Genomic DNA, 72,089 nt, shown 5'->3' on the forward strand with positions numbered 1-72,089 from the left:
GGGAGGAACAAACATTCAGTCCTGACACCAGCTGCTGTGTGACCTTGATGGAATCACTCACCCTCAGCAACTTCATCTGAAAGTCAGGGTGTGGGGTGCGGGGAGTAGGCTGCACTTGTTAAAGACCTCAGGGTGGCTCAGTGTTCAATCTCTTTGGGCATCAAACTTCTTCCCATTCCCAATGACCTTGTATGGACTGACAGCATACTTTATACATAAGAAAACGTAGGCTTAGAAAAATAAAACAATTTGTCTAAGATCTTAGAAGTAGAAGCAAAATTTAAATTCAACACTGTTTGAGTCCAGAGCTGAAATGCTTAAGACAAAATAGAAAAATATTATAGTCAAGGCTGAGGTCATGATGGCAGGAAAATACTACAGTGATGGAAACATTTTAGAAAGCCTGGCAAAAAGCAGTGTGAGCCGTGGAATCTTCCCTCAATACCAATTCAAAGACAGCTTTAAAATACCTGCAAATGAATAGCCCCCTGGGGGGGGGGGGCTGGAGGACTGGAGGGGGGGGAGGTGTTAGTGGTAATACATGCGCATGTGCACCTATGTACCTTTGCAGACATTGTGCGGGAACTGTCATGTGCAATAAAAATGTAACACAGAACAAAGCCCTGCACAAGGCCTGTCATTCACACAGCGTCCCTTCACAATTGATGCCTGCTGCCATTTCCCCCTGCATGAGAAATGTGAGTTCTATATGTCAGGCGACAGTTTTTAAAAGGCCTCCAATGATTCATATTTCAATGTGCATTTAATCCACACCGGAAAACAGCCCATGTGGGGCCTCTCTGACTCTTTCTTCCTAGCAACCAAGGCCTTTTGTCATTGTAGTATCAAATGGGCCAGTGGTAGCTTTGTGTGTGGGACTCAGGTTCCTGACACCAAAGCTGCCTCTCCTCTTGGCTCAATGCATTGAAGGAAAGATGAATCATCATGGCCTCTATTTTGGGAATGAGTTCAGTGTCAAAGGACCATGTCCATCTTGTTGATGCCAGCTCCCCAGCACTACCCAATGTGTCATGTTTCCCAGGAATAAGGACCTTGGGAGACATTCGCCGGTGTTGGGACTGCGCTCAGATGATGCTTTTCATCTCCTCTAAGGCTGGGTCCCTCAATCAGCCTTTGCACCACACTCCAAATGGTCACCCACTAGCTCTACAAAGGATAGGAGGGGAGGGGAGGGGGGAAGAGGGGAGGGGAGGAGGGAGGAGGAAAGGAGAGGGGGGAGGAGGGGAGGGGAGGGGGGAGGAGAGGAGAGGAGAGGAGAGGATGGGAGTGGGAATTTGCATTTCCAGAACTTCACCTGATTCTGCAAATAGAATTTTCTCTTTACAGATCACACCTGCTCCAGGCTTACAGCAGCATTTCTATGCCAGTACCCCCAAGTTTAATCTCTAGCCTGAATACACCACTAATCTGGATACCAACATCCAATATCTAAATGCCACCTCCAGCTGCACACATATAGACATCTCAATCTCAGCCTGTTCATCTCTTTCATCTCTCACATGTATGGACACATGCTCTCATCTCAGGCTCCTATCTTTCCAGGAAGTCATTCTTGCTTCCTGTCTCTACCCTGATCACCAGCAGACCTGCCAGCCTCTACTTCCCAATTATTCCTCAAATCTACCCTCTTGCCTCCATCCCAAGAGCCTATCTAAAAGACCATTGAGTCTTTAATACATCTCCCTACAACTACTACTCTTGCCCTTCTTTAAAAGTAGACATCTCATAATATCTGAATTGACCATTCTTAACTGGGCTGAGTAGCCTAGGTATAATCCCAGCACTTGGAAAGTAGAGGCAGGAAGATTACAAGTTCAAGGATAGCAGGAAGCTGGTCCATGTAGGGATGGAGCATCAAGAAGGAGCTAGACAAATAAAGAAAGGAAGGGTAGGTAAATGAAGTCATAATATTCAATGCACATATATAAAAATGTATCTATGTAAATTGAGGGATGAGTGGAGAGGGAGAGATTGGGAACAATGGTTTTTAAAAAGATGACATTGATCAAGATGTACTATACTCACAAAGTGACATGGCGAATTGGAACTCCTTTGTACAACTACTTAAGGATAATAAAAATAAAAGTAGTAATTGTTAAAAGGCTATCCTGGTCCACTGTTCTAGAGACCAGTCTGAGCTACATAGTAAGACCTGATAGAAATAAATAAAAATATATACATATACACATATGTATATTTAGCATTATATATATATATGTATATAGCCAACTTCCTTTTTTTTTTCTATTTGCATTGTATTGGGGCTTAAACTCAGGGTCCTGAGTTCTCACTTGGTTTTTTCATTCAAGATTGGTACTCTACCTTGAGCCACACCACCAGTTCCTATGGTAAACTGTCTAAAACAAAAGAATTCCATTATATCTCTGTTTTTAAATACTTGGAGGCCTTCCTTTTTCATATAGTATGGCCCTCAAGTCCTTTCCTCAGGCTGCTCTGGGAGCACCATTCATGCCTGCTCCCACTGAGGGTCCTGCCTTTCTTCCCTCTGCTAACTACGTCAGCTCTCTTTCCTCTATGACCTTTCCGTGTTTCTGGAAAACTGTCTCTTCTGCTTTTCCTGGGGTGATTTATTTACTCCCAGCTTCAGGAAACGTCACCTTGCTAGCCTAGCTCATGATTGTTCACTCCTCCTCCTACCCCTTCATATCTTCATATGACTCATCTCTAGAGCACTTACCACATTCATCTCCATCCTTGATTTCCCTGCTTTTTATTGTCTACCTCCTTTTCTAACTTGGGAGCTCCAGGTGGGCTTATTCTATGCTTGGATCAGAACCTGTGTTCAGTGACTCTTTAACCACTCACCATCTTGATGAATGAAAGAACTGTCAAGATCTCACAGGGGACACATGGCAAAACCAGGATTTAAACCCAGACCCATCCCTCTCTAAAGCCCACTTCCTCAAGAAAGAGTTGTGAGGTTTGCCTCTGGGCAGACCTTTGATCCTTGGCAAAGTCTCTCTCTGTCCCACAATGCTAGAGTACCCTGCTGCTATGTTGCCATTCCCACTAAAGGTTTCCATGGAAAAGCAATCCTCTTCTAGAAGAATCAGAGACAAAATCTGGGAATCCAACAGAAAGAGGTGTTGAGGGACTCTGAGTACTCTACAGCATAGCTCTCTATTTTGAATTGTTCCCATGTAGGACACATATGCTACCTTCACAGTCAATGTTACAAAGTCAACATTACATAGTCAGCATTACTACCACTGCTCTGTTGAAACCATTCTCATCATCTTTGTGTACCTAGAGTCTAAGTCCTGATGGATGAAACCATGAAGATTTTCAGACTTGCTGTGTCCCATGCCATTTGTGTAAGCCCAGATGATTTGCGTACATCTTTAGGGGCATCTTTGAGCACCAAATAGCACCCCATCTCATATGCTTCAGTGTCTTATCATTTTCTTCTGTCTTAGGATATTATCCCAAACCACTAAGGCTTCAATCGTTGGCAGATACAGCCCCAAAGAGCATCTTCCACCTCTGGATAAATGCGTTAGCACCTGCTCTGCAGAGGAAATGGTCTGCAGTATACTCTGCTTATTCCTTAAAGGAAACAGATGTCCGCCATAGGAACCCATGGTGACATATAGTCTCTAGCTGTTTCCTTCTTTCCCTCTTTCCACTTTCTCACTCTGCTTGTTTGGATTATGAACAGTTAAACTCTTTACATCCAACTGTGACCCTTGGACTCTTCTTTCAGGGGAAGTTAAATTTTAAAAGACTTAACCTCCCTCGCCTTGCCAATAATCACCACCCAAGAAACCAAGGTTTGCTAGGAACTCAAGCTGGGAAAAAAGAAGGAAGGAGGGAGGGAAAGAGGGAGGGAGGGAGGGAAAAAGGAAGGAAAAGAAAGTGTTACCTTTGAGAAGAACCTCAAAATGGAAAAGCAGAAAGCAAAATCACTGCCATGGGAAGAAATCTTACCCCGCTGAATCGGTTCTTAACCTTTGAACCATTAATCACCCTGAATTTTGAAGTCATAATGTTCTGCTCTAAAACCCCTTATATTCATATAGTCTGCCACTTCCACATTGACAAGTTGGCTTCAACTTACCTCTGTATCTGTGCTGGCTCCCAGTGGACATTCCAAAGTGCCCATTGGGCAAGGAACCCCTGCACTTCTTCCCCTCAGAGCCTGGGCTTCGAATGTCTCCACCCTTCTTGTTCAGGAGGCTGGGGTACATAGTCTGTTTCCTAGCTATGTGACCTACGCAGCCCCATCAAACTCACACTCAGAAGGGCTCTGTGCTCAGGGTTCTGCTCTTGCATTCACTTGTTTTATTGACAGGGACACTGCATTTCATTTCGCACTGGGGCCTGAAGATGGGTTGCTGGCCCTATTTTCAGATGAGATTTGGCTTTCAAATAATAACTCACTATATAGGATTGTCAAAGAATTTTCATCCCCACATCAGGGTGAATCTCACTTTTTCATTTCTTGTCTCTCACATTATAACATTTTTTAAGTCACACTTGGATTGGATTATTGGAAAGAGAGATTTGTTTCAAGGCTGCCTCTCTGCCTGTTTCCTTAGGAAAATTGGCAGCAAGGGCAGAGTTCATCCCTAGGAATGCCTTATATTCTCAGATACCCAGTAAATATTGACTAAATTGGAGATTGGATCTGAGAATTACAAGGAGGGTAATTTTGAGAAAGCTTTTCCTTACTCCTTTGTTGAGTCTCAACATCTTATTTTAGTATTTTGCAGGTCTTTAAATACCCATGGTTTATTTATGAACTGAGGGTTATTAACTGTTTGAAACTTCATTAAGTTCTTCCCTGGGGATAGTCTCTGCCGAGGTCCTTTTAGACGATCCCTCCCCAAATATCTGTCTAATTTAGATTTAATAGAACAGTTTATTGTATGTTGATAAAATAATAATGAATTAATAAAGCCTTCACTGAGACTTAGGTAACAGATACATAATCTATCGTTGTTAAAGTGCCATGCAAATGTTTTTAATAATCAGCATTTAATATGCAGCAACCCAGACGTAAATCCAGGCCTAAACACACATTTGGAAACCCATTTTAAGCAGCTCATGAGTTTCTAGAAGATGGGAAAACCTCGAGAATAACTGTACAGCAGGCCATCTGGTGTCCTTGAGCTCTGCTAGGGATTCTGGGACCTTTCTGGCAGAGAATTCCACTGCTGGACAACGCCCCTGGTTTTCTCCCCCCGGGATTGGAGTCTGAACCTTGCTGTGTCTGCCATGTGTTTCAAAGTATCCAGTCATGAAGTGAATCAAGAATACTTCTAACCAGGTGTAAGTGAATTTGTAAGCTTGAAAGGACTGCAACTGAGGAGTTCAAGGTTGGTAAATGGGGTGCATTGAGGACTTTGTTTCTAAATGATAGCTAGGTCTTACCTGCTATTTGTTTTCTCCCTGTCTCAACTTGCCTTCTAGCTGAAGATCTCCTGCCAGGAGAGCAACTCCAAATATCACAGTAAAAGTTCTCTTTTATCTTCTTTCCCTGCATCTTACCCTTGAAAGTATGTTGCCACTTGGGGAGCTGACAATGTTGGTTATCTTGGATTGGTGCAAGAGGTCATATCTCTAGTTGCTGTTTTACAATCTTAGAAGAAGTGAAGGCAAGTTGTCATGTTGAACCATTGAGGAAGATTCCTGGTCCAACACTTGAAAGAAATTGTCTCTGCTCACAGATACAGATCTGAAGTATAAACAAACGGTCCCCACTATTGACCAGCCTTAATGCCCATGGCTCTCATCATTCTCATATTTCCTTATTTAACTATAAAATTCGTGTAGAAGATGTCACTCAGTGGCAGAGCATTTTCCCAACTTGTATAAAGCCTTGTGTTTGTTGCCTTAATCTACACAGAAAGAGAAATATTTACCTATAAAATCAGAAATAGGGGACTGGGAAGGTGGCTCAGTGGTAGAGCTCTTGCCTTGAATGCATGAGGCCCTGGGTTCAATTCCTCAGCACCACATAAGCAAAAAGAAAAAAGCCGGAAGTGGTGCTGTGGCTCAAGTGGTAGAGCACTAGCCTTGAGCTGAAGAGCTAAGGGACATCACCCATGCCCAGAGTTCAGGTCCCATGACTGTACCCCCCCAAAAAAATTAGAAATAGGTAAAGTAAGAGAAGTACCAAGTTCGAAACCACAGGCTTGAGTTCAAGACCAATATACCATCTTGGTTCTGTGTAACATGGGAAGTCCCTTCCCTTTTGTAAGTCAAGAGAGGAGGTTGGGTTTTCCAAACTTGAACCACACTTTTAGCTCCTGCATTTTGTCCCATGGATATAATTAATATTCAGTGCCATTAGTGTACATACTTATGATAGCACAGACTTATTTGCTCAATATGGAAAAACCAGAGAAGGTAGAAAGAAGATCCAGGAGACAGTGACCACAACCACAGACAGTTTTGAAGCTAAATCTATTGGAGGCTGAAGTGGTCTGAGAGGACAAGTTCTAACCCCAGCAGTGATCCAGCAGGAAGCTGTGGGTGTTAGATGGATATTATGGACACCTTCAGACAAAGAGAAGAATGAGAACACAGGTGAGAAGGGCAAAGCATTAACTTCCTAGTGCTGGCCTTTTGGCCAGGTATGACCTCTAGTCACTGGAAACAAGAGCTCTCTAGATTATGTGTTATATCTCAAAAGAACTTAGTGTTATGAGCACAGCATTGATGCCATTCTACCTGACAGCCAACTTTGGCAAGGTACTGAAATCCACTGTACTTTCACATTTCTGCCTGAAAACTGGGATTAATAATCCAGCAAGAGCTATGATGAGCACCAGATGAGCTTATATATGGAAAACTTAGCTTAATGAGGGTTAGACCTGAGAATCACTATGGTCCCCCTTTCCCCTCACATTCCTACTTTAGAGTTAGCGGGGAGAGGGAAGTGCAGGGAAAGACAGATCCAGAATTTCCCACATCTCCCTGCAGATCCTATTATCTTCCAGGCTGCCAGGCCAGAGCCTATGCCTGGAACAATGTCCTTGGGCAGCATAAACGGAATTTCCAGACCAGCTGCCCTCTCAGCCTTCTGTGTCTTATGAGAAAATTGTGTCCTTAGAGGTTCTGAAATTTCAAGGAAGAAACTGTAGCACCAACTTGTAGCCTTCAAAAAAAAAGCCTGACATCCCTTGACATTTCCAGATGTGCACACACACAGATGCATTTGCATACACAGGTATGTAAACACACAGATGCTCTTGCACCCACAGGTGTGTATACCTATATATTTACACATACAACATGCATACACAGAAGTAAGTACAGGCATAAATCTGGACAAAGAGACAAATGCACAAACATGAGCATGGTCATAGAGAACACAACATAAGACTAGTATACACATGCTCACAAAGAGAGACAAATAAGCCATATGTGTGTGCTCTAATAAAATTTCACATGGCACAGTTATACTGACAAGCTGTCTATCTGTGAATGACAGCAGATATTCAGTACCTTCAAGAAAAAGAGAACAAAGCCAGGAGTCAATGGCTCATATATGTAATTCCAAGTTAAGATCTGAGGATCTTGGTTCAAAGCCATCCTGGGCACTTATCTCCAATTAAGCAGCAAAAATCTCAGAAGTGCAAGTGTAGCTCAAGTAGTAGAACACCAGCCTTGAGTGAAATAGCAAGATTGTGAGGCCCTGAGTTCAAGCCCCAGTACTGTCAAAGGAAGGAAGGAAGGAAGGAAAGAAGGAAGGAAGAAGAAAGGAAAGAAGGAAGGAAGGAAGGAAGGAAGGAAGGAAGGAAGGAAGGAAGGAAGGAAGGAAGGAAGGAAGGAAGGAAGGAAGGAAGGAAGGAAGGAAAGAAAGAAGGAAGGAAGGAAAGAAGGAAGGAAGGAAGCGGGGAGGGACCATTTCCCTAGACTCAGTTCTAGTCCAATGTCAAACTCTATAGACCTAGGTACAGCTATGCTAATGGCAGGTGTGGCTGTGCTGATGGTAAGTGTGGCTGTGCCATTAGCACAGTGGAGGAAGGAGGCAGCCTGAGAAGCCATGCTGGGGAAGTCCACAAGTCAGTCTTGGAAGTCCTGGGAACCTCTGGAAGCAGCCTTTGGGAGCCAGGGGCTCTGATGTCTTCAGCATACTCTCCACTTCTTGGAGCACTTGTTCCCAAACCCAGCCATGGAAAAGATTTCAAGAAATACCTGGATTGTCAAGGGCAGAATCAGCAAACTTCATCCCAACTCAATATAACAGAAGAGGGAAGGAAGATGAACTCTAAACCAGAGCCCACTAGGACTGGGTTGGTGAAGCCCTGATGAGGAGCACTGTGACTCTGTGGATTGTCTAGCATGGCTCTACTTTCTCTGAAAGAAAACTCCAGCTGGAGAATTGCTACCATATTTCCTCCTAATGATTTGTTGGTTCTGAAGCATCCATGGCTCTGGTTCTCATCTCCTCCCTACTGTCCCTCATGTAAAGGATTACAGACCCAGGACCAGTATCCTTGCATAGTACCTGATGCCCATTGTGAGATGACAACTTCTGGTTGATCAGCGAAGGCCCCAGAACTACTGCAAAGAGTAAAGAAGGCTTCCAAGCAGTGGAGAAATGACCAGGATCATTGGTCTCATTGAAGCATCACCCTCAAGCAACTACATTGCTTATGTCAGGAGAGGAGGAAATCAAGCTAGTTCTGCAGTGGGACTCATGCCTACATCTGTTTTGTAGGGAGACACAGATAAAAATTCAAATCTCAGGAAGGAGCTGCTAACACAGGGGAAGATAAACTTTGATGGAGTGAAATCTAAGCTATTGGGTACTCCTCAGACGCTATGTGTGTTCTCCTCCTGTCCATTCCCAGATGGAGAGTCCTCAGACAGAAGCTGAACAACCCACCAGTAAAGAGGAGCTTGTGGCAGGATTTATGTGCCATGAAAAGCCAATGTGAGGGCCAGGACATCCTAACTAAGCCTGGATTTATGAATCTATGCCTTGATGGAAGAGGCACAGGACTTTGGAACAAGGAGTTGATATTTGAGATGCCAATCCTTGAGCCTAATCTGGAAATGCTACTTGTGTTTTGAAGAGGATTACACTAGTTGGTTGGCCCCTTCACGCCTTCCCATTTGCTAAGAGGACCTTCTTTCCTCCCGCTCCCATTCATATGTGCCCCATGCTCCAGTGTGAAGTGGGGATCTGAGAACTCTCTTGGTGCTCCCCTCTTCCATGGCTCTGCACCTGCTATTCCTTAAGCAGTCACTCTCATTATAACTCCCACATATCCTCAGGTTCCAGTTAAAAGAGTACCTCCCTGAGAAGCTAAGATTACAAGTGTGAGCTACTATCATTCCTAGACATTAAGTACTTTCTTCTTAATTCTCCACTAGACTTCATGAGTTCTCTGTGTGTGTGTGTGTGTGTGTGTGTGTGTGTGCTGGTGCCGGGACTTGAAGTCAGGGCCTGGTGTTATTCTTAAGCTTCTTTTGCTCAGGGACAGCTAGTGCTGTACCACTTGAGCCACATAATCACTTCTGTCTATTTTTGGAGGGTGGTTTATTAGAGATAAGAGCCTCACAGACTTTCCTGCCTGGGCTGTCTTTGAACTGCAATCCTCAGATTTCAGTCTCCTTAGTAACTAGGATTACAGGCATGAGCCACTGGCGCCTAGATCTCCGTGAGCTTTTTAAGAAGAGAGCAAAGCATCATACCTATAACCCAAGCTACTTGGGACCTGAGATTTGAGGATTACAGTTCAAAGCCATCCCAGACAGGAAAATCCATAAGATTCTTCTATCCAATTAATTACCAAAAAGCTGAAAATAGAGCTGTGGCTCAAGAGGTAGAGTTCTAGCCATGAGTGAAAAAGCTAAAGCCTTGAGTTCAAGTCCTAGTAACAGCATAAGAGAGAGACAGCAGACAGGAAAAGAGAGGCAGCAGAGACGGAGGGAGGGAGGGAGGGAGGGAGAGAAAGAAAGAAAGAGATTTATCATTCTTATCTTCCCATCTTTAGCAATAATCTGGGGCCTGATGTGATATATATAGTAGATGCTTAGTTATGATTAGCTTCATGAGTAGATGAGCTATGACTGAGAGGCAGCCAGTAGGAAAAGAGTGTGGGTTTCAGACCCAGACTACCTGGGGTGGGACTATCCTGATTCTACCACTCATTAGGAGTTGGACTTTGACAAACTCCCTGTTCTTTCTGTTCCTTAGCTTCCAGTAAAAGTGGAATAATAATAGGGCTGTGGTAAAAAGTAAGTGAGCTAATCGCTATAAAATGTCTAAATAGTGGCTAGTTTACAATAAGCATTCAATAGTGTTAACCATTACTTTTACAGCAAATGAGTCCAAATCCCTTCTTATCTGGACATTATCAGTGATTCTGAAGGCTTCTCTACTAAATCAATATCACCAGAGAAGAACAAGCACTTGTCCTTTGGGTCTTGTAACAATCCCTCCTCCAGGGGCCCAAACACCCCCTATTTAGGCTGAGTGGACTTTATTTACAAGGGCCTAGTTAATCAAGTCTATCTGTAATGTAAATGTGCTTCTCATTATGCTAATGCAAGCACTAGACATGCAAATCCATAAGCATTTGCATGCTTAATGCAATAGTTCGTGTCCATCCTGTTCTGTTGCTATTTACTATCTAGTTTTTATGACTTATGGATTTCCAACCCTTTAAATTTATATCAGCATCCTGACATATCTGCAAGCAGCGACAGTTTTATGAGCAGTAAAAAAAAGCTACAACACACCACCACTAAATACTAATGACATAAATGGTAGCTGTAATGGCCCCTATTTTTATTACAATACCAAACCTCAATATATTGCAATTACCTCTGCACTCAAACCACACCAAGCCAACTGTACAGGAGCCATCTCAGTGGGGAGGGCTAGGTGTGGGGGGGGAAACCAGGAAGGGTTTCCAGTGGGAGTCAGGCTGCAGTACTGAGGAGCTGAGCTCAGCAATTGCTGCGAGAGTTTCCTGGGAGTGTCCACTGAGCCTGCAAATCAGAGCACTCAGAGACACAAGTGTGTCCAAATGTTGAGGTATGTCTCATGACCCCAGGTCCTGCTTTGAATGGTCCTCAGGTTACAGCCATCACTCTGATATCCCCATGAAGGGGAAGATTGGGGTGGAGGAGAAAGCGCCAGGTCTATGCAGTCTTACTCCTACCTGAGCCCCTAATCTACTTCATAGCCCTGAGCAAACCCTGTCCTCTCTGGTCCTTTGCCTTTCCATCAGGAAGAATTAGAACATATAACTCTAAACGAGCTTCCAACATCACTGACATTCTAGGGCTGGCTCTATAGAAAATTCAGGCCCAACATGTAGCCATTAATTTTTCTCCAGAATGAAAATATATCTACCAGGACATTTTTATGCCTGATTTTATAAGTTCTGATTTTGTGCCTTAAAATAATAACACCTTGAATTTATTTTATGGCCTTTTCTATCTAAACCACTTTTCTGCCAGTTAATGGCCTTTATTCTCAATATCCCTGGAGGGCTATCTTTTCTATTGTGCAAATAAGGGAAACTGAGGCTGGATAGGAGAAGGAGGCTGCCCAGAGTTATGTAACACATCAGGGCCAATGTCAGCATTTATGCCCAGCTCTTTACTGGGAGCCTTCTATCAATCCATGCCCCATCTCTCTTGTGGCCACCCCTTCCAGGACCTATGAATAGGAAGGACATCTTTTGTCCTCTGAGAAAAACAGTGGGAAGGATCATTAAACCAGCACTGCCCCAGTGCCTCTGATTCCACCACCAGGATTCTGTTCATTTCACTTTTTACCATGTCCCTGGAAGAGGATCTTCCCTAAGGAGTTATCTGTCACTAGCATCTCAGGGGAGAAAAGGCTCACAGGTAGTGACAGGCAACTTTGGATGGGCAGGTGTAGGCTAAGTACACAGGGGTGTTTGCAGAGAACAAGCAGCTCGGATGGAGAAATTAGCTAGTTGGAGAACAATAGGAGCAGACCAGACTTGAGAGGGAAGAAGAGGGCCAGTGAAAAGCTCTTCTGGAATGGATGGGGTCCTACTGGATGAGTGCATGCGGGCACTGAGAAGGTGCTTAGCCCAGGTCCTGAGCAGCAGTGCAACATTAGAACTTCTGACTGTCACTCCACTTAACCAACTGAAATCTACCCAGAACTCAGAGGTATTGCTAAAACTGGCTGAAAAGTGGACTGAATTGTGTCTCTAGCCCTAATTCCAGTAGGACTGTATTAGAAAAGAAAGCCTTTTAAGGAGGTCACTGAGGTTAAATGGGGTCCAAAGGGTGGAATCCCAAGCCATTATGGCTGAAGTGCTTACAATAAGATGAGGCTCCAGGCATGTTGCATACAGAGGAAAGACTGTGTAAGGACAGTATGAAGATGGCCTCATACAACCTCCATCTTGACTTTCAGCATACAGAATGGTAAGAAATAACTTTCAGTAGAAAGTTTAAGTCACCCAGTCGGTGGGGCTTTGCAATGGTAGTCTAAGCAAGCACAGGCAGAGGGGAAAGGCTTGATGCCATGCTCTGCTGTGGGGTCTATGGATTTGTTGCATAGATCACAGCTAGGTAGGAATGGGAAGAATTGCCATGCAGCAAAAGCACTCCTGTGGGGTGGTAAGTGTTGAGGTTCCTTGTGAGAGACATTCAGATCCACCTATGAAGGAACCGCCCCCAGTATAATGAGATGATGGCTTGTTCTACATTTGTTCACAGCACAGAGAATATTAGCAAGTTAGTAAACCATTGCTCCTGGACTGAATTCCTAGTTCTCCCTGGTACTCAGTTGTGTACCTCAGGCTTGGCTCTTCATTGTGCCTCCTCTCTCATCTCTAAAACAAGTCATGTAGCTAAATCAGCATCCCAAAAGTCAATCACTAAGGGACTTAGAGAGAAATGTTGTTATATGCACATTCTGACAGGACTGTCTGAATTGTCTCTCAGCAATGCAGCAGCTAATCACCAACAACCAAGCAGCTTGCATTTCAAAAGTTTGTTCTTGATTGCAGAAGTCTGCAGTCATGGAAACAGCAGAGCCACATCCTCTGAAGGCTCAAGAGGAGAATTCTTCCTGGCTCCTGCACTATCTAGTGACTCTTGGTTCTCCTTGGCTTGTGGTGGCAGCATATCAACTTTTACCTCTGTCTTCACATGATATTCTCCCCTGTATTTCTTCTCTTCTTTCAAGGACAATAGTCCTATTGGATTAAGAGTCTGACCTACAGTATACCGCATGTACTGGATATAGTGTGCAGTATATAATTAACCATCATCATGTATTAAATTCCAATTTTCAGAGAACAGACTGCATTATGATAGTAACTAGTGTCACCCCTCCCCATTTCCTCCCTCCTCCTCCTCGCCTCTCTCTATAAGAACTCTGGGTAAAGCTGGGCACAGGTGGCTCATGCCTGTAATCTGAGCTACTCAGGAGGCTGAAACCTGAGGATCGAGGTTCAAAGCCAGCCCCGGCAGGAAAATCTTATCTCCAATAAACCACCAGAAAACCAGAAGTGGTGCTGCAGCTCAAGTGGTAAAGTGCTAGCCTTGAGCTGAAGAGCTGAGGGACAGCGCTCAGGCCCAGAGTTCAAGCCCCACAACCGACAAAAAAAAAAAAAAACGAACCCCGGGTAATGGATTTAGGGCTCACTCTAAATCTAGTCAGTTATCATGCCAAGACGCTAAACTTAATGTCAATGGCAAAAATCATCCGTTCATCATAACTACTGAGAGTTAGAACTTAGACATATCTTTTGGGGCGATGTTATTTAGCTTATTATACTTACTAAGTATTTTTATTAAATTGACCTTAAATCAGTTCACTATTTCCTTGCCCTGTAATAGCCATGAAGTTATGGATTTGATGTATTCATTCTATTTTACTTTAAACATTTAAAAATGTATTGCAAACATGGAAAAAGTGAGAATAACAAAAAGAACATGTGTATCTACCCTTGGATTCACAGCACTTTGCACTATTTTTAGATTCTTTTCCTTTCAAAACATAAAATATTACACAAATATATGTTGCATGCTTTTAGATCCTCGTTCTTACCCTGAGGCACTACTACTTAAAGCTACAGTGTATTATTTTATTTATGTGCTCACATTTTATGACTCTAATATGTCAGTAATATACATACCTGTCACCTGCAAGTTCTACATATTTCATTGTTACACAAATAGTCTTATTGTACTCTCTTTATTCTGAAATTGGATATGATCATTTGACCCTATTTTTCTTAATTACCCTTGTAGATATTTATATCTATGATTCATTTACTTAACCAAGTAAATGAATATAAAACCTAATAGTAAGTATTCTGGGCTCCATAGACCATATGATCTCTCTCAAAATCGTTAAGCTCTGCTGTGGTACAGTGGAAACAGTCACATAAAATATGTTCATTAACATACAACTGTGTTCCAATAAAACTTTACTATATACACTGACGTTTCATTTTCACACTTCTACCATTCTTTCAAACAATTAAAAAAGTGCATTGAATTTAGCCAATGGGTTAAATGATGTCCAGACTGCCAACTGAAATTCTGAAAGTTCTTATATTCTTACAAGATCCCACTGTCATTCTTTTCATGAATGAAGTAGAAGCATCCCCCTCCACTACTCAATTTCACCAGCTTTAGAGGCCCTAGTAGGCCTATGAGCATATTGTCTCTGATTGGCTCCCTCTGAGTAAAAGTGGCAGATAGGCATAATCGCACACTAATTGGAAGTCTATGTCTGAAGACACTGAGGTTATACAGGATTTATACAATTCCACAGAAATGCTAACTCGACTTCAAAAAGGTGTTTTAGCCTGGGCACCTGTGGCTCACACCTGTAATTCTAGTTACTCAAACCTGGAAGCTTGTGGTTTAAAACCTAGCACAAGCAGAAAAGTCTGTGGAACTCCATCTCCACTTATCTAACACAATGCTAGACTGAAGGCCTGGCTCAAGTGATAAAGCACCAACTGAGCAAGCAGGAGGCCTAGAGTTCAAACCTAAGTACCTGAAGAAAGAATGAACAAATGAGAGAGAAAGAGAGAGAGAGAGAGAGAGAGAAGGAAGGAAGGAAGGAAGGAAAAAATTTTACCAGAGTAGGACACAAACAACCTCCAACTTATGATATTTTTTTCACCTTTATGTTGCTGCCTTTCAAAGGGACAGACACTCAGTAAAAGCAATATTTCTTTCTCCTTTCCAGGTTCAGTGCTGTATTCTCTGGAGATCTGGGACAGACTAGTGTGTTCCTCAGGCCTGCAAGCCATGGAGTTGGAAGGAAATGGGCCACCTCCCCAGTATGCCGTGTTGCCAAGCAAGGCTGGTCAGTATGCTAGGTAAACTGAGTGCATATTCTACTTACAATAGTTTCCAAATTACTTACAGTTTACCAGGGCATATTCTGTCTTAAGCCAAGGAAATATACTGGTGAAATTTTTCAATATCTCTTGATAAGGAGCAGATAACAAGGGGTGAGAAAGCCTCAAAAAACAAGGACATATCCAGTGGTACGTGCTGGGGCACACACACCCAGGGTGTGGCACTTCTTTGTAAAGTGCGTATCTGTGGGGCTTAAAATTGTATCTCACGCTATGAGGTCTGAAATCCCTCCATTAAAGAGTTGTCTCAGCCCGGCGCCAGTGGCTCATGCCTGTAATCCTAGCTACTCAGGAGGCTGAGATCTGAGGATTACCATTCAAAGCCAGCCTGGGCAGGAAAGTCCTTGAAACTCTTATTTCCAATAAACCACCAGAAAACCGAAAGTGGTGCTGTAGCTCAAGTGGTAGAGCACTTGCTTGAGCTGAAGAGCTGAGGGACAGAGCTCAGGCCCAGAGTTCAAGGCCCACGACAGACAAAAAAAAAAGTCTCTTTAGTTAAGGCATTGTTTCATGGCACAAGAGTTCATTGACTACAGATTTCTGTCTCACTCAGGAGTTTCGTTGGTTGGCAAAAGTAAAAGTAAACGCAATATGGCTCAAGGAAACCAAAGGTATGCTGAAACCAAAGTCTAGAAGCTAAAAGTTCATAAGTAGGGATTAGAGGTGTGGCTCAGGTGGTAGAGCACCAGCCAATGAGCTGAGTTAGAGTTCAAGTCTTATACAAAAATTTAAAAGTTCACAAGTTAAAAGTATTTTCAGGCTTAAATAGTGTTTCTAAGAACATGTATCTGTATTGTTTAAATCAGTCTGTTGACAACAGTATGATTGTCATCAAGCTCCTTCTCAATTAACCACCAGAAAACTGAAAGTGGCACTGTGGCTCAAGTGATAGAGCACTTGCCTTGAGCTGAAGAGCTGAAGGACTGTGCCCAAGCCCAGAGTTTATGCCCTACAACCCACCAAAAAAGAAAAAGAAAAACAAATCTGCTTTATATATAAGGATATAAAAAAAGAATGTGCATAAGTAAAAAGTGAAATAATGTATTGCATAGTTCCAAATAGCTAAATGTTCTTACCAAAAAGAAATGATTAATATTTGAGGAGATAGAAATGCTAATTAAACTGATTAGATCATTCCACAAAGTACATGTGTATTGAAATACATTGTATTCTATAAATATGTACAATTATTATTGTCAAACAAAAATCAAACAATGTTTTCAACTCAAAGGAGGGGCCTTTTTGCTGTTGTTTTGTTTGGCAGTACTGAGATTTGAACTCAGAGCCTCATACTTGCTCCTTATTTGTTCACTCAGCCAGCATTAAGTTCCACAAGTATTACCAAATATATATATATATATATATATACATATATATATATACACATATATATACAACATATATATATATATATATATATATATATATATATATATATATATATATATATATATATATATATATATATGGTTGGGTCATTCTAGGGAAGAATGCAAGATATGAAACTAGCATCTTGAGTATAAGTGTCCTGCATGGAGAAGGACTTAGGGAGAAAAAGTGCGTACTTTGGAAATGTTGGAAATGAGTGGAGTCTATAATGTTAAAGGCAGGAGGAGCTTGATGTGAGCACTACAGCTGAAATTATTTTCTACATGGCTGTAGATGAACAGTTCAGACCACTATTTAGAGGTAATGATAATGGGTGTTGAAAAGGCCTCTTTCTAATGTAGGAATTCACAGATAAACAAGAGGTAAAGGCTAGAATGGCCCAATTGGTAGTGTTGAAATCATTGCTATGAACTCATCTGTAGCTTAGTACACTGATGGCTATGTATAGAATATATGTATATTCACAAGTTAGTATACACACATATATTTTCTATTTCTGTGAGCTTAAAGGGCCTGTAAACAATGAATCCACATAGCAATGACCACAGGGCTCAAGTCTTGATTTCTGGGTTACTTCACTTTATTGTTACCATCACAAAATGCCTGAGACAAGTTGCTTCATGAAGAGACTCATTTAGTTCTGTTTGGAGGTCATGAGCATGCTGCTCTCCTTGGCTCTGGCAAAGATCCTAAGTTGGTAGGTGTGGAGGGTAGGTGGCAAAAGCCGGATGAGTGAGGAAATATTGAGGCAACAATCATATCTCAATCATATCTCAATCTGGATTCCCATTATCCCTTTCAAGGCCACCCTCTCTCCCCCCCGCAATGACCTAAAGGCCTGCCTAGGCCCCAAGGTCTCACTTCCCAATCCACTACACTAGTGGTCAATGAACCCTTGGGATCCACACCTAAGCCACATCCGTTTCCAATACTATTCTTCAATAAAGAGAACCAGGACTCATTAGAAAAATGGCTGATTCCAAGACTGGAGCAGAAAATGTTCAAGATGAGCCTGGAACATCTTGATGTGACAAAAAGAAAGTAAGTTCCAAAAAAATGTTTAAAAATCCATTGAAGATGACATGTCAGGCGGACAGTGCTACCAACTGAAAGGCTCCCTGATGCCTAAAGCTAGAACAATTTTAAGCAAAAATGTTATAATCCAGAGTATAAAATACATACCTATGAGTCCATGCTGTTAGAAAAAAGTGACTGAATAAGTAAATGAGCAAGAAGAGACAAATCACCCTCGCAAAAGAATTATAAGTAATTTATGCACTCATCTCTCAAGGAGGAGAACTCTGCAGGCCTCAAACATAGCCTGTGCATAATGGCTTCCTGCCATGGAACACAGTACAGAAAGGTCAAGAGTGGACATCACCATGGTGAACCTGGCACACACTTCCTCGCTCAGGCGACAAAGATCGCTGTCAATAGTGACCTTTATTGTGTTTATGGGATGTATGTTTGACAAACTGGGATGAACAGATCCCTAGTGTCAATCTAATCATGAGAATAATACTACACAAATTCCCATAGGAGGACACCCTACAAACAACATTCAGGTCATCAAAAACAAGAGAAGTTCTGAGAAATGTCTCCATTAAGAGGAGCATAAAGAAACAAGATGTCTAAACACATGGTGGTATCATGGGAGGGATCCTGGGAAAGAAACAGATCTTAGGTAGACACCAAAGAAATCTGAATGGAACATGGACTTAAGTTAGTCATAGTTTATTAACATTGGCTCATAATTGTGAAAAACTGCATCACTTTAATGTGAGGTAACAGTGGATAAACCAAGTAGAGATCTCTATGCTGTTTTCTCAATTTTTCTCAAAATCTAGAACAGTTCTGAAAAATAAAGGCATTGAAAACAAACTCAACTCCCTGAAGCCCTCCACCTCCACCAAGATCTTCTGGGAATGTTAGTATCTCCTTGTGTCTCTACCGTGGCACTGAGCATATACATATACGCTTACATTATCCCAGAAGTCCCTAAAGCCTCCCGGAACACCTGCCCTACCATCATTGCATAAGAGGAGAATTGCAGTTTGGGGAGTTGTTTTAGAGATGACAGCAGCATTATGATCTGTTTCTGAAAGAGACTGTCCTACAGCTTTTTACCATCTCCTGGCTAACTGCTTTCTTCTTTAAGGGGCCCACCTGTCCCTTTGGACTGGGCTTCCACTCTTCAGAGCCCAGGGAGACCTTTGCACATTTGAAGACAAAGCCCAGGACTAGAGTCTAGTTCAGCCCCATCGCCTCCTGCCCAGATATTATCTATTTCCAGTCTCAGGCCCAGGGCCTCTCTCTCACTGGGGATCAGTTGCTTGTTTAGCATCAGGACCAGCTTTATTCTGGATTGTTGTCCCCACCTGAAGCAGTTAAGCCTTTCTATTTTTAAAGCCCTTGGCTTTTCTCAGTCTTGCTCAGGAGGTGGCTGGCGTTCCAGGACTCTGCTAGGATAAACACTCCATCTTTTGCTCTCCCCTCTCTCCTCAGCTTTTATGTCATTGCCAATATTGTCCTCCCCCTGGTGCTGTTGGGGAAACTGAGCTCATAATTCTTCCAGGGAAGGTGTTAGGAAGAAAGAAATTAAGTTCAATCAAAGTGTCAGGCTTGAATTGTTTGTGTGTTTGGATAGAGGTGTGAGGTGCTTAGTACAACGCCCTTCTGGGCCTCAGACTCGGCTCTCCCCCAGCCCCCACATTCACATAGCCCCTTTGGGATCCTTTCCTTTATTAGGTGACAAGAGGAGGTGATCAGATAAACAAGTCCCAGTAGGAGGGGAGGTTCAATCCAGAAGCCAATCATAGCAGCAGCCTGGAGGGTAGACTCAGCTAGCGTAATGTGTGTGTGTGCTCACACACACACAGACACACACACATGCACACACTGATACACATAGGCACATATAGAGCTATATACAGCATCCCATATAAATGCATGCACACACTCAAAAACACTGGCATGAAATACAGATACACATAGACACATAGGCACACTCTCTCCTTAGATGTGCATCTATCTGCTCACACACATATGCACATATAATCACTTTTATAACCATAGGGACATACTCCTCACATGCACGTGTGCACACATAGGAACACAGAGACACACAAGCATATGCAGACAGATACACATACATATGCACAGACACCCCTCCCACTTAATATACACTGGCACAAACACTATAAGCATGCACCTATAAAAACACATATATACATGGACTCCCTCCCACACACATATATATAGGAAATAATCATCTAAGTCTGCAGTGACAAGGAAGCTAAGAACTTCCTTGATGGATCCATGTTCCCCTCAGCCAGCTTATTTCTGCTCAGTGCTCCTTGACATACCTAACATGCAGAGGCCAAAGTTTCCTTCTCATTCTCCCCTTGGAGAGTGGCATTGCTGGCCATCTGTGGCATGGCCACAAATCATATGGAAATCAGAGCCCACCCCTGACACCACTCTCTCTAGTCTGCATACGATCACCCACACCCAGGCCTAGATCAGTTGCCAAGTCTATCTATCATTTCCCAATCTCTGTCATTATTCTGGTGTCACTGCCATTGTCTCTAAGCCTGATAGCTGCCACAGCTTTGTCCCCCTCTAAATATTTCCACTCCCTTCCTTCCTTCCTTTTCCAGCAGCCAGCCTGACATCCAGCAGAAGCCAGTTACTCTTAGAGGGAAGGAAGACCAAAATTTCCATCCTGCCTCCAGACCTGCACTTCCAGCCCCAAAACTCCCACAGCTGTTACCTGCCACCTGGAAACTCACACTTCCCTGCCTGGAGTGCTACCGCATGCATGTGTGTGCGCTTGCACACACACACACACACACACACACACACACACTTTATGTAATTCCTAACTACAAATCTCAGTTCAAAGTCAGCTTTCTAAACACTTAAGAGCTCCTGAGGTAGGCAGATTTCCACAGGATTTTTAACTTTTGATCATTCTGCAACTCTGTGATTACTGGGTTGAGATGGGCCTGTTAGCCTGCAGACAGGACTGTGTCTGTCATCTGAGCACCTAGACCACTGTCTGGCTGAGAACATGGGCTTCATCCCTGCTGTCACACATAAGAATGGATCCTCCTACTGGCCCAGGAAGTAGATTCTTATTATCCCATTTCCTATGCAGCTTGGAGGTCCTCCACTTATCCACATACCCGTTCATGGCACATGGAGACTTAAACAAGGTCTAGTTTCCACCAAAGCCCAGCTCTTGGTCAATACTTTGTCCCTCCTCCACCCCTTGCTTGGGGAACTTAAGCCAGGAAACACCTGAGGCTTTCTTCCATCTGACCAGATGGTACCCACCTTGGAAGAGAGGATGATAAACCACAGGGGGTGAGGGATACACAAAAACCCAAACAGAGTGCTTGCATTGGTGACAACCCCAATATTAGTAGGCATGCATGCAGACACACTCCTTTGTATCTTACTAACATGGATCACTTAATAAACTTCACTGCCATCCTAAGATGGAAGAATTATTATTATCCCCATTTTCTGATGAGAAAATTCAGGCCTGGACCACACTCATAAATTATTTGCTGAAAGCAGCCCAGCTGCTCAGAGCGGACCTAGGTTAGCACCTAGACAAGTGGCCCAAGAGTCCATTGTTCCCAAATCACCTCAAGCTGAGGAACAAGCATGTCCTGTTGATCTATAGCCTCTGCACAAAAAAACTGTCCAGAAGCCAGGTCCTCCCTTTCTGGAAGAGTAAGCTTGTGGATATTCCACCCCCACATCCCAGGGATGTGGACATTGAGCCTGTGATGTAAGAATGGAAAGTGAAGATGGGCTTAAGAGGGGACTGTCATCACTTCTTGTCCCTAGACTTCCTACCTCAGAGCTGGACTGCTCCCTGCCTCCTCATGAACTACTTCTTTGTCCTTTTCTTTGATTCTGTAAGCTTCCCACGGGCATTTGAAGAGATCCCTTTCCTGCTTAGAATAACTAGTTTCTCTTCCTTGCAACCACAGTGTCTGAACAGAACTCTGGATGATTAGGAACTAGGGCCTGGGATGGCTCCTGGCAGGTTTCATATAGTTGGAAATTAAGCTGACATCCTGACAAAAACATGGCAGCAGAGCCTGTCACAGTAACAGTCCAGGAGGTGGAGAGGTGGGGGCTTCTGGATCATGATAGGAATGAGGGCTCCACAGCCAGGGAGTGAGGGAAGGATAAGAAGGATCTGTGTGCTTGTACTCAAGCGGACAAGCAGGCCCAAGAATGGCAGAAAGCAGGAAGGGACAGCAGACAAGGTGGCTTTGGCAGTGTGAAGGACCAAATTAGAATGATAAGAGTCAGGTAGGCGGACTTTCCAGCTGGTACAGTTGGTACAAGGGCCCTTGTGAAGCTGACTTCATTATCTGTGCAGAAGCCAGACAGAAACACAATGTGCCATACTGGGCTGTCACCACCAAGGCAGAAAAGGAAGGATGTAGTCACCAAACAGTCTCCCAGGTATCCTGGTGAGTGGTGAAAAGAGGGGCCAACACAGGCAGCACGCCCCTCCCCCTGCAAAGGGAGCCACGGTTTCCATTTGTCAGATGATTATACTTGTCAGGTGATCTTGTCAGGATAATCAGACTTCATCATGGAAAGCAATAGAGTAATATCAGATTACCCACACCTCCACCCCTCTCTACCACCCCCTGAAAACTGTACAGAAACACCAGATTACTGACACAGTAAGGTTGACTTATAACCTCCACACCATAACCCTGGCCCAGGTATTCAGAACATTTGTTTGCAAAGTAAGCAGGACATCAAAATCACATGGACAATTTATGAAGATACAGGAGCTAGAGGACCCAGCCTTGAGGTTTAGAATCGGGGTCTTCAAGGAGGGAAGTAGCAAGTACACTTCACAAGGTCAATGAGGTTAGAGAACCAGAGGGTGACCCGGTCATGAAGGCCAAGATACAGAGCTGTGTCATATTCTAAGTGAGCTAGGTACCCAGCTGGCCATGATACTACTATGACTCACTTCTTTGTGGTTGCTGGAGGGCAAGCAAAAGGGTGAGCCAGCACAAGTGAGGTGATTGTTAGGGCCAAGGAAAAGGTGATGGCAGCCTGGAACAATTGACTGGTGGGTTTATTCTGAAGATGGAGTTCAAAGAACTGGGCTGATGGACTAAATGCTGATTATAAGAGAGGAGTCAAGGATGTCTCTAGTCAATGTGTCTGATTGGACTACTAAAATGAGGCTGCCACTAAGAGATGATGGAAAATACTGGTAGGGGTACATCTCAGGGAGAAAGACCAGCAATTCCTCTTTGAGCAGGAGCTGGCCAAGCAAGTAAACGTGTGGAGGGAAGAGTTGAGTATGAGTCCAGGGTTGGGATCAAGGCTGGGTGACCCTTTCTGTATTTTCTATTTGAGTTTGCAAATCTCCTGTGTACTCACACATGCACAGAGTTTTTCATGCTTAAACTAAACCTACTCCACTCTCTTTTTTCCTGAATAGTATAACTTAAGCCTGATCAACCAGACCCTGAATTACTCTCTGATAGAAATAGATGTAGACATGACTTTGGAGTCAATAAAATACCATGACAATTTTGCAAAGGTTTCTGGGATGGAGAATTAGAATCAGAGACATTGCAAGAGTTAGTGAGGAATGAAGGTGGCTGAATGTTCATATGCATAAAAACCAGAACCCAGTGCTAGTGGTCATTATGTTTTCTAATGATCTTTGTCTCACTCACTTTTCTGTTCTATGATCACCAGGTAAATTATCTTAAAAAAACAAAAAACAGTATGGACTGGTATTTGAGATACAATATACACACAGTCCTTTGCCGTCATTCCTCAGTATGGCCTGCAAACTCCAGTGGGGACAGAAAACTCAATCTTGCCCCTACACTTCAAGAATAAGAATTGGCATTTTATTTTTTGAATAGAGACCCGGAAACACAACAAATCAAAGAAAGGTTGGACAAATGGGATTGCATAAAGTTGCAGAGCTTCTGCAGGGCAAATGACATAGCTAGTAAGATCAATAGAAAGCCCACGGATTGGGAGAAGATCTTTACTAGCCATACAACGGACAAGGGTCTCATATCTAAAATATACTTGGAACTCAAAAAATTAACCCCCCCAACAACAAATCCTCAAAGAAACAACTGCCCAATAAATAAGTGGGTGAAAGACTTAAAGAGAAACTTCTCTGAAGAAGAAAGAAGGATGGCCAATAGACACATGAAGAAATGTTCAACATCCCTAGCCATAAAAGAAATGCAAATCAAAACAACATTGAGATATCACCTCGCCCCAGTTAGAACGGCAAAAATCAAGAACTCTAACAACAACAGATGCTGGAGGGGATGTGGACAGAAAGGAACCTTACTTCATTGTTGGTGGGAATGTAAACTTGTTCAACCACTTTGGAAAGCAGTATGGAGGTTCCTCAAAAGACTTCACATAGAACTCCCCTATGACCCAGCAATCCCACTTTTGGGCATTTACCCAAATGTTTACAAACAAGACCACACTAAAGCTACCAGCACAACAATGTTTATTGCAGCATTATTTACCATAGCTAAGATATGGAACCAACCCAGATGCCCCTCAGTAGATGAATGGATCAAGAAAATGTGGTATATATACACAATGGAATTCTATGCCTCCATCAGAAAGAATGACATTGCCCCATTTGTTAGGAAATGGGAAAACTTGGAAAAAATTATATTAAGTGAAGTAAGCCAGGCCCAAAGAAACATAGGTCCCATGGTTTCCCTTATTTGCAATATCTAGTATATGTGTGAGTCAAGCAGAAAAGGTCAGATAATGTGATGTCAGGAAAATGAACCCTTAGATATGTATTTTAATGTTTTTTTTCTTTCATGCATGTGTTTCTAACGCATTTATAAGATTATCTCTTTGTTGCTTTGTATGTCCCTCCCCCACAGTATAACCCCTGCTTTCACTATATTTGATGTCAGTATAACTTGTAGAGGAGATGGGGAAAAACCAGTTGTTTAAGGATACAGGTGGACCTGTTGCAACAATGAGAAGTACAAGTTGTAATGTCCAAAAGGAGCTTTACAACGTCGGTGGGGGGGGAAGGGGGGAACGGGGGGGGGGGGGAAGGGGGGGAAGGAGAAGGATTGGGATTGGGGGGGAGGGGGGAGGCTGGGAAGGGATGTGAAGGGTGAACCAAAGGAGGAGGCTGCAATGCTTGGTAAGAAATGTACGCATTATCCTGCCCATGTAATTGTAACCCCTCTGTACAGTATGTTCACAAATAAAATTAAATTAAATTAAAAAAAATAATAGCTACGGAATGACACAGAAGAAAAAAAAAAAAGAATTGGCATTTTAGGCCAGGCATTGGTGGCTCATACCTGTTAATCCTAGCTACTTAGGAGGCTGAGATCTGAGAATCACAATTCAAAGCCAGCCTGGTCACGAAGGTTCATGTTACTCTTATCTCTAATTTACTAGCAAAAAAACAGAAGTAGAAGTTTTGCTCAACTGGTATAGCAACAACCTTGAGATTTTACTAAAGCAAGAATACCCTGAGTTCAAGCCCTAGTACTAGCACAAAAATAATAAGAAAGAAAGAGGGAGAGAGGGGGGAGGGGAAGGGAGAGAGAGAGAAAGGGAGGGAGGGAGGGAGAGAGGGAGGAAGAAGGGAGAGAGGGAAATGGAGCTGTGGCTCAAAGTGGTAGAGTGCTAGCTTTAAGCAAAAAAGCTAAAGGACAGTACTCAAGCTGACTTTAAGCCCCACAACTGACAAAAGTAATAGTACAAGAAAGAAAGGGAAAGGAAGGAAGGGAGCGTGAAAGAAAGAAAGAAGGAAAGAAAGAGAGAGAGAAAGAGAAAGAAAGAAAGAAGGAGGGAGAGAGGAAAGAAGGGATGAAAAAACAGCTAGCATTTTAACAAGATCTCCAAATGACTATATTCACAAATATGTATTAGTAGGCCACAGGACCTTGTGCTTTCTGAGGGGGAGGGGGAAAACATTAGTGATATAATTACATAAGAATGCTGATTACATGGGTACTGATAACTTACCTTAGGAGTAACCATAATCATTACTATTTACTATATACTTACTATCTAAAGGAGTCTGCCCACCTTGCTATTAGCTGGCTCCACAGCAAGGCAAAGAAATACCACCTGACAAATGGACCAGCCATGCTGAACCTCACTGTGAGGGAAGAAGAGCCCCTGAGTCCTGACCCAGGAGGCATCTCACATGCTGACAGAGATTAAGCTGAGCTCTGCGTTCTTATAACGCTGGGATGTATATACTAGGAAAGCTCTACTACAGAGCCACACCCCCAGCAAGATAAAGTTTAAGTGATCTGTGACACTGTGATCTGTGAAGTACAAATCTTTGCTTTTGAGCTTCTGTAGAAATTCTAGTTCCCATTTTCGTGGATATTATCTCATTAATCCTATTAGAGTTAGATATTTTGCTCAACTCATTTTAGTAGACAAGGATAGTAAAGCTCAAAGTTGTTAAGCTCCTTGCCCAAACTCACCCAGCCAAAAAGTAGCTAAGTCACAAACAATACCATGGGTTGGGTAACAGATGCTCCCAGATAAGGCTACCTCCCGACTCCCTCCCCTACTCTCTCGAGCTGGCTGCATGCCTGCTCAAGTAGCTCTGGGTTCTATTTTTTGTTTTGGTTTGTTTTTCTTTTTCAGTGACTATAGAGATTTGTTGTGGAACACACATGACTTATGTCAGTTCCTTATCTACTGGCTGTGAAATTTTTGTTGGCCCTGTGGGGACAGGGGAAACAGTCTCTTCCTAATTGGGGGAAGCTAGCCAAGATGAATGTGTGACTGTTGTTGTTGAATTCAAAGTATAACCACTGAGGGTCTGGAAATAAATCTGGATATGGGAAGAAGCAGAGGCTATAACCTTTTTAAGCTCCTAGATCCAGCCATATCTGAATCCAAAACCCTTTGGGGCTGGATGCTGGTGGCTCATGTCTATAATCCTAGCTTCTCAGGAGGCTGAGATCTGAGAATTGCAGCTTGAAGCTGGCTGGGCAGGAAAAGTCCCTGAGAGACTCTTATCTCCAATTAACCACTCATGAAGTGGCAACGAGGCTCTCGTGGTAGAGCAGTAGCCTTGAGCAAAAAGAGGCTCAGGGACAATGACCAGGCCCTGAGTTCACACTCTACAACCAACCAAAAAAAAATCCTTTGGGGGGAAGTAATTCATTTGAGGAGGAGGGTTAATGTAAAGAACAGCTTGGATTAGGTCTCTGTCATCTGAAACCACAAGAAGCCAGATGAACCTAATGATAAAGCTTGCCTTATCCAACCCAGCTCTACTTCTGAGATGGTGTTCTCTTACTCAAGGTCTCTGATGATGGTTAGGAGACAAAAACCTTAGCCAAAAAGGGGGAGGAGGTCAGAGATTCAAATGTATTGAAAAGTGAGATGCATAATGGGAGGCTCATTATAGCACAGGAAGGAAGAAATAATGCTGGCAGAGAGCATGCCTGACTTTTGCCTTCCATGTAGTAGGTGCCCTTCCGCTGGACTGAGGGAAAGGCAGGCCCCGTGCTTGATTTCTATGGGACCAGTGGAATCATGGTAGCAGTGGTGGGGTGCTAATGTGGGATCCTTGGGGCCTTCAGTTTTCGGTCGGGGCTGGTGGGTAGGAGTTCACATCTGTTAGTCTCATCTTGCTGTTCTTCCAGGCTCACCACAACCATTGCCTTCTCTCTCGCATGTGATTCACCAGGCCTATTCCCCTCCTTGTCCTCACCCTCCGTCCACCACAGCTGAGCTACAGTGACGGGAATAACAACCTGGTTGCTGGCACCTCTGGCCCTGACCAAGGTCCCTTTGCTCCTTCCTGTTTTATTTCTGTTTCTCTGTTCTGGGGGAACTTCAGTAGGAGAAATGCAATCATTCACATCAAACTTCCATTTTTCCCAGCACAATGGTGTGGTTCAGCTGAATCAACCAATTGTCACAACAGCAACAGCAAGAAGCCCCATCTTTCAGAGTATGACTGAAAGACTAACTTCCCAGCCCACCCGTCTGTGACCTCATGCTCACAGCCTACTTCCCCTGGGAACCACTGAGGCTTCTGGTGGTAGTGGGCTCTTAGCCAGAGAGGAGACTGATCAAGGGACATGGCTAAGTGGCTGTGCCATCACTCAGTCTTCTATACATGAACCAAGCCCTCCTGTTCCATTCTTTCTTCCCAACTCAAAAGGAGACCCAAGATAAATCAAGGCTCTGTCCTTAGGGAAAGAGAAAGGGAGTGGGGGGAGAGGGAGAGAGAGAACAAGAAATAACAGATAAATTAGCATTTGCCAATGTCATAAAGAGAACAGACCTGGGCTAAGTAAAAGAGCTCTGCTGGTAATGGAGAAGCAACCCAATATTAGAGGGTAAAAAGGTAACTTGGCTCAGATTTCAAAGAAGGGAAGGAAATAGTCATCTAACAAGTAGAAGCTGGAAGACAATTGCTCCCAGAGGGTCAGCAGGTACAAAAGCTCTGCCAGTGACAGAGCTTGGCATTTTCTAGAACAAGGAAAAAGCTAGAATGCTTTCTAGAGGCCCACAGATAACAGATCCCAAAGGCCTGAATGCCACAGTCAGGAGTTCTAGCTCACAATGGATGATCTCAGGTAGAGGGCTTATGTGCTTTGCTTTCTGTTTTGAGATACACTGGCACTGGGGAAAAATTGATTCAGGAGACTTCAAAGTCTTGTCTTATGCCACAGCTCTACGAGCTTCATCTTTCTTCTTTCCTTCCTTTCCTTCTTTCTTTTTCTTCCCCTTTGGTAGTACTGGAATTTGAACTCAGGGCTTCACACTTGCTAATCAGATAAATGAGCCACCTTAACCCTCCTACCTGTGTCTTCTGTGTAGCTGGTCTTACAGGTGTAACCTATCATACCCAGCCTCAAATGCCTCACCCTTCCCGCCCCAGTGAAATGGGCCTACACAGCAGAATTCTCAGAGGTGAGAACCTAATGGCCACCAGGGAAAGTTGCATTTCACAGAATTCAGGTTGGCATGGGACCCTACAGGTTCTGTGATGCCACTCCTTATTTCTGACCCCAGCCTAGGTCCCTCTTTCTTATAACAGAGGCAGGGACACACTAAAGCAGTCAAGGAAAATGGCTGAAAGTGTGGGACCCTCAGTGATCCGCACATCACTCATTGGTGGCAGAGATGTTTTAGCACCATGTGCTGGCAAACTTGACAGCTAGGATCTCACTTGGGAGACATCAAAAGCTTAGAGGAGAAGAAAGACAACGTACCAGACTCTTGCCATGTGAGGATGAGCTGTGACCGGACTCTGCGCCCTTGGCTCAATTGGTGTTGCACATACAATAAGCAAACAAAGCCATTCACCTGAAATGAACTCTTTCAAGAGAGAGCTTTAACAACATTGCTGAGCCTGAAATTGACCAACTATGATCAAGATGAGTTAGAAAGAGAGCAGCTCCTTGTCAGCTGCATTTTGATACCATATAGGGAACCACTCCATCATTATAAAATCATCTGAACTTCGCGGCAAAGGATACACCTGGGAGTTTATTTTTGAGTCTCTCTGAATACAAAGGAGAGTCTTTCTAGCACCAGATCTAGGCAGAGCACACAGCTGTCTTTTAATTGGGGAGGAAGAGATGCCCAGTTGCCTCTCCTTTGTTAGTAATTCCCTCTTCCCTCTTTGAAAGTTTCCCTGAAAGTGTGCAGCAATTTCTGATGATGGAAGAAAGGGCTCTTAGTGCTTCACCTGAGTAAGCAGGTTGCTGCTAGCTAGCTAGCATCCCAGAGAACTCTTCGTTGGGCTGAACTCCCCGCTGGAGAAAGGTGAGGTGTGGAAAACCTTTGATTTTCTTCAGAGGAAACCAACTGAGCTTACTCTACCTCTATGCTCTACAGCAGTCATGAGGACGTTTCTTACTCTACCTCTATGCTCTACAGCAGTCATGAGGACGTTTCTTACTCTACCTCTATGCTCTACAGTAGTCATGAAGACGTTTCTTACTCTACCTCTATGCTCTAAAACAGTCGTGAAGAAATTTCAGAGTTCACTCTGCTTTCAACTAGAACAAAACCCAGAGGCTCTGTGGACTACTACGAGCAGGGAGCAACCCTCTCCCCCTCATGCCCAAGGCCTGTGTGGCTACCATTTACCACAAGCTAACTGGCATCATCAGACCTTTGTTACCTACTGATATCTCTAAGGGTTTTGGCACCTACCCATGGCTTGATCCTGGATTATTAAAGCCACCAATCAGCCTGCGCTGAGTCATAGTATTCGATGCAAGAGGAAAGGGGAGAGTGTTTCTGTCCTTTAAGAAAAATAAAATATGGTTCTTGCCCTCTAAGGTCCTCAAAGGATACTGGGCACAGGGTAGGGCAAGCAGCATGTAAAGATGACTTAAACAGTGAGTTAACTACAGACAACAGATTCAAGACTATTCCCTCCTAAAACAAGCATGGTTGTTAAACAGACAGAGAGGATCTCCATAGGAGCACAATGCTGAGCCCACACTCTACAATCTCACAATCTAGTAAGCTCCATGCCCAAAGTACCTGCAATAAAGTGTTCATTTGGGAAATGCTTTTCAGCCAAACATGGTGGTACACATCCATAATCTCAGCTTCTTAAGGTGCAGAAGTAGGAGGATTGCACTCCAACAATGGCCCAAGCATAAGACTGTTTGAAAATAAAAAAAGGAAAACTAATAGCTAAAGGATCAAGAGTGTGGCTCAAGTGGTAGAGCATTTGCCTAGCAAGCAGGAGACTTAGAGTGCCAACTCCATGATGGCCAAAGTAAAAAGATGAAAGAAAAGAAAGAAAGAAAGAAGGAAAGAGAGAAAGAAAGAAAGAAAGGAAATCTTTTTCATGCTGATTTCATTCCTGCCACTGTGCCAGGCACTTAGGTAGAGTTGTAAACAAGGGAGCTACAGAGTTCACCTTTGTGAACTTCCCAGTCTGGTGAATCAAGACAACCAATAATTCCTCCGTCCATCTGCCCATTTGTCTTCACTCATATGTTCAAAGAGCATCTAAGCAACAACTACCACCCTTGTCACTGTGCCAGGCACAAGGCATACACTGCACGGCACACACTCCAGGGACCAACCCTCCCAGAGCTAAGCCTCTAGTAGGGTTTCAGTCAAGGTGTGACCTGGATAGGAGAGTTCAGGTGGTCATTTGAGGGGATTCCCTAATGAGATGAGGTAAAATTCCAGCTGAGCTCTGAGGTCAGGTTGTTGGCTGCCCAGAACAGAGGGGAGTCTATCCCTGATTCTAACAAAGCACAGGCTGAGTCTCTGGGCTGGTCCACACAGCTTTATGGACAGCCTCATCAATGCAGAGCCCAGCATTTTCTCAGACAGAAAACCTCCCAACAAACAACACCTCTCCATATATCTAAGATTTGCCTTTTCTTACTGCTCCTGATTACTGGAGATGGGCTGGACTTGGAGTGAAATAAGAAGAGATGACAGTAAGGAGAGGTGCCCAGGAAGCCTCCCCTATCTGCCCAGATTCAGGAAGTTCTTCTCATCAGTGTGCTTGTCACCAGTGGGGGTAAAGGGAGTAGAGATCTTGGAAGTCCCTTGAAGGATGCTTTCATAGTTTGTGTCCATATCCTGCCAGGCATAATTTGGTTTTGCTCACGTGACTGTCACAGGACACTTGCTCTGCGCTGGACATCATGGAGGCATTGAGCCAAGTAAGCCGAGGACAAGGCTGCTTCCTTGAAGAGGATGGGTACCTGTAAAGGGACAGACATAGGAGCAAGGCTCAGTTTCTAATGAAAAGCATGTGATGGAGAACAGTGGTTCACACTGGTCAGTGCAAATAAGTAAGCAACAGGGACAGATATGGAAGGTATTTAGTGGGTTTAAGAGCTGGGAGCAGGGATGGAATAAGTATGCAGGTGAAAGAAGGGACCAGGATCCTTTTCCTATCACTACCATTCATGTACATATGTGTGTTGTGCCCCTTTCCCTCTGGCTGTGTTCCCCCTTTCAGTGTGGGGCTCTCCTGGGTCCTGTTTCTATGATGGTGAGATGGGCCAGGTGGTTATCCCTCTTTATTGATGCTTTTAGTCTACATCTATGCTGCATCTACCAGGGCTGAGCATTTTCTAATTTCAGCAACATTTTCACAACTACCTTATTGTAAAGAAATTATGGTCCCAGTTGGAAGAGGAGGAAACTGAAGCTCTGAGAGAGTGTATAATAGTGTGCATGTATCTTCAATAAGAACAAGAGACCTTTGTAACTGTCCCCTGGGAAGCTTTCCTTTCCACCCTGGAATTAGCTTCGGGGCAGTGTGCCTGAGCTTCTTGGAACTTGACCTTCAGCTCCTCTAGAATCAGTTAAGGGGTTTTGTTTAAATGGTAGTAGAGTGAGGCCTTCAAGAAGAGCCTGCTGAGAGAGGGGTAGCTGGGTTACTGGAGGAGAAGGCTTAAAGTCCAGGACATCTGGATCAGAAAAGCTATACCACCTGGAAAATAAGGTCAAATTGTGGGGAGAGGGTATCACAAGGTCACTTGTAAAACCAGAAGCTGCCAGCAGGTAGCATTGCTGAATCTGGAGTCTTTGGTTTTCACTGAGCCCCAGGCCTGAGACCCACCTAAGCTCCACCCATTCCTTCTACCTGTCCTGCCTCCCCCTCCCCCGACTCAGTAAGGCCACAATTAAGCATCAAGGTGAAGCCTCCTCTCCCTCTGGGTGACTGTGTTCTCTTTAGGAACAGATAAGCTAGACAGGGAGCCAAGCCATAGTATGCAGCTCAGCTTGCTCTGCATACCCTGTGTGTGCTCTCTGCTCTGCTAGTGGTGGTAGAGCAGCTGCCCAGTCCCAGAGCCCGGCCGCCAGCACAGGATCAGCACACACTGACACTGTTTTGCAGAAAGCCCTGGTCCACTCCGTCCTGCCCAGAATGCTTGGCTCAGCGTGAAGGGCCAACTCCTTGTATCTTAGAAACCTTCAGGCATTCCTCTCATCATGTCCTTAGGTCTAGCTGAGTGCTGATCACTGCAGTCTGCCTCCAAGAGGCAACAAAGGGGAGGGAGTGGGCTACACATCCAAGATGGAGGCTAAGGAAGGGAGCTCTGTCCATTTGTGTAAAGGTTTCCTGGAAATGGGAGAAGAGGAAGTTAACCAAGGGGGCCTGGGCTATGGGTGGGTCTTTCACACCCGGGTGAGGCTGAATTAGGGGGGTGGTCCTGGAATGGCTGGAGGCTGAGATCTAAAACATTTTGGTGCTATTTAGACAAAAGAAGAAGGCAGACCATAGATCTACAAGGCTTAGAGGCTTCAAAGCTTTAAAAGGAAACCAAGGGGAGAGGCAGGTTTTAGACTAGCCTCTCTACCTTCTTGCCTGCTCCCCCCACCCCATCCTGTGCTTGGGGCCAGGAGGAAGTCCCCACTAGCTTCAGGCACTTTCTTCTCGGTTCCCTTTCCCCACCCAGCTCCCTTCCAGGTTGCCAACCTCCCAGGTCATACTCTCTCCCTTGGAGTCTGAGGCTGACCCATCTGGAGTCCAATTTTGAGGCCAAGATAGACTCTCCTGCCTCTGACCTAAGTTCTCACTCTGCCTTCACTAAGAGGTGAGGGAAGCAGTCCAGTTATCACAGGCCAGGCCCATGGAGGTGTGGAGAAAGCTATCCATAGCCTCACTCAGGCTAAGGGAAGGTTTGGGCCTGGTGATACTTGGCTAGAGAACAGGATGAGGAAAGGCTGTGAATGGCTGTGAATGCTCCTTGGAGCAGCACCATAAGGGACAGGAGTGTGGCCTTTCACTGAATTTCATAGGTTCTCCATGGATAGGAGAAGCCTTTGAAAGGGAAAGGGAAAGTGCACTTTATCATCAAGGGCAGAACAGCAGGTTGGAAGTAGATACAGAAATGGCAAAGGAAAGGGCCAGTGAGGGAAGAAGAAGAGGAGGGAGCCAGATTAAGCAGGATCTCCAATGTCAAATATTTAGGGAAGCTGAGACATTCCTCCAAGAACCAGAGCATCATCACAGGGGAAGTTCACCTCTCCTCCTGAGGGCTCATGCTTGCAGGCAGGTCCCAAATCTGAGACTCAGGAGTGAGCCTCAGTTCCGGTCACATAGGACTACACCCAGCCTAATCACTGCATTCTCTGGGCAGAACTAATTAACTAAGGCAAAAGAACCAACTGACAAGGTTCAGGAACAGAGAATGCCTGGACCTACAGAGCAGGAGGGATTGGGGAAAATGTTTACATTCCTCCCTGGCTTTATAAAACCAGGCGCTTCCCCAGTATGCTGGCCAGGGGCATAAAAGTCTGGTTAGTTCTGACTCCAAGAAGAATGAGGACCACCCCATCAGCAGCCCCGTAGGGCTCTAAAGGTGATGGCTACCAACCTGCACATTTTGGAGTCTCTGCTACAGGATGCAGACCGGGTCTCCACATGTCCGAAGGACAGGCTCTGCACCCAAGAACTACTGATGGAAGTAGTTCTGCCCTCACGCTGCAGCTGCCCCTGACCCCCCCTTCCCAGCAGGAACACTGCAAACAAAGCTACCACTTTGGCTACTTTGTTTTGTCTATTTTTGTTTTAATTCTTGTGCGATCCTTTTGATCCTCCATATGGAACTGTTGGGCAGAAAGAGAAAAGCATCCAGGTCGCTCCTCACTCCCCAGATCCCCACCTGTGGCACTGCAGGCCCCCTGTCCCTGGGGCTGCAATTGGCTTCTGCTACAAGAGATAGACCACGACCAGCTAGACTGAGAGAGGAGTAATGGGATCCAGGATTCTACAGAGGACCCAAGCTTTTGTGAATCTCTAACTCAGGCAAGCCACAGGAGTAAATCGGAGAAATGCTTCCTGCTGTGCTGTTATTTAATCCCCCTTTCCCCAACCCTTTCTCCGTCCCACTCTCCCAGCCAATTAATTCAACCCTGAATCTTTGGCCGGGGGGGGGGGGGGGGGGGGGGGGACTCTAAAAGGGTCCAGAACCAGAGGACGTCCCAGGTGGTGGATCCCAGGCAGTTACCTTCCTCCACCCACGCGCTTCCCGGCTGTATGGTGCCGGGCTGCCAAAGCCATTGGGTCAGCCTTCCAGACTCAAAACAAACTCGTTTATTTCAATTTTGCTTTCACATTTTGTTCCGATACAATCAAAACTCCTGGACGAACCTCTTGAATAAAAAGTCTTGCGAATGAGCGCGGGGCTCCCGGTGATTCGGCGGCTGGACTCCGGGTTCGGTAGGCAGTGGTTTGGAACGCACACTGCTGCTTCGCGAATGGAGGATCCGAGGGAGGTGGGGGACATCCAGGAAAGCCGTTGCCCGGGCAGGCTGGTTCAGGTCCTCCCATTGGAACGATTCTGAATGCTTTTGGAATTAGAAAAACCAAACTTCGCTCCCAGCCCCGTGGTTACGTCGGGCCTAGCGGGACTGGGGGCAGATTTCTTAGGCTAGCGCGGAAGGAGAGGGCACAGACGAAGGCAGGCCCATTCTTAGACATAGTGCATAGGGCCAGCTTTGCCAGGAAACCTTTGCACCTGTCTCCTTTTCTGGTTGCGTGGTGTTTTGGTTTTTTTTTTTAATTTTTTTTTTCCTCTAAGTCGCCTGCCGCTTTTCTGAATCTCAGTCTCCAGTACCCCGGGCCCCCAACTCACAGGTGGGGGAAGATGCAGAGTATAGAAAGCTGTTTCAGAAAAATAAAATAAAAGTTCCACTTTGACTTTATTGGATTAAAGCAAAATTAAATTTTGGCTATTCACACGTATGTTACAGAGGAAGAGGAAGCGTCCGGAAGAACCTCCTTGCGGTTAGTGGAGCCACAGAACACGAGGGCACTGACAAGCATCAGAACATCAGGCAGCCTTGGGTGTCACGACCACTCCGAATAGGACATAGAAATACGAAATACAGCCAGTTTCCACTGGGAAGAGTTCTTCGTGTACAAATGATATATATATATTTATGTATATTTTGAACCAGTCACCACTAAGGTGAGTCCTTTCTTGTGTAACAAGCAGCCGAGGATACAAAGCATCTTCAGCTAATTAACTCTTGAGCGGGTGTGTGAAGAAGAGATATGCTTGTCATGTTAAAACCACCTTCCCCGTTCAAAATTTAAAAAAAAAAAACCACCTTACCCCCTGTACAAACTGAGAGAGAGAGAGAGAGAGAGAGAGAAACATCCGGTTTCACTAAGTGGGGTGAATGGGGGCATACGGAGAGAGATTTCACTTTATATAGTTAAATGCAGTTTCTTTTAAATAACTGATTGGGAACCTGAATATAGGAGTCGGAAACAATGACAAAGCAGTCGCGTTCTTGATTACTGCAACTGGAATGGGAGTGGTGAGTTTATTTTTGGAAATGGGAGTACGCATAGCTAAGCGGAATTTACTTCTCTTAGAAAGGAAACGGACCGAGTGGTCCGCCCGCCCGCCGTGCTCGCCTCGACTCCCCGCGCGGCTAGAGGGACGGGCAGGAGGGGTTCAAGCGGGGCCGCTTCCTTGCTTCCTCGCCCTCTTACTTTCATCCTCTTTTGTACTCCCTCTCCTGCCTCCATTCCGGCTGTGAGCCAGTCAGAGAGGAAACACGAGGAATCCGGAGAAGGTCGAGTACTTCCAGCCCCCCATCAAGTTCCCTCGCTCCAACTTGAGGTATGCCCGGTCGCCTTTTTCCATTTGGATCAGGACTCCGTTGCTGGCGGCCTCCCGGGTCACGTCCTGGTCACCAGCGAAGGCAGAAATCACCGGCCACCCGTTCAACATAAGGCTCACCTGAGAGAGAGAAAGGCCGGTTTAGAAAGGGGCGCAGGCCAGCCCGGCGGCACCCGAGGCTGCGGCGGAGATGTGAAGGTCCTCCGCGGGGCTGGCCGCCACGAAAGCCTGGAAGCCCCGGGGAGAGGGGAGCCAGGGGGAGACGGACTTGGCCGCTTCCTGCAGCCGCGGGCTCAGTGGAAACGAAAAGATCGCCTATCTGAGTGAGAGACAGAATCTGCTCCCAAAGCGAGAGTCACTCTCACTCATCCCAGTTTCTCAAACGATCGCGCCAAGCGAAGGCTGGCCGTGCAGTAAGTACCCCGTTTAATGAGCCCGCGGCTGGCTCGAGCGCCCCAGACTTTGACCTCTCCTGTTTCCTAGAGCCTGAAAGAGAAACTCGGGCTAACTCAGCTCCCGGCGTTCCGAAATAGCCAAGACAAACAAACCAACAAAGCCCTGGCCCCTCCCGATCCCAGTGACCCCGACACCGTGGGGACTGGAGGCGAGACTTCTGGCTGATTAGAAACCCTGCCAGCGGGACTGCACTCGGCGCTTCGTCCTCAAACCACGCGCTCAACTCCTCCGCTCCAGCCGTGCCCCGCCTCGGAGGGTGGCAACGCAGCCAAGGGCCCGGCACTCTGTTCCCAGCGGCGCTTTCCGCCTCTCCCAGCGATCTAGGGAAACCTGGACGTCTCCACGCCCCCTCCCTCCTCTCTCTCTCTACCCCACACACGCCAGGGATGGAGCTGTGAGTTCTGTGAACCAGAATCTCCCCTAAAGGGACGTCCTTCAGGGCGTCAGGTTAGGGGAACTGAGTCCTTTCTGCAGGCTGAAGGCCCGCGAGCCTCGGGGCGTGCTCCTGGGCTGGGAGTCGAAGGTATTGTCCATGGTGCTGAAAGCCGGAATCTGGGAAAGCTTAGAAAAGCGGGAGCTGTCTGGGGCGCTCACAAACATTTTAGAAAGTCCCCGGAGTCCTGTAGGAAAGTCCTGTAGCTCCGAGGGCTGAGACAGAAAACCATCTGTGGGGATACGGCCAGGAAAGCCAGCGACCGGGATAGCAAGGGACAGTCCACGCCGCAGAAGAGCGAGGCCCGGCTGTCTGCACCTCCAAGCAGCCCGCAGCACATGCAGCTGTATTTCTCCCTCCTCCTCCCCCTCCACAGAGCCCTTTCTTGACTCCCCTGGGGTTAGAGGTCCCCAAGGAGGACTGGGCCTGCCCCCCCCCCAGGCGGCAGCTGACCTGGATGGTCTGTCTGTTGTAGACTTTTACCACGTGGAAGTTAAAACTGTAGATCCCTTTTCGAGGGGCGATGAAAGTGCTGCGTTCTGAATCAAAGTTGTTCCCGATGTTCACTAGTACCTATAAAGAGACGGAAACCAAGGGGAGTAGACCGGGGTGCTTCCCGGGCTGTGGCCTCCGTGCCTCCCCAGGGCCCTTGGCGAGGACCAGACATCACATCTTCCTCCGCCGTCCCACACCCCCTCCGATCCAGCCCGCACGCCTCGGGAGGAAGGACACTCACCTGGTCGAAGTAGATGATCATGGTGCGGTTACTCATCTCGGACGGCTCATGGTTGGTGCTCCTGATGGCAGAGAAAGCCACCTTGGCGCTGCCGGAGCGCACAGAGATGCCCAGAGCTGTGCCCGTAGGGTCGGACGTGGGGTTCGAGTCGCACACCACCAGGCACTTGCCCTCCAGCACGATGGGCTCCGTCTCATTCTGCCCCCGGGCCGGGCCTGCCAGCCACGCAGCCCCCAGAAGCAGCAGCTCCACGATGCCCAGCATCGCGCCGCCGGCGCCCACCCCGCCCCCCACCCCGGGGGCTGCCAGCGCCAGCCGCCCCCCTCCCCAGCCCTGCTCCGAGGCCCCCTCCTCAGCTTTGTGCGCAGCGCAGCCGACGCCGCCCTGGACTCTACTGATCTTCCTCGCACTCTGGGACCAACGTCCTCCCGCCCGAAGCTCTGGGAGCCCCGCCCGGGCCTCAGGGGTGCAGCGGCTGCCCAGCCGCACTTGGATGCATAGCCGCTGCTGCTTAGTCCCCGCTGTTGCCGCCGCCTCCTGCCCGCACCCACCGCTGCCGCCGCCGCCGCCGCTCTGAATTATTGATGCAGCGGGCGCTGCAGCGGAGCGGGCGGAGAGCGCGCGCCAGGCACAAAGGCGCAGACCACAGCCTGTCCCCGCCCCCGCCCCCGCCCCGCCCTCGCCCGGCCCGCCTCTCTCTAAGCCCCGCCTCCGCCTGCGCCGAAACCCCGCCCTCCAACCAATCCTGACGCGCCGCGCTCCCCGCCGGGCCAATGGTTGCCCTGTCCGCGCGCGGCCACCTGACCCCGGACGCCGTTGTTATTAGGCGCGGCGAGGCGGGCGGCGCGCGGCAGCAGGGTTGGGCGCTCAGGCCGGGAGTCGACCGAGGGAGCGAGGGAGGGGAGTGCGCGCGCGCGCGCGCGCCCGCGCCCGGATTATCTACTGAGGCCGCTCGCCCTCTCGCCACTTGGCTCATGCCAGGACCCCGTTCAGTCCCTTCGGCCCTTCTCGCGCGCCTCCTTCGCCAGTCCTCAGGTAGGAGGAGGCGCGCGCCAGGGCCGCGACTTTGCCATCGCGGAGGACCAGGAGGCACCCGCCTGCGGGTGTGCGGGGTGGAAGGGGAGCGCCCCCCAGTGGGCGCAGGCGCACGGGGCAAACAGGGGCTTGGGGGGTCGTTCGGTGGCCCGGCTGCGTGCGGGCAGGGCGGGGCCTGCGTGAGGCCGGGCGGGGGGGGGGTGTGGAGGTGAGGGCCTCCCCACGTGGCGCGGCGCGCGGGGAGCGGGCTCTGCAGGCCCCGGAGGCTAGTGGCTCTGTATCAGCCCGGGCTCTGCTGGTGCCGGGGTCCCCACGGCCCCTTACCGGGTCGGCAACCAAAAAGATGGAGTCAGGCTCCTGCCCGCCTACGGAGGTGCCGGCCACGGGCCAGGGGTCAGTCGTGAATGCGTTCGTTCACCTGTTCGGGACAGAATGCCGAGCACTGTGAAGTGCGGCACGGGGCCGGGCCGCTGAGGGTGGATGGCAAAACGAATCCGGTTTGCCTGGTGCTCCTTACAACAGCGAGTAGTGAAAGTTGGAGGGCGTCGCCCGCGGCGGGCTCATTGATCGCTCACGGGCTTCTCACTGGCCCTCGATCTGATGTTTGTATTTTGTATGCGTACTTTTGGTGTACTGGGCACCTTTTCTGCATGCTTTACCCACGCGTGGCTGAACGTCACTGTCTGCAGCTTAGACACCAAATCTTGTGACTTGTGGGAGGTTGTTCAAGGGTGATTTCAACCCTAAGTGAATTCTCACCACACTCCTACACCTAGAAACACACACGCGCGCACACACGTACTCACAAACTTGAAAGTTAAAAAAAAACCCAAAACGACAGCTTTACGAAGTGTCAGAGAGCCGCGGGGTTGGTGAGAGGAAGGGCGAGTCCCAAGGCTGGCTGCGGAAAGCCGCGATCAGGAGGATGGAAGCGGGCAGTAAAAAGGCAGAGACTGCCCGCTGGGCTCTTGGCTCTGGGGCCTTGCCAGTCGACCTTGTAGCTATCGTGCCCGGCCAATGGGTTGCAGACTTGTGGCCTGTGGGGGCCTGACAGGAACCTGGACAGATGCTGGGCGCAGGCTGAAAGCTCGTCCCGCACAGGACCGCCTTGCGCCGGTGGCGGGTCTGCTGCCCCCTAGGGTACGTTCCTTGCCCGAACAAGGAAACAGGCCTGGGAATCTCCAGCAACCATGCCTGCCAGCTTCCCCATCTCCTTTGTCTCTCTGAGACTTACTTGATAGCAACTTAGAGAGCAAGCCAATCTCTGACTCTCACATCCATGGGTTAGGAGCAAGGAAAGGGGTGGACGATAAGGCAGCAATTTTACTTTAAATCAAAGCCACAAGAAAATTTTTGTCCCATCTTTACTTAAATTTTTCCTTTGATACTGGGATTTTAAGTCAGGGCCTCTGGCTTGACCACTAGAGTCATACCTCCAGTTTTTCTGCTTCGGTTATTTTTCAGATAGGTCTCTCACGTTTTTTACTGGGCCTTCTGGAACTGAGATCCTCCTGAGTAGCTGGGATTACAGGTGTGACCCTCTATACAGGGTCCCAATTTCTCTCTTTTTGAGTCATCCCCAGAAAGCATTGCCGTCTGTGATTATGCCTAATGTGAGAGCAAGAACTAACTTAGGAGGTGAATACTGAATAATGGAACTACATCAGGGTAGTGGCAAGGACCATGGAGAAACAGGTAGAATTAGCCTTTTGATCCCAGCAACATTGTCAGTCATTCTTCAGTGTCTACTGAGTGCCTCTTGAGCCACAATTGCAGCCAAGAGCAAGAGGTGGGAGGGAGGGAGCTTATTTTCATGGAGTACATGATGCAGGACTAAGATGGTGTATAGAGAATCGTGGCCAGCCTCCTCCTCCTCCTCCTCTTCCTCCTCCTTCTCCTCCTCCTTTTCCTCCTCCTCCTCCTCTTCTTTTCCTTCCTCCTCTTTTTTTCTCTCTTCCTCCTTCCCTCTCCTCTTCCTCTTCCTTCTCCTCCTCCTCCTCCTCCTTCTTCTTCTTCTTCTTTCTTCATCTTCTTTCTTCTTCATCTTCTTCCTTTTCTTTTTATTCTTATCTTTATGCTGAGGTTATAGTAGGCAATGCTGTCTTCTGGACTGGACTACCATCTATATGCTGAGTATTCTCCATCTTGTATTTCCATCTCAGCCAATCTGCAGTCTAGATTTGACATGTTAAGGGCCTTGGCCTGGGCCTTTTTGCCGATAGATCCTGAAGCCATGATTAACTGACCCATACTTAGTCAACCTTCCTGCCTCCCAATTCACCTACCTTCTTTTCTCTCCTAGTACACCCACCTAAGTGCCCCACATCTAATATGATACCATCTCAATATCCTGTTGTTTGAGCCATATTGGTAAAGCTGCCAGTCCAAAGCTCATTGTCTCAAACTTGGGCTACTTGCAAGAGTCTCTTGAATCATTCCAAGATTAGTGAGGAATCACCTCCAGGCTCTGCCACATACTGTTTATTCTCATTTGATGAACATCTGTTGAGACTCTTAAGATATAATAATCTCTACTCTTTTCCCATGTGATTAAAAAAGGTTGACTCCTCTACCCATCCCCATCCCATGAAGGATACATTAAAAAATAATGAACACTAATTTAATTGTAATAGACATGTACTTTCCTTAATTATGCTGACTGGGGGAAATTATATGCATAAGAGGAAAATCCATAAGAAACCTCAGAAGCCATCATGTTTATTCGTGTGTGTATGTGTGTTGTGTGTGTGTGTGTGTGTGTGTGTGTGTGTGTGTGTGTGTATGTGTGTGTGACAGAGGGGGGAGAGAGAGAGAGAGAGAGAGAGAGAGAGAATGCACCTGGGAGCTATCACTTTAGACAGCACTATACCACTTGAACCACAGGACCACTTCCAGATTTTTGGTGTTAATTGGAGATAAGTATGTCACATGCCACGGACTGTCCTTTACCAGCTGGCTTTGAATGATAATCCTTAGATCCCAGCCTCCTGATAAGTAATTAGAATTACAAGTGTCAGCCATCAGCAGCCACTGTCTGTAGAACTTTTAAAGTATTTGTTTAAAAAAATTTAAGAAGCTATAAGCTTACAAGTGGTGGATTTATTCTGTTGCTGTTATAACCTTTGGCTTTAAATTCCAGCTTACATTTAGGTGAACTCAAAGGTTTATTTCCTCTTTCAGTGCTCTGAATTTCCCCCATAATACAATTGGAGTAATGAATGTGACAACCACCTTCATTTGAGATGTTGTATTCCTGACAGCACGACTCACCCAAACCCACCCAGACCCTGTGAAGTAAGCCAACACCTTTGTTGGAATGAGAGAATACCTTCAGGAAATAGATGACTATTGTCCCACAGGATATGAAACAAATCCGTCCTGTTCCAAAATCAATATGGATTTTTCAATGTATACATCTCTTTTTGGAGTAGTTCAAAGGCCCAGACAATATTATTTCCAAGGATTTGGTTTGCTTGCTCTTAAAGCAGAAGAGAAAGTATACCTTGTTTTGACAAGTGCTAAATTTAGGATCTTAAGGGTCAACATCATTTCAAGTTAATTCCTTGGCATTAGGAATGATTAGGAATGATCCTAAGTTGTACCAAAGTATGAACTAATATTCTAACTTTCAAATAAACCCATCTTCCTGGATATATCTTTTCTGCCTGTGCAGATTCCTGTTAAATGCAGTATTTTGCTAAGTTTTTAAGTTATGTTTCAAAATTAACTTTGTAACTAGAAACTTTTAGTAAATACAGGAAAAAGACAAGATTATCTCTTAAGAAAAGCCAGGTTTGTGAAAACATTTTAGTTCTTTCCAAAATTCTTATCTTATTGTAAAAAAAATCAAAGAAAACATTTAAAAATTTTTAACTCATGTTGGTTCCAAATTTTGTATCTCTGTAGCTGAGAGACTATCTCCTCCTCTCAATTAAAAGAAACTGACATAATTTCCAAGATGATGCCTTGAATTTGCAGTGGAATGTACTGGTAGGAGTTTTGTATTGAGCTATTATTCACATAGATGATGTTAAGGTCAAAGGAAAAAATCATAAAATAATTTAAATCTACGAAGCTGTTCTTGAGAGAGACAAAAAAATCACATAAGTAACATCAGACTCTAGTTGGAATTTTTCCAAGAAGTAATTATCTGTGTGCTGTTTGGGATGGTTGATTATGAGACAAACCAAGGTTTAGCTAATTCAGCAAACATTTATGGAGTGCCAGCAGTGAGCAAGACCAGGATTCTGTGTTTAGCAGGAGTCAGCAATACAGACTTGATGAACCCCTATTTACGACTTTTCTGGTTCTGCTAAAAAAAAAAAAAGATTTCTTGAAAATAGTAGCTTTGATTATACTTTGTATTTGTTCACCTTTATCTTGTAATTGGAAGATACACAAAACCTACACACACACATATAAACAATTAACAGATTGGAAAACATTCAAACAAATATTTCAGGTACCTACTTCAAAAGCATTTAACATTTATTAAAGAAAATCTAAATATTGCCATCATCCATGAGTGGCTAGATTAGCATTTGGGAGAATTTATCACTAATCTTGGTAGAATTTCAGGGAAACTTCCTGTATCTGATATCTATTGACAACTGGGTGTAGTATTCTTATTCTCAGAGAGCTTTCAAGACAGGGTCTTAGGACAAAGTCGCTATCTGGAGGGTTTGTTAATTTGTATTACCAGGAAGAATTTTTTTCAAGTTAAATAGAATTCAAAGGGAGGAAAATGCAAAAAAAAAATAGGTACGAGAGTTGTATAGTTTAAAATTCTTCTCAGAGGTAAAATTCCCAAATGATATTTTCTAGTGGATTTATTGGAAGTTAGGTCAGAGAAGCAAGCTTGAGCTTCCATTCTACATCAGGCCTCGATGACTGATAAATGAACACTTGAACTTCTGAATATATGGTCTCATCCACCACTGAGCAATCTGGCCTTCCTCTTCCACTGCCCTTGTTCTGGAGGCTGACCTCTACCAACTGGCTTCCAGCTGCATCTGACCAGTAAGAGATCAGGGATAGGTAGGGGCAAAGTTAGAGTATTTTCCTCCTGTCCTCTCCCTATTTAAGCTAGGTAGTGTGAAGAACTGACCCTAAATGTCCCTAGCTGTGGTTTCCCCCTCTCATAAGTAGAGCTCCTGCTCAGTGGCCTCTTGTGCTCCAGCTCTCACTCTGCTAGTATTTGTTCTTCCTTTCTATCTTCTGCCTCAATGTGGGACTTGCCAGGCTAGAGTCTCAGCTCATCAGGTTGAGTCCCCTGACACTGCCAACATCTTTCATTAAAATATCTCCATTTGAACTAAGTTTAATTCTATTTCCCCCTGGGATCTCACCAATCTACTGTATCACTGTAAGACTTGGCTTCGCTTTCAGAAGCAGACTTTAACACATCTTATTTTAATCATTGGTTGTATTGCGGAGAAGATGACAATGAATTAAACCCTGATTAATCATTACCAATTCAGAGTAGCTGTATGGTATTACCAATAGTATAATTCACACAAGTCTATTTGTCATAAATTTTAAGAATTAACTAATGATAGGGAGGATTGAGAAAAGAGAATGACAGAAGAGTGACTGATCAAGATGCAGTGTATACATAAATGGGTATGTTAAAATGAAATGCCTTTGTACAAGGAATTGATGCTAATAAAATACTTTCTCATAAACTGACAGATTTTAACAAATGTAAGTTTATATATGCAGTTTTTTGAGAATATTAATGTGAACATTTTTAAGTATTTCTTAAAGTAGGAAATACTAAAACACCAAGTAAATTTCATGCTATAATCTGGCACTATAAGAGTTTGGTAACATGGTCAGAAATAGACTTTTGTGGGCTCACAAAGAAGCTATTTTCAGTATTAAAAATGTGAAAACCTTACTGGAATATGCTTTGATATTAGGATAATATAGCAGCTTCTACTGTTCAATTTTTTTTAACTTTTTTTTTTTTTCAAATTTTTTTAACTTTTAAACAAATGGATTTTATTATTGCTACATAAAACACATGATGTTTTTCTATTTCAAAATAACAATGGAAGCAAGCCACAATAAAATATACCCTGATGTTTAGAAACTTATGAGGGGATCGATCCTGTTAGGCAACCATTTAACTTAATTATACATTCTCTATTTACTGCCCAGTATAATTTGTCTTTACCAAAGTAGTATACTAGGGGCTGGGAAGTTGGCTCAGTGGTAGAGCGCTTGCCTTGCATGCCAGAGGCCCTGGGTTCGATTCCTCAGCACCACATAAGCAAAAAGAAAAAAGCCAGAAGTGGTGCTGTGGTTCAAGTGGTAGAGCACTAGCCTTGAGCTGAAGAGCAGAGGGACAGCGCCCAGGCCCAGAGTTCAGGCCCCACGACCGGACCAAAAAAAAAAAACAAAAAAAAAACCAAAGTAGTATACTAAAAGCTAGTTAGAAAAGTGGCAATTAGAAAGAAACTTTTCCCAAGTAAGCTACCTAGATATTCCTGGCAATGAAAGCTATAGTAAATTTCATGAAAATGTCTATTTCATCCTGGTATTCACTAGCCTCTGAGAACAGACTGAGTAAATTCCTATTTATTCTGGTTATTGGAATATCTTTGTACAGTTAACATTTTTAAGTAATCATGCATGCATCCAAGTTTATCTGTGAGGCTGGCCATGGTGGCTCACACTGTCATCCAGCTACCTGGAAGGCCGAGATCAGGAGGATTGCAGCTCCAGACCAGCCTGGGCAAAAGGTTCATGAGACTACCCCCCCCCCCCAACCCCAATCTCAACAAGAAAGGCTGAGCATAGTGATATGCATCTGTCATCCCAGCTACATGAGGAAGCATGGATTGGAACATCTTGGTCCAGGCTGGCTTGGGCAGAAAGTGAAACTTTCTTTTAAAAACAGCAGGAGCAGCCAGGTGCTGTTGGCTCAAACCTGCATTCCTAGCTAATCAGTAGGCTGAGATCTGAGGATCATGGTTCAAAGCCAGCCCAGGCAGAAAAATATATGAAACTCTTTTCTCCAATTAACCACCGAAAAGCCAGAAGTGGAGCTGTGGGTCAGGTAGTAGAGTGCTACCTTTGAATGAAAAGCTAAAGGACAGCATCTAGGCCCTGAATTCAAGCCCCAGGACTGTCACACACACACACACACACACACACACACACACACACACACACACACACACACACACACACACACACCAGTTATAAAAATAGAGCAAAAAGGATTGGAGACATGGCTGAAGTGGTAGACCCCTGAGGTTAAACCTTAGTACCACAAAAAGACCTGCTGCATTGTCACATTATAACATTTCATGAATATTTTTTCTAAACTCAATTAGTATGAAGTGATCTGGTATTTAATCCACTAACCAAGATAATGTGAGATTACTATAGCTTTTTTAGCAAAGACCCACAAGTTTGGGGTCCTGGAATGTTTATTGTTGGACCTTAATTCTTACTGAGTCAGCTGCCTGCATTTTTAAACTATAGACTCAGGAGAGCAAGTTTCTTTGACCAGAGCACACAGCACAGCCATTCTAGCAGAACCCATTCTTGTTTAGAGCATTGGCATCCAAGTCATTATACCCCAATTTCATAAACAGTCTAACTTTGAAAGTTTTTTTGGGCCCCCTGATAAGGCAGTATGACAGCAAGAATGACAGAATATGTCAGATGTCAGAACAGAGGGAGCACTCATCCTATGGTAAATTAGAGTCAAAGCCCAAACCTACAGTTTCCTTCTAAATACCCATGATGTGAGAGTGCACATGGCACCTGTGAATGGGTATACTCAGAGTATGTCTGGATCTATCTTCCCTTTTCTTTGCTTTACCATAAACATTTTTGGTCTCTACTTCAATGTGCCCTAAAATTGTTCTGTCATGACATCATGAGCTCAGTACCCAAGGAAGACCCAAAAGGTCTCCCTTTTGGAGACCTCTTTCCTGAAGCATCACTGGTGCCAGTAACATATTGATGGCCTACTCATAGGACTAATCACTTACCAGTGAACAAAGACAAGGGTATTGCCTGCCCTCTGGAAGGCGACTGAAGAAGAGACTTGACTTTGTACTAGCCATGTATTTTTCCTAATAACTTTGATCACTTTGATACAAATATTAAATTGTTCCTTCTCTCATTGACCAGAGTGAATCCCTAAATCATGCAGGAAATTATCCAATGATGAGAGTGAGCCATGCTTTTTTTTTTGATGCCTCACAATCAAGATTTGGCTGTTTTCTATATGACATTTAAATTTTCTTCCATTTCTATCTAGAGAGTTAATTGGGAAATGAACGTGATAAGTTCTATGTTGTCATTTCTGTTTTTAAATTTAATGACTTCAAAGATTGTGAGTCTGGCTGCCTAGAAATGAAAGTTGGAAGCAATTGGAAGTCTGCACTTGTCACTTGAGAGTAGTTTCCTGGGTTTTCAGCTGTGAAAAGTTTTTAAAACAAATTTTGATGTCCTTTCAATATTTCTTTATTTTAAAGCATTTCAATTTAGAGAATTCTGGGCTTTACTAAATCTTCTTTCCCCTCCCCCCAGGACATCCAGAATCCTGCATCTTGCCTGTTGGCCTCCAACCTATGCATGGGCACAGAAAGCCTGCTGTTTGCATCCTGTTTAGAAGGGTCTTCCACTCTCCTCCTCTGACCACAGGAACACTTGTGTATCACTTCTCACTAATAAGAGCCTCTGCCACCCCCTTGAGAAGTGGGAAGGAAGGCGCTGGCATTGTGCTTGGGTGAACATAATTGAGAGCTTTCTGTGTCTCATGCATCTTCATAAATGATTTTTTATTATGCTGGGACAGTAGTTCTTTATATAGAATATTCTCCCATGGAAATCACCCACATTGCTGAGCGTATATCTTGCAAAACGTGAGTGTAGAATTCATAGGGTGCGACCTCAACATTGCCCTGAAGCTAAAGGTAGGGCTCTGGAATATCAAAATCAGATTTATGGCAGTTCATTAGTGTAAGGAACCATAAAAATACTACCATTAACCATGGAGGAAACAAAGAGCCACTGTGAGGACACAGACACCAAGCTCAGAGGATGAAGCTGCACCAAGGGCTCTCGTTTATCCTACAGAACCCTACTTGCCTGTTTTGAGCAAGTTTTCTCTAGCATAAATGTCTCCAAAAGGATGTTTATTTCCTAGTCACTTGGCAAAAATTTCAACATTGCTTCAGGCAGATTCATTTTAGGTCTAGAGAATACAGCTAATAACTGAGGGATCGAGGAGGTAGGTATAGAAGAAATGACCCTACTTCAAATTCAGAGGGATTTTTTCCCTTTGTCCCCCATAATACTATTGCTAGATGAGACTACTTTTTTTTTAACCAGATAAATATAGAGGCCTAAGTCTTTTGGGTTATTCCCACTCATTCAAAATCAGAATAGGTTCACTTTTATACAATGAAACAGAAAATTCCAGGAGCTCCCCATTTTATACTGAATTATTTCCTTGTGATTCTGAGACATTCTCCAAATGGTTGTGTGTTTTGTGTGTATATGCTGGGACTGGGGACTGGAACTTGGGGCCTCTCTTGCTTGACTCTTTTTCTCAAGGGGCTAGAATTCTACCACTTGAGCCATACTTTCACTTCCTGCTTTTTGGTGGCTAACTGGACATAAGAGTCTTAAGGATTTTTCTACCTGGGATGGCTGTGAACTGTGGTCTTCAGATCTCAGTCTCCTAAATAGCTAGGATTACAGGTATGCACTATCAGGGTCTGGCTCAAAAAATTGCTTTTTAGCAGTGTAATCAATATTGGATGGGAAAAACAAGATGCTAAGTTATTTTAGTATGTATATAAATAAATGACAATATTTCTTTAAACTTCATTTTTTTAGAAGAGGACTGATAAAATATATAAAAATGGTGATTTATTAGCATCTCTGGTTAGGATTACAGTTTAACCTTTTTTGTAGTTCTGGTGTCTTTCAACATCTAAACTACAATAAATGTGTTTAAACATAGTTTTATTAGTCTCTTCAATGACTTAAGAATTTCTTTTAAAGATATTAAACTGCTCATAATGTCCATTAATGAATCATAGCATTTGTCCCTCTTATTCAGTCTTGCAAACCACAAAAAAAGATGCTCAAGGACCATCTCCACTTCATTCTACCTTGGGAGCAGAGGGGTACCACATTATGGACCCTGGACTACTACTTAACATCTGAATTTTAATCTTTTATACCTGAAAATAAAATTTCATATGCCCTAAACATAGCCAAAATGATAGTGCATTCATTTTTTCTAATTTTCATACCATTCCCATTTTTAACTCAAAGAAGTGCCTCTCAGGCCCTTGTTTGCTTTCACCAGGACTCATTCATAATTAGAAATAGAAATCATTTCTTCCTGGCATAAATACATCTCTTTCAAAAGGACTTCTCTCTTATAAAGGATGTTTAATGTCTTAGAAACTAGGATGACCTTTATTGTGTGCATTGCTCTAATCAAAGCATTATTTTGTGGGGTGGACCAAGGTCACACATTTAAGAAAAGTATTGGTTTAATCTCATTACGAAAATCATGTTATTCATAAACCTTTAACCACTGAAAAGATACCATTAGAAGTCTTCCTGTGCAGGCAGCGCTGGACAGGAATAAGTAGTAGTTGTAACAATTGGTAAGACAAAGCAATAACCTGAATTTGTAGAATATTATCTATTGAAGCTAGCATACTTTCCACAGACAAATGCAGAGACTCAACACGAGGCTTTCAGATGATTGTCTTAATTTTAAACTTTTAGATATGTGAATACAGCATAGCAGAGGCAAACTGATTTGTTCAAGATCACTCAACTGGCAGAGCTAGGATTGTTTTCTGTATCTTGCCTCTAAAGCCCTGTCCTCTTGCTTTTACAACACGGAACCTCACAAAGCCACATCTGCCAATCAAATGTTAGCAGTGTTATATTTTTGCTTTTAGGTAGCTCTATCTTGACCTTAAAGGCGATTTCCTGTTAAACAATGAAGTTTGGTTGGAAAATCCTTAAAGATGATAAACCACATTCTTTTCTTCTTTCTCCTCTTTTGTCCCTAAATGCTAGTCATACACACTACTGCCAGAAATAAGCAGTTGGCTTTTCCATATCCTTCAGTCGTTTCTATAGCTGTTAGCAAGACAATAATTACATTTCTATTTTCAAAAACATGTTATAAGGATACACAGAGAAAAGAGAAGTTCAAAGGAGTATGCTTCAAGCAATTATGTAAGTGATACTTTTGCAGTCTGACATTTTGGGAACTGAGAGGCCATGTATTATTGACCTTGGACTATTGAATATTTGTATTTTAATCTTTTACTTCATGAAGATCAAACTTATGTGCCTTAAGTGTTCATCTTTCTCATCTTTACACCATTCAGTTTTTAACTCTAAGGGGAACTAGGCAGTGCCATTAAGTTCTTCCTGAAGATATATTAATAACATCCTGAGAAGTACATTCATTACAGTAAAACTTTGGGTATCTTGCTCACTGCAAATGAGCTGATAAGTTTACTTGCACAGATAATATACATTATTCTTATCAATTTGGACTGTAACAGGATTTGATGAACCAATAAGTTTATTTGTGGATCATTTATGCTTCTTGGACATTTTGAATATTTAATATTTCAAATATTTTTAAAATTTCATTTTTAAGATATACTATCCTATCACTTATGTTCTATCCTATCACTTAATAACAGGACATTCATCCTGTTGCCTCTCTATAGTTTTACCTTCCTGTGTTTTGTGTGTGTGTGTGTGTGTGTGTGTGTGTGTGTGTGTGTATGTGTGTGTGTGTGTGTGTGTGTGTGTTGGTACTGGGGCTTGAATTTGGAGTTTCAGCTCTCACTTGGCTTTTTCTGCTTAAGACTGGTGCTCCACCACTTAAGCCATGCCTCCAGTTCTAGCTTTTGGCTAGTTAATTGGTGATAAAATCTCATGGATTTGCTTGCTCTGGCTGGTTCCAAACCTCAGTCTTTGCCTCCTTGAGTAGCCAGGATTACAGGTGTGAGCACTACCAACTGCAGTGCCCTTTTCTTTTTTATTGCTTATAGTGCTGTTATTGATTTTACAGCTTTTATTAACCTACCCTAAAAGAGCTTCATTTTTTTTTTTTTTTTTTTGGTGTCATGGGGCTTGAACTCTGGGCCTGGATGCTATTCCTGAGCTCTTCAATTCAAGACGAGCCTCTACCACTTGAGCCACAGTGCCACTTCCAGTTTTCTGCTGAATTATTGGAGATAAGAGTCTCACAGACTTTTCTGCCTGGGCTGGCTTTGAACCGTAATCCTCAGATCTCAGCCTCCTGAGTAGCTAGGATTACAGGCTTGAGCCACTGATGCCTAGCTAAGAGCTTCATTTTTTAAACACTCATTTTCCTAAATGTGTTCTGAAAGCATGGACTTTCCTCATACAATGTGTTCTGATTAGTAATTTTGAAAGTGTCACATGAATATTGCATTTTACAGAGAAGCCCACAAATATCACATTTTGAGAAAGAAACACCCAGACATCCAAAGTGTCAGTCTAATGAAATTACTCTTGTCTAACAGCCATGACTTTGAGATATGTAAGAATTTGATCCCTATTTGTTTTCCTTTTGTTTGGTTTTCTAACAGGCATTTGCCTTATTCCCATGTACAGTAGAAACTCAGCAAGTGCACCTTAAGAACAGTGGTGTTAGGCACATTGTGCCCTCACATTGTTTTTAGTTATGATAGTTAAGGTCAGCTTGTCTATCAAATTACACTTTTTCTTGTTAAAAAATCTTCTATACCAGACATTGGTGGCTCATTCCTGTAATCCTAGCTGCTAAGAAGGATGAGATCTGAGAATCGCAGTTCAAAGCCAGCCCTGGCAAGAAAGTCCATGAGACTTATCTCCACTTAACCACCCCAAAAAGTCAGAAGTGCAGCTGTGACTCAAACGGTAGAGTGGTAGCCTTAAGCAAAAAAGCTCAGGGTCAACAGCCAGGCCCTGAGTACAAGCCCCAAGACCAGCACCCAAAAAAGACAAAAAAACAACAGCAATTAAAAACAACAACAACAACCACCTTCTATGCCAGCAATGACTTGAGTGGCTTATTTAGCAGGTTAAAGGCAGGAGAAAAATAGAATTACTAGGGGATTTGCATGCTTGAGCACCAATGACTTAAAAGTGAAAAGCATCCAAAGCAATGTCATACATTTTTTACTCATTGATTCTTTAAAAAAAATTTAACTTTCTCTGAATTCTATATTAACAGACACAAAGTTATAGTGAACCATTGTTTTAATTAATTTATTTAGTGTTGGTACTGGGACTTGAACTTAGGGCCTATGCACTGTCCATTAGCTTTTCGATTCAAGGCCAGTGCTCTCCTACTTGAGCTCCACTTCTGGCTTTTTGCTGATTAATTAGAGATAAGCAGCTTACAGACTTTCCTCCATGGCCTGGCTTCAAACCATGATTATCAGAACTCAGCCTCCCAAGTAGCTAGGGTTATATGCATGAACCACTGGCACTTGGCTCAATCTTTCGGAAAAAATAGTCCATCTGTCCTATTGCAGTACAGTGATTTTAGCCTCTGCTAAATATAAAGGACATTTTGTCTCCTAGAAAAATCTAGAAACTGGCAATTCAAATCCCATTCGAAATAAATATTTAATCTGATAACTAGAACTTAGTTAGGCCCTGTGGCCCAACTCAATGTGCACTAACCTAGGATGAGCCCCCTGTACGCAGAGCAGAGAGCAGCACAATGTATTTGCATGTATGCCATCTGACTTGAAGTCTCTAAGAGGGCTCAAAACTCCTGCAGCCAGCAAAGATTTTTCCTGTGGACCAAGAATTTATATAGTAACATATTGATTTGAATAGTTAACATAATAAGGACCAAGTACTTCATTCTCTCCATGCATTATTTCAGTTTTTTTAATTGGAGTAAGCTTATGAACTTGTGCTTTTATCTCATTTTGCAGATGGGGAAACAAAGGCTAAATAGGTTGCTATAAACGTGGTGGGCATGCACTGAGCAGAGATTTTAGCCTATTCACTCATACCCCAAAAGCTATGTTCTAGGCTGTTAACACCTGTCTCGGGCATGCCCCTGCCATCCTCATCACCAACTGTATGAGACATGCAGATGGGGACTGTTATCTCTTCTTTTTTTAGTACTATATTTTGAACTCACAATCTTGCTAGGCAGAAACTTTACAACTTGAGCCATACCCCAACCTGTATCATCTCTAGTGACAGGTGAAAAAACAGCTCCCAGACTTGAGATGACCTGCCTGGAATTACAGGTTAATGAACAGAGGCACTGGAACTGTCAGTGTTCATGCTCTACATGGAGGCATCCTACACCACTACAACCACTTGGATCTTCTGGGCTAGAGTAGCTATGTATCATTCATTTTCTGGTTTGGAATGAAACAATCTGAGAGTCTTTTTATATTATTTCATGTTAGATTAGGGGTGTGTGTGTGTGTGTGTGTGTATGTATGTATTTGTTTGTGCCAGTACTAGGACTTGAACTCAGGGCCTTTCACTCTTGCTTAGCTTTTTTCCTCAAGGCTGGCACTCTACCACTTGAGCCATATCTCCATTTCCAGCTCTTTTCTGGTTAATTAGAGTTAAGGGTCTCTTGGATTTGTCTGCCTGGGCTGGCATCAAACTCGAACCTCAGATTTCAGCCTCCTTAGTAGATATGAGTCACTGGTGCCCAGCCTAAGAAACGCTTTCTTGATAAGTGTCCCATCTAAACAGTATGCTCTTACAGCTGGATAGCATAAGATGCCTAGATAAATTCCATGTGTTTGTTCCACCCTCCCCTAAAACTATTATAGGTAGAGCTGGCCAGGTGAAAAAGAAGGATTGTTTGGTCTACTAGCTTCCCCCTTCTCTGCCTTTTGTCCAACAAGAACATTCCTTCCTCCTCTAGTTTATTCGTGCCCTTATGTTCTAAAGCACCTCTCCACCATAAAAATAGAAAAGGAGCTGTGAGTCATTTACACTTTCGCATGAACGTGCTTTCATGACTTTCCCAAGGCTATTTGTGCTTAGCTCCTTTTCTCTAACTGCAGAATGCCAGTTTCAGACTATCCTGGCTCCTTAACCAGGAAAAACAAGCTGGGAACTGTTTGTCTTAACATCAGGACCTCTAGAGACCAATTGCCTGGAGATACCTGGGCTGTGTGGTTGATGTAGATCTGGCATCCTGAGCAGCCTTTTTGTGGAGCAAGGATCACAGCCCAAGCTCTCTCATGCAAGCAAGCTCTCTCTCCCTCCCCTCTCCCTCCTTCCCTGCTTCCCCCCTCTCTATCCTTCCCTGCTTCCTCCCCCCTCTCCTATCTTTCTGCTTAAACCAGGTAGACTTTTGCCCTCTACCCACTTCCAACATATCAGGGATCCAGAGAACATTCTCCATCCTTCCAATGATCACATTGCCTTGTATTTTTCTATAGTCTACAACATGGTGCTTGAGCTGCCTGTAGGAACAGCTACAGGATGGATCTAAGAGCTGATGTGATATGTGTGTGTGTGTGTGTGTGTGTGTGTGTATGAATATGCATGCATGTATACATGTGTGTAGGAAGAGCCTGTGAGGTAAATATTTAGGTGGAAAAGCCCCAGGGACCTTCAGCCTGTCACTGAAGCGTCTTACAGAGGTGGATGTGGTGACAAGAATTCATGTGCACATGGTTTATTTGGGAGGCAATGCTGTGGAACACAGGAGACAGGAGAAGCAAAGGCTGTCACTGGGTGTGTAGTAAGTCCATACCTGCTACAGGCAGCCCTGGGGAATTCTGGGAGTCAGTATAAAGCTCAATTCTCAGGATTACTACCACAGACAAGGATTTTGTCCCTATGATCCCCTTCAGTCTTCACTCGGTTTCAATGTGTTTCTTTGGGTCATAGAAATTCTTTTAGCAACAGAAACACCCTTTAGGCAGAGGTCAGCAGATCACAGAGGTGAGCAGTAAGGGGCCCACAGTGGGGGCAGTGCTGAGCCCTATCTGCTTGAGACTGTCTTCAAGAAGGCTTCCATATCCAGGCACGTTAAATAGAACTGAGTCACTCATACCTTCACAGCAATGCATCATCACTAGTGATATGGTTTCTGTGGTTGTGAAGGCTAATGACTTATTGGACAGGGAAAATACCAAGCAGTTGCTTGCTCTTACTGCTGTTGGTATGAACTATTTATTATTAATGTCTGAAGACAGTGCTGCATATCAATGATTATGCAAGTCATTAAATATGTGTCAGATTAACTTTGTTATAAAATTTATGACAACATTAAACTTTACATGCTCAGCCTTCATAATGTATTGTTTACATGACACAGTTATTATTTAAAAAAAACTCAACATGTAAAGTTTTTGTGTTTTGTTTCATTTTTAATTGGTGCTGATACTGACATTTAAACCCAAGGCCTCAAACTCTCACTCTGTTTTTTTTGTGGTTCACAGCTGATGCTCTACCACTTAAGCCATGCCTCCACTTCTAGATTTTGCCAGTTAATTGGAGTTATTGGGCCAGGCACTAGTGGCTTATGCCTATAATCCTATCTACTCAGCAGGCTGAGATCTGTGAACTGCTGTTCAAAGCCAGCTGAGCAGGAAAGTCCTTGAGATTTTTATCTCCAGTTTACCACCAGAAAACTGAAAGCAGTGCTATGGCTCAAAATGGTAGAGCACTAGCCTTGAGCAGAAGAACTCAGGAACAGAGGCTAGGCCCTGAGTTCAAACCCCATGATCAACCAAAAAAAAAGTTCATGGATTTGTCTTCCTGGGATGACTTTGAATTGAGATTTTTTTTCAGATATCAGCCTCTCAAGTAGTGAGGATTATAGAAATAAGCCACCAGCTCCAAGCATGCAGGTTTGATGCCTGTATTACTGGTGCCTACATGCAGTTTATTTGAAACAAAGATCACAGGACAGTGGCCATCAACCCTGCCTCCAGTGTCACCTGTGGCAAGACAGTTCCACGTGCACACTCATCGTGGCTGAAATCCTTGCCCTCATAGATTATCAATGAACATTTAGCATCACTATGCCAGATGGTATGGTTTTCAGATGGTTCCGCATGTGATCTGTCCTCAGAGCTCATGATCTAGTAAAAAGCCAGAGTATTCTATATATGTTTGTGTAAGAACATGGCAAATGCCAATAGAGTCAGCACACCTTCTGTTTCTTGGGTGTGGAAGAACCAACCTTTTCTACATGCCAGTCCTAGTTTTGTAAAGCTTTCAGAAGTGAGTAGCCACATCAGCTTTCAGAAAGCTACTGCATGGCCTCGGCTTTGTGTGTCAGCTGAGAACTCAATAAATGAAAGTCATTCACTGGTGAAATCTAAGTGTTTCTCTTTGCCAAGTGCACAGTGGGTGTGCCTTTTAAGAATCCATATCTAAAGATATCATTGGACCCCATGTCTAGACACATCTTAACAAGAAAGTCAGTTAGAAGAACTTTACTGTTTACAGCAAAGGCAAATGCTCTCCAGAAAAAGGCTTACTATAGAAGGTTAAGCCAGATATGTCCTTGAAGTTAATGTTTCCACCACAGGGCAGCTGGGTCGGCTCTTAGAACTGAATATGGAGGCCTGGGACATAGCAAGATCCTAGGCTCGATTCCCAGCACTAGCAAAAAGTAAAAAGAAAAATATTGGACTTGGCAGGAGAAGTGAAGGTCACAAATGGAATACAGAAGGTGCATGGCAAGTGGCCTGGTGGGAATCCTGGCCTCGGGGACACCCCTAGGGCTCTAGTGTGCATCTGGCAACAGGCTAGATAAGTCAGAGCAGGCCTTATTGACACCCTGATGGAGAAAGGTCTGTGTGGTCCTTCTCAAGTTGCCAGTCTAGGAACATCCCATGAACATGCATGGCAAAGCTGTGGTATACCCAAAGAAATAAATTACCCCCAAGAATATCAGGGAAAAGAATGATAACCAGTTTTAGAAACAACCTCACCCTGGTATAAGAATTAAAATCATTACTGTTAAAGTAATTGCTTCCTTTCAGTCAACCTTACGAGAATTATTTTTCTGGAAAGTTCTGCTTTGATCAGATGGCTTGGCCTGGGTTGATTATATTGTAGTTAATTTTGTTCCTGTTAGGATATACATCCTGTTCTTGTTAATGAAGCCATATCTTGTTTAAAAATTTTTTTTGACCCTCTTCAAACTAGCCAATCAGGCAAGATTGTGAGCCTCAGTTCTGACCAATCAAAATGAAGGGTAGTACTGTGTTAGAGATAAAGCCTGGGCAGACTTCCTGTCCCACATGCTTGCTTACTTGGATTCTTGTGCAGAAGTAAACTTTGCCTTGCTGAATTTCTTTCAAATTGGTGTCCTTTCTTTCTTTCTTTCTTTCTTTCTTTCTTTCTTTCTTTCTTTCTTTCTTTCTTTCTTTCTTTCTTTCTTTCTTTCTTTCTTTCTTTCTTTCTTTCTTTCGGCACTGTCCCTGCGCTCTTCAGCTCAAGGAAAACACTCTTACCACTTGAGCCACAGAGACACTTCCAGTTTTCTAGTGGTTTATTGGAGATAAGAGTCTCATGGACTTTTCCTGCCCCGGCTGCCTTTGAACCATGATCCTCAGATCTCAGCCTCCTGAGTAGTTAGAATTACAGGTATGAGCTACCAGCACCTGGCTGGTGTCCTTATTTCTATATGGAACTCAATATCCCAAAACATTTCCAACATTGGCTTTGGAGTGGTGCCATGACTAGAGGCCAAACACCAGCTTAACTGATATTTGTGTTAGTTCCTCCCCAAGACAGAAGGGATCTGGGTGAGTTTAGAACCAGTGCCTGTCGTTGCTCTCCTCCAAATCCATACTGCTTAATGCTGTGTATTTATATTCATTAGAAACAGTCCCATACCTTCAAGCTGGAAACAGACTCCCTCAGCTGCCCACACTCAGTGGGGCAGCAGCCTTCCCTTGGCTGTCTTTTAGTGTTTCTCAGATCTCTGCCTTCCTTCTCCATCCCATAGCTCTGCTGTGGTCATAGACCTTTGGGAGATTCAGTGAGTGTCTGGATTCCATATTCCCCTCTTTACCCTGTAGCTGAGCTGGTGTCCAGTGGCTCTGCTTATCCCATCAGTTTGCAAATGAGGCTTTGTTTCCATTCCCAACCTCACCTCCAGGAGCCTCTTCTCAGCTCCCCTCCTGTCCCTCTGAGCTCCCTTTCATTCTCTGGATGAATTGAGCGGTTTCATACCAGCAGTTCTTTCATGCCAGCAGTTCTTTCCTGGGTTCCTCTGCCCAGTCACCATCTCCCCTCCCCTGCCCAGAAAAATTAACTACTTCTGAGTCTGTATTCTCTAAGCCAGGCACCATTAGTGTCTTTATTGTATTGATATGTCATCTTCATTAGCTTCGTAACACAAAGTACAGCAATTGGAACAGAAATGAAGTTCAAATACCAATTTATTTTTAACTTAAAATGAGATGAGTATTTTGGAACACCAGTCTCTTTGGATCAAAGATGTTTGGCTTGCCCTTCATATTGGGCAGTGTTCTGGGGCTAACTTGTGTAACCAGGAAAGGAAGTCCTGATGGCTCCAGAGAAAAAAACACTGTAGAAATCTCTGCAGAGAACCAAGTCTAACTCCCTGCTTCTGCTGGTGCCCTACTCCTACCTCAAGTCTCTGGGAACAAGTCCCAGTCCATAGTACTGCCACCACCCCAGCCAGTGTGCCTGGCTGTCCCCCGTCAGGCCAAGAGTCAGAAGTCATCTGATTGGTTGAGCCTGGATCCTAGATGGCCCCTGGCTATCAGGAAGGCTGGAAGTGAGCATCTGGTTTCCATGGAGTGTTTTTTCCTACTTCCTATCAAGACTCCCCAGGAAGGAAATTGCTAAGGTTTGTTTAGCTGCTGGGCAGCTCTGGGGGTAAGGGTAGTGGAAGATGGGGAAAGAATGGCAGGTACATGGTAGTACATGCCTGTTTTCCCAGGTACTCAGAGGCCGAATCAGAAGGCTCTCGAGTCTGAGGCTAGCTGGGAAATATAGTGAGACCTTATCTCTAACAATAAAGAAAAAAAAACCCAGCTACCTGTGAGGTGGGCTAGAGATCTAAAGCCAGCCCAGGCAAAAGTTAGCAAGAGACCGTCTCAACCAGCAAGTTGGGCATTGTGGCACACATTTATAGAATCCCATCTATACAGAAGGTCTTACTAAGAAGGAGTATGGTCCAGGTCAGTCCCAGGCAAAAAACTGCAAGAACTTATCTTAAAAAAAAAGGGGCCAAAGGCGTGATTCTGGTGATAGATTGCCCACCTAGCAAGCACAAGACTCTGAGTTCAACCCTAGCACTGCCCAAAAAGATCAAGATAAAAAGGTGAATGTTTATTAGAACAAAAAATAATAATATAAAAGGAAAATATCGGCTAGAACTTTCTTTCAGGACATTTAAGCCCTAAGTTCCTTTTGATATAGTTCTGGGGACATGTGTAGAGAAAGAATGTTATCTCAAGTGAGTGATTTGAATAGACTTGAATGAAGGTAATGGTTACCAAGCATGGGTATAGAAACAGGGGATACACCAGGCAAGGACAGAGCAGCACAAAGGGGAAGGAGCAATTGCCAGACCTGCCACACAGACCTGCCACACAGACCTGCCACACAGACCTGCCACACAGACCTGCCACACAGACCTGCCACACAGACCTGCCACACCACAGACCTGCCACACAGACCTGCCACACAGACCTGCCACACAGACCTGCCACACAGACCTGCCACACAGGTGAAGGGGTCCACTTAAAGGAGGTAGACAGCTCTGTGCATCACTCCCCACCCCGCCTATACACACACCAAGAGGAGGGTGAGTGAATGTCCTGAGTCTCCTTCCTTTCCCATGACCCCTGCTGAGGCACCCACGAGCCCCAGCCAGAGACTAGAAGCCAGATAGTCTATGAAGCTGTAGCCCTGAGTGGCATACATGAGGACAAAGGACCAATAGTGGAAGTGGAGAAACAGATGATCCACTGTACATGAGGCTCCATCTAGACATCACCATACTTCCTTCCTTTCTTTTACTTCTTATCTCCTTTGGGGATGTCACTTACATTTTCAGTAGTCCAGCCCACAGGATCTATGCTCTTAAAGTGTCATTCTCACACTGTATCTAACAAGATGTTATTTCCCCCTTGTTTCCTATTTAGAACCCTCTATTGTGTGGTTCAACATTGCACCATTAAAGTTGAGCAAATGCCAGCTAGATTTAAGAAAGAAGGATGGGCTGAGCTAGATCTGCCTGACAGACACAGTGTCAAAAATGTCCCTTTCCAAACTATTCAGAAGTCCTCTACATAACATCTCAGGGCAGATGACCTGCTGCTGGTCCCTGCTTCCTTTCACTGATGCCTGACCTCTTAGCTGAAGCAGATATAAGAACGGTCATCAGAATAAGCCCCCTTACCATGAATCCTCATGGATCCATGCTGAGAAAGCCTTAATCCTTTCTAAGCATGTGGCAAACTTGTACTGAAGTAATCAGTCATTTATTGTGAAAAGAGCACCGGGGAAGCCAGGCAATGGCGGCTCACACCTGTAATCATAGCTACTCAGGAAGCTGATACCTGACAATCACTGCTCAAAGCCATCCTGGGAAGGAAAGTCCACGAAACTCTTATTTCCAGTTAACTACCAAAAATCTAGAATAGAGGTATAGCTCAGGTGATAGAGTGGTAGCCTTGAAAGGAAATGCTAAGGGAGAGCAACCAAGCCCTGAGTACAAGCTCTAGTTCCAACACACACACACACAAAATATTATTTCATATCTTAGACTATATACTTGGTGTTTAACTGATGATCTTTTCCCAATTGTTTTGTTTTTTAGTTGTTTGAGTTGAGATTTCCCATTAGCCTATGTTTTGGTTCCTTGCTATGTTATCCAAGCTTCTTTCACTATCTCTCTGTCTCTCTATTTCCTTTTCCTCTCTTTCCCCATCTTCCACTTGAGTGGTTCTCACCTGCGTGTTGCTAGTTGAAGAAACCTGAAATGTTTGCTTCCTAGAATGTCCAAACTTCCATGATGGGATTTCTATGGTGCTGTTTAACTTGTTCCTCTCTCTCTCTCCTGGGTTTCCTCTGTAAAGTTTATTTTATTGTTGCCTTTGTGAGGGGGAGAAAGACTTAATAAATGGTACCATTCGCTGTTGACTCATGCCTGTAATCCTTGCTACTCAAGAGACTGAGATACAGAAGATCATGGTTCAAAGTTTACCGACAGAAAAGGACATGAGACTTCATCTCTAAAACAACCAGCAGAAAAGGTGCACTGGAGGTGTGGCTCAAGTGACAGAATGCCAAGCAAGCACAAAGTCCTTAGCTCAAATCCCATTACCATCAAAGAGAAGTTTAAATATAGTCTTTGTTATAATTATTATGTATATCTACTCATTTATTAGGGATAGTAAACATAGTAATGCTCTGATTGTTACTTTTATTTATGTCCTCCTATCTGAATTTTCTGTGTGTGCCAGTGCTGGGGCTTGAACTCAAGCTTGAAAGCCTCTAGCTTTTTCACTCAAAGCTGGTTAATTGGAGATAAGAGTCTCATGGACTTTCTTTCCCAGGCTAGCTTCAAATTGTGATCCTCAGATCTCAGCCTCCTTAGTAGCTAAGTCTACAGGTTTGAGTATCCAGAACCCAGCCTAACTGAAATTTCCCCATCCCTCTGCCCTCTGGCACAGCTCCTGTTGAGAGGATGTTGTGTGCTTCAGGCCTCCCTCTCTACACCTGTATTCAAAGTCATGAGCTGTTTCCTGACATCTTTCAAAAGTGATAAATGAATTGATATACTTACTTGCATTTTAGTCTTAATAGTCAGAAGTTAGGTCATATGTTAAATACATTTTACATACCAATTATAGTCACTTTACTTAATGATGTTTCATATTATTCTGTGTTTGGCAATAAAAGTCTAACCACATCATCCCTGGGGTGCTTTTGACTTGGCCCAAAATCTCTTTGAAAACTTCCAGCTTTGTAGTATCTTTCATCTTCTAGACATCCTGCCCCAGACCAGAGTCACTCTTTTCTCTTAGGATCACTGATTTACAGAAGGGAGTATCTCAAGTTTCTTCACTGGTGATTGTTCATAATGGACACAGAAATAAAACAGGGTACCTGTACGTGCTTATGGGAGTATGTGCCTGTATGTGCACACATGCATATATGAGTGTATGTGTGTGTGTTAAAGAGAATGGTCCATCTTGGATAGCCACATATTTTTTTTGGGGGGGGGGGTCCAGTCATGGGCCTGAACTCTGGGCCTTGGGCACTGTCCCTCAGCTCTTCAGCTCAAGGCTAGCGCTCTATGACTTGAGCCACAGCACCACTTCTGGCTTTTTTCTTTTTGCTTATGTGGTACTGAGGAATTGAACCCAGGACTTCATGTATGCAAGGCAAGCGCTCTACCACTGAGCCACCTTCCCAGCCCTGTCCATTTATTTTCTAACTCTAAAATATTTACATGATTTAAAGTAAGGTCTATTTGAAATCTAGCATTCCATCATTCTTGATCTCTACAAGTAATCCTTCAAAATATAGCTTATCTTTTCTCTCTTTATATAAAATTGGGAATTCAAAAGGATCCCCAAGTCCTCCTGGTGCTGGTGGCTCTTCCTACTTTGGCTTCCCAGCCTTCCCAGGCACTGACTCCTTCCTGGCCTCTGGCTTCCCTGATGCTCTCCCTCCAGGAAACTTGCCCTGCCTCATGCCCTTCCTGATACTATCTGAAGAACTTATTTCCCCACCTGCAAATAGCTTCTTGGATGGCACCTTCTTCGTGATCCTCATCCCTGCTTCTCAATCCTTCCCCAGCTCAGACTTCCTTGGCCTCTTCTATTTTCCCATCATACTTCTTCCATATGTCTATAGCAGACCTTCTACACCAGAATGTGAGTTGCCCAGGCAGTAGTCCTGTTTTTCTCACTGATGGATCTCCTTTGCCCAGAACACTACCTGAAACATAGTACCCAATGGAACAGTTCGACGCAGTTTCTAAAGTGACCTAATGTTACATGAGCATTGGAAGCCACACTAAGCACCTGGCCACAGAATAAAGATTGCCTCTTAGTGACCAGACAGAACAATCACTTCTTTCTCTGCAGGGATCCGAAGCTCTGTAAGAGGTGACAAGGGCCATGCAGCACTCTCCTACACTCTGTCAGACGGATTATCTGAGAGCTAATCACAGCTTCCTCCTTACATGGCCTTCATTATGTTGATATAAGCTCCACATCTCTTCACCAGGTCCTATAGTCCACCCAGCCCAGTGAGGGTGGGCTTATGATTTCATTCATTGGTTTAGATGAAGCCATCAAACACAAGTTGATTTTTTTCCGTTGCTCATGCTATGTACTGTATGTGGTAGAATTGGGACCAGTATCCCCAGGGAACCTGGCTCTAGAACCCATACTTTAAATCAGAGCTGTGCTGAAGATTTTGGCAGTGATAGAAATGTTCTTCACCTGTGCAGTTCAGTGTTATACCCTTCACCCAACAGTTACTGTTCAGCACTTGAAAAGTGCTAAGTTCAGCTAGAATCCAATTTAAAAATATTTATTATATTTTTGTTATATAGAAAACTACTGGGATAAATAATTATTCAGACACATAAATACATTTTGTTAGGATAAAATTCTGTAAAGAAGTGGGAATACAAATATCTGTACTATTTCTAATTCATGAGATTACATATATATGTATATATGTACATGTGTGTAAATCTGTGCACATACATGTATAAACATGTATATGTGTTTACATATACTTACATATGTATATACACATATCAGGTTGGGTAACAGTATTTCTTTAGAAAGCCAGTATTTGCAACAGACTATACGTTGTATCTTTTGCAACTATTTAAATTTCAGATACATTTTGGCTTTTCAGATTATGCTGGAGAAGTATGCTTAGTTTTTCAGAATTCTTTTTTAAGAGCTATTGAACAAAAACATTGAGCATCATTCTCTTTAAAGAAACATCTTCCCAGATTGATTTCATTGTTTTTTAAAAAATTAATTATCTTTAAGTATTTGTACAAAGGAGTTTCAATTCAGCATGTCAGTCTGTAAGTACAATGCACCTTGAACAATGTCACCCCTTCCATCATTCTCCCCATCTCTCCCAACCCTATCATCCCCTCAAGTTACCTAGTTCCATTTTTAACACATGTATATAGAATATAATGGCAGTATTTACCCACCCTTCCTCTCTCCATTAATCTGCCCTTCTTCCCCTTTACCTCCCCCCTCCCAAGAACACAAGTTTCACTTTCCTGGTATTCATTTTGCTAAACTGTAAATTCATTGTTCAGAGGAGTCACATGATTGCATCCTGCCCTGTGTATAACATGGAACCCAGTTTTTTTATTGTATTTGACTTTAATTACATGGAACTTAAATGTAAAGATGAGTGTGTTACTGGATTGGACAACTTAGCTCTAAACCATTATGCTATTGTTTTTAAATGATAGTGACAAAGAGTTGTGTCACCATTGCTACAAAGGTACAACCCAAAGGTGCAACATCTTTGTTTGACTCCAACAAATTGCTGGAGCCCATGAGCTTGAAGTCTTCCCAACGATGTCATTCATAATGTATGAAGCATTCTTCGAAAAAATAAAAAGAATAGGATGTTCAAATACATCATGTCCCTTGTGTTGAATGAATGATCAAAGTGTTCTGACTCTAATGTGCCCTTATTTAAGAGCATAATTGTTTAAGATAAAAATAAGAGAAGGTTAATCACAAGGGATAGAACAGGACATTGGAGATTCAGCAGAAAATTACAAGTTGCATTGCTACAGACTTTTAAATTACATGTCTTTTCTTTTGGAAAATTGAAAAATGTATAAAAATATATTTTTTTCAAAAAGAAAGGAAAAGTCTGGGTGTCAGCAGCTCATGCCTGTAATCCTAGCTCCTCTGGAGGCTGAGATCTGAAGATTGCCGTTCTGAGCCAGCCCAGGCAGTGAACTCTGTGAGACTCTTACCTCCAATTAACCACCAAAAGACTAGAAGTGGGGGTGTGGCTTGAGTGAAAAAGCAAAGGAACAGCCTCAGGCCTTGATTTCAAGCCCTAGTACTGGCACAATTTCTTTTTTGGGGGGGTCGATAATGGCTTGAACTCTGGGTCTTGGCGCTGTCTCTGAGCTCTTCAGCTCAAGGCTAGTGTTCTACCACTTGAGTCACAGCACCGCTTCCAGTTTTCTAGTGGTTTTATTGGAGATAAGAGTCTCCCAGACTTTCCTGCCTGGGCTGACTTTGAAGCACTATCATCAGATCTCAGCCTCCTGAGTAGCTAGGATTACGGGCACCTGGCTCACAATTATTTTTAATTTAAATAAGAATAAGAAGGAAAGGGATCCATCAGATGAATCTTCACACAAGGAATTAACCACTGGCATATTTTCCTTATGTATATAGAAAATTTTAACTATTTTTATATGTATATCTTATATATTATATAAACAATATCTATTATATATATTTGAATATGTATTAAAATATATATTGCATTTTTAAATTATGCAAATGATATGTGAATAAATTCTCCTTTGTTTTAAAAGTAGCACATATTGTCATAATCCTGTTTTGTTTATCCCTGTAAACATAGCCATTTCCCTTACCCTCAGAGATGAACAGTTCAGAGTGGATGTCATTCCTGCCCATTTTGTGTATTCCTACACGTATCTATGAATTTTCTTAGACACACATGCTCATGTGTATTTTAATGTTATGATAATGTGTAGCATTCAGTTTTAATTTAATTTTTTTTTTTTTGGTCGGCCATGGGGCTTGAACTCTGGGCCTGGGCGCTGTCCCTGCGCTCTTCAGCTCAAGGTGAGCACTCTACTGCTTGAGCTACAGTGCCACTTCCAGTTTTCTACGGGTTTATTGGAGATAAGAGTCGCAGGGACTTTCCTGCGCAGGCTGCCTTTGAACCATGATCCTCAGATCTCAGCCTCCTGAGTAGCTAGAATTACAGGCGTGAGCCACCAGCACCCGGCTCTCATTCAGTTTTGTAACTTTTTTTTTACTCAGTCTTGTTTGTGAGCTCTGTGCATTCTGATATCATTAGACTTAGAACAGTTTCTGAACTGTTATATCATATGAATATACCACAGTGTAGTTATACATTTCTTTACTGATGGATAGATTCATCAGGTTCATCCAGTTTTTTGTTATTGGAGATTGTGCCATAGTCAATGTTCTTATATCCCCAACCCTCCGTGCATCCATGCACATATTTCTCTGGGCAGAATTTTAAGATCATGGAAACTGACCCTTTATCATATCACCTGAGACTTCCAAAGTACTTTGGTTGTGTACTGTTCCTGCCTGCTCCCTGCCTTACAAGTGTTCCTTCTCCTTCATGCTCACCCTCTGATACCAGCCAGTTGAAAACTTTGGCCCATTTTAAATAGGTGCCTTAATGTGCTTTCAACTTACCTTCCTCTAAAGAGTTCCCACATCTTTCCATGTATATTAGCTACTTGAATTTCTTTGTGGAATTCTTGAACATATCACTTATACTTTCTGCTGCTGAATTCATTTATGTAGTGATTCTTTTAGGAATTCTTCATTGTGTCTGGTCAGCATGCTTGTCTTCTAGGTATGTTGCAAATATCTCCTACATGTTTATAAGTTGTCTTTTGATCTTACAGTTTATTTTGTCACACAGATATTTTAAGGTTTAAACTTTAATAGTGGCTTCTGACAGATTGTTCTTATTCTTATTGAGCTGAATACAACTTACTAAATCTTCATGTGTTAAATTATGGGGAAGAGATAAAACTAATGTATGATATTCTGATTTATTGGCTGATTGTCATTTCTGAGAGGAAAAAAATTCTCTAGTGCATATTTGTAGCATTTTCCTTAAGAAACAAAGTTCATTTGTATGTCATTGTGCAATACTATGTTGGGATGGTAATGATTTTTGGGTATCTGAAAATAAAATGTGGACAATGGTACAAAGCCTTGTAATAGATTTTAAGGCAAAAATTGATTTTGCTTTTTCATTGCCTGCTTTTGCAAGTGTTTACTCATAGCTCTTCTTCCTGGATTTAACAAAAGGATTGGGGGCTGGGCGCCAGTGGCTCATGCCTATAATCCTAGCTACTCAGGAAGCTGAGATCTGAGGATTGCGGTTCAAAGCCAGCCTGGGCAGGAAAGTCTGTGATACTCTTATCTCCAATAAATCACCAGAAAACTGGAAGTGGTGCTGTGGCTCAAGTGGTAGAGCGTTCGCCTTGAGCTGAAGAGCACAGGGACAGTGCCCAAGCCCAGAGTTCAAGCCCCATGACCAACAACAACAACAACAACAAAAAGATTGGGATCCTCTATGATTATGCTGAAGCTGAATATCATATGTTTAAGAATAATTTTAAATAACATCTCTCTTCAGGCTGGAGTCAGTTGTCAAGTTTTGAATCCCAGCTCTACCTAGAAATATATCCGGGGGTGGGGGGCGGGGTGGGGGGGAAGCTTGCTGGGAAGGTATGGTGAGTCAGAAGTCTGCCCACACGTGCAGAAGTCTGCACACAAGTCTGGGAGAAAGCACACCTAGTGATGAAGGCCACCTGGTTGCCTTTAGAGCTTTCGGATCTCAGTGTTCTTTGGAAAGTACTCCAGGGCAAGGCAGCTGACTTCTCTAATTGTCATTTCATAGGCCACTAATGGTTTGGGAAAAGAGATAGGCACCACTGCTGAGCACAAGTAATCAGTACAAAACTGTCCTGGTAGGGTAAATTGTGTCCTATACACATTTTACTGACTGTCCAAGCTCAGGGCTTTGCTTCTTCCACACACAACAATTTGAAAACAACCCAAAATCCAACAAAACCTACACTCCTCCGAAAGTCTAACTCTTCCCAAGCATGATCATGTATTTATCTGGGTAACAATGAGCTGTGCTTGACATCTTCCTGTTAGTCTGTAACGTCTGGGATGGCCAAGGCCAATGCCAACGTTGTAGGACACAGTATTCATGATGGCAGAGCTTACTGTGCATCTTGCATCAATTTAGCAACACCTTCATTCTTTTTGTTTTTATGTTAACAACCAAAATGCCATTGTCATCTAACAAATATAAAAGTTTAATTTTTGCCACCACATCTAAAAATAAATTTTAAAATACCCTAAATAAAAAAGTTGGCAACAATAATTCTATATTTATGGAAATAACATGTGGTGTTTTCATACATATTTATATTATAGAATAGTTAAGTCACACTAATAAATTTAATACACATGTTTTTAAACCACTTAAAATCTATTCTATTAGTCTGTTTGTAATGCACTGTTATTATAGGTAACAGTCAGTGTAATAGACCACTAAAATCTCCCTCCCAACTGAAATTTTGTTCTTGCTCATCAACACTCCCCTTCCAGGCTCTGGTACCCATCAGTCCACCCTGCTGAGTCCAACACTTTTATATTTCATGTTCAGCAAGATTGTGCTATGTTTGTTTTTCTGTGCCTGGTTTATTCTACTTAACATAATATCTTCTAGGTTCATCCACATTACCACAGTGGCAAGATTGCATTCTTTTTATGGTATTCCACAGTATATATGTACCACATTTTCCTTATCCATTCATCTTTGGATGGACAGAAGTTGCTGCCATATCTTGTTCCTGTGGACAGTGAGGTAATGAATTGGGAGTGCAGCTGTGCTTCCACAGACTGGTTTCAGTCCCTTTGCCATCCCAAAGTAAGATTGCTGGACCATCGTTATTTGTTGTGTTGTCTGAGGAATTTACATCGGGTTTTCCACAATGCCAATGCCCAAGGCTTTCCTTCTCTTTCAAGCTCACCAGCACTTATTATCTGTCTTTTTATTTATTATTTTTAATTTTATCTTGTCAGTTGTAGAGTTTGAACTCTGGGTCTGGACACTGTCCTTGAGCTCTTCAGCTCAAGATGAGCACTCTAACACTTGAGCCACAGTGCTACTTTTGGTTTTCTGGTGGTTTTATTGGAGATAAGAGTCCTAGGGACTTTCCTGCCCGGGTTGGCTTTGAACAGCGATCCTCAAATCTCAGCCTCCTGAGAGCTAGGATTACAGAGGTGAGCCACCGGCACCCAGCTGTCATTTTATTTTTTTGTTTATGTGGTACTAAGGAATTGAACCCAGGTCTCATGCATGCTAAACAAGCACTCTACCACTAAGCCACATCCCCAGCCTCTGTCTTCTTTTTATAATAACCATTCTAACTAAGAAAGGAACCTCCCAGTTCTTATCAAAACTCTTGCCATTTGTTCTGCCACAGCCCCTGGCTGGCTGGATGCCTGGATCAGGGTACAAGGAAAGGGAGCATCAGGCTGAGACGGGGAGAAGCTGTCACACTCAGCCCCACCCCATCCCTCCCCCAGGAACTGACTAGTACCTGCCATAGTCTCTGTGTCTCCCTAAGGGAGAGAAGTGATCATTAAAGCTGGGGTGACATTTATAGGTAAAGTAACATGAGAACGTGAAACTTGTAAATAGTGCAAGTGCAATTTCACAAAAATTACTTTGATGACCATAATTGATTATTAATACAACAGGACCTCGACCAATTTATTTCCTTCTTTTGAAATGTCCTACTCTTCTCCTTATCTTGGTCAGTCCTTTTAGAACAAACGCATCACAAGACGCAGCATAAAGCTATGATGTTTGAGAAACATCTGTTAAAACTAGAACATCCTTGCTATTTTGCTCTGCCTATTGCATATGAGATAACTCCTGTCACTCGCTAACCCCCTAGCAGAAAATCTGCTGGCGAACAATAGCTTGCAAACCCAGCATGGCACTCGATATTGGGATAAAGGAGTCAGTGAGCAGGGCTTGGGGTCAGCCTGCTGTTGGGGGCCTGGCTGCTTTTGTTGGTCTGGCTCTTTTGTGAAGGATGCAGTCCTTGTTCTCCAGTCTTCGAGACCAGGCTGCACACTCCCTATTTACTTGTATCCTTGAACTAACAAGGGCTTCTTCGCCCCCACCCCTGGCCGTAAATAGGTCGGTGTGAGATGCATCTCCCACTGAGGGACTCACTTCTGCACAGGCCCCTTCTTTGTTAATCTTCTGCAAAATAAAGCCATTTTCTGTTAGAGAGACACAATCATTAATTTTTCATAAGAGCAGCAAAGTTGTGAATAGCAGAAGACCTCTTGAATAAAGAGCTTAGAGGTTCCAAAGAGAGAAGATAACAAAGCCGGTGGTGTGTGGGTGTGTGGAGAATATTTTTTCTTGTACTATTTCTCCTCCCAGCCCCCACCCCCGCCTCATCCTGTTGGGGACAAGCCACTTACACAAGCTAACAGTTCTTCAAATCTCAGGAATCTTAATTTTAAGCCTTATCAGTGCCTTTTAACATGAATAATACGGTGACCTTCAGCTTTGTCCTGTATTATGGGAGGTTGATTCGCCGAAACTGCTTTCGTGTTTTTTTTTTTTTAAATTAAAGCAGAAGATGTGTGCCTTCTATTCTGATCTAGCAGTAGTGTTGTCCCAAGTGTGACATTTATGTTCTTTCACTTCTTTGGTATAAATAAATATCAAAGTGAGAAGACCAGTGTGAACTCTACAAGGAATAATAAACTAAGATAATACAGCATTGATTTTGTTCAGGATGTCTAAGTGGGTTTTTATGATTGTGTATGTTTATAGCTTTTTCACACGAGTGACATGAATTCTGGGCAATTAAAAGGGACATGAATTTCAGGGCACTCGGGAAGAGAATTGGCTTTCTAATCGCTGTGCATTTTACCAAGCTGTAGCTCTTGAGGAAAACACTGCAGATTTCAGACCTCCCCCTTTAGAAGCCAGGGAGTGAGAGGCTGTTGGCATTGTTTTACACTATGAATACTGTGAGACCGCATTAGGAAGCTTGATTCTGCTTGCTCAAGTGTAGAGCTAAGGGTTGAATAAGAGGAGAGAGCCAAGTGCTGGTACCTCACACCTGTAATCCTAGCTACTGGAGGCTGAGATCTGAGGATGGAGGTTTGATGACAGCTCAGGTGGAAGACTCCATGAGTCTCTTTTCCCCAATTACATACCAGCACGCCCGAAGTGGAACAGAGGATCCTGGGGTAGAGTGCCAGCCTTGAGCAAAAAAGCTAAGGGACAACACCCACGTCCCGCTTTTAAGCCCTAATATCAGAAAAAGAGAGACAGAGACACAGACAGAGGCCTTAGGCTATATATATATATATATATATATATATATATATATATATATATGCACTTTAAAAAAAATCTCTCCCACCAAGGGTTCCTAGACTGTAGCATGGAGTCTTGGTGAATTCTCAACATTTTCTCATATGGAATGAGGAGACGTGGGCTATAAGAACCTTGAGCCTTCAATGTCACAGAGAGATGGGAAGTCCCATACCTGGGGACAGCCTTCTACAGGACAGCTTTAGAAAGACAGCTGAGCTCAGAAATTCAATAAGAGATAGACACTCCTTACCCTACTGGACGTCTGTTGTTTCTCTCTGTTTTAGAGCATTAACACCATTCTTTTCGATTGTTTGCTGTATTATCTAAGTTACTCACATAATACATAAATACCAACTCCCTGACAAAACTTAACACATTCCTGACAGAGATTCAAGCCACCTCAGACCACCCCTCTCCCCCTTTTCTCCTCCTCCTTTACTCAGCAACTGTTGTCAGGTCACCCTGCATCCTCTAAAATATTTTCATACATTGAAGCACATGCACATGCATCCGTGGCAGTTGTAAATGGTTAGATAGCACTGCTTTTAAAGGCTTTCCCTCTTGTAGGTATAATATGTGGGGATTCTGCAGCTGGCTTTTCCATTTACTAATACTTCTCCAAGCATCATGCTAATGCATCCAGAGCATCTTCATTTTTGTTCATTATTTTATAATGTTTTGTGCTGCACTTTATTTGGCTTCTCTCTCCCTTGAGGCATTTGTTTCTCCAGATTTTCACTGTTAGAAGAGTCACCATTGTTGGTGAACTCTGAAGTACACAGTGCTTCTCTTGGTTT

At 43.8% G+C, this 72,089-nt stretch overlaps 1 protein-coding gene across 1 annotated transcript; it reads right to left on the reverse strand.

The window, feature by feature from the left end:
• Positions 1-36,331: 36,331 nt before the first annotated feature.
• On the reverse strand, positions 36,332-38,298 carry Cbln1 (cerebellin 1 precursor). Its single transcript, XM_042693456.1, has 3 exons — positions 38,035-38,298; positions 37,752-37,871; positions 36,332-36,529 (listed from the first exon to the last, which is right to left on the reverse strand). Exons 1-3 carry the CDS (start codon positions 38,296-38,298, stop codon positions 36,332-36,334), a joined length of 582 nt encoding a protein of 193 aa, XP_042549390.1.
• Between the last annotated feature and the right edge of the window lie 33,791 nt (positions 38,299-72,089).

This window comes from Dipodomys spectabilis, unplaced genomic scaffold, assembly GCF_019054845.1.
Source record: "Dipodomys spectabilis isolate Male_0828 unplaced genomic scaffold, ASM1905484v1 ptg000165l, whole genome shotgun sequence".
Taxonomy (NCBI): domain Eukaryota; kingdom Metazoa; phylum Chordata; class Mammalia; order Rodentia; family Heteromyidae; genus Dipodomys; species Dipodomys spectabilis.

Coding starts and splice junctions, on each gene's coding strand:
- Cbln1 (XM_042693456.1), bottom strand. CDS start 38,298: ATGCTGGGCATCGTGGAGCTGCTGCTTCTGGGGGCTGCGTGGCTGGCA. Junction 37,872..38,034: donor TGATCATCTACTTCGACCAG/GTGAGTGTCCTT, acceptor GTCTCTTTATAG/GTACTAGTGAACATCGGGAA. Junction 36,530..37,751: donor ACAACAGACAGACCATCCAG/GTCAGCTGCCGC, acceptor TCTCTCTCTCAG/GTGAGCCTTATGTTGAACGG.